Below are 69,760 nucleotides of genomic sequence, written 5' to 3' on the forward strand. Positions count from 1 at the left end.
TAACAACAACCGACTTCTTTCAAAGCATAATCATCATGTGGTTCTCTAGTCAGACGTTTGCATTGAATGCTGCCGTGCCTGAGATTAAGACATAAACTTAAACATTAGATTGAGAAATGGCTGGGGACCTCCCACACTATAGAATATGAGGATGATCCTGGAGCCACCATGGGCTAATGCTTCTTGTACAGTCTCAACAGACTGTAGTTACACACTATTGCCCAAAAGAACCCAATGACAACTGAAAGCCTGTTACAATGCTCTTCTGTAGAAAACTATGGAAACTCCTAGAAAGTGGTGTTTTAATTGAGGTGGCAGCCTTGAGGGCTGTTTCTACAGCAGTATTGTGTGTGTGTGTGTTTATTGTTGCATGTTTTTCACTCACCAAACACCTGACACACATAAAAATGATGTAATGTTTACTTTGCAATTTCCAGTGTACACATTTTACCATTTGCACTTCTTAAACATATTCTGTTTACTTTCTCTCATTCTTTCTTTTTCCCCTTCTTGTTTATAGGAGGTGTAATGTTTACTCTATTAACAACAAGTCTGTTGATTAACCGCCTTTGACACAGGTGAGTTTATTTGGAGGAGGGTCGAGTTCAACACATCTGTCAAAATGTCAGAATTTTCTGTCTTCATTTTCATTTTGCACATTATGAGTATGTCTGAGGCTGTTCAGTGATAATTCATTCTCTGAGTGTTTATGTGTGTGCATGCAGGACGCCATATTGTCTTATAGAGCTGCTAACTGCTGTTCCTGATGCTTTTCAATTCTAACAAGAATGTCATTTTGGAGAAAAATACTGTTGCATGTGTTTGAAGACCTTCTACTGTGGTGCTGTGGAAAGCATCCTAAAAGGGGGCATCACTAACTGGTTTGGGAAATGCTCTGCTAGATCATAGAGCCCTAAAGAGAGTGGTGCACTCAGCATAGCGTGCCATCGGATCAACACTCCCCACTGTGCAGGACTTATATACCAGAAAGTGCAGAACCAATGCTAGTAAGATTATGAAGCAACATACTACCAGCTTCCATAGCCACAAACCCAACACAGAGAAACACAGAAAGACTAAGAAAAAGCTTCTTTCCTTAAGCCAACCGGATGGTGAACTCTTGTGCATCCTCTGTCTTATCTAGCACATTGTCCTCATTGAATCCTTTGCTCTGCCCTAAACATTGCATATTTGTGCTTAACTAAAAGGTTTTATCTTTGCATTTATTTTTTTAGAATCCTTATTTTCCACACTTATCTTTTAGCACAACATAACTGATAAATCCTAAATCCTTGACTCTTTGTGCGTATGGAAAACCTGTTAATAGTGCAGTAAATGGCAGAAAAGTCAGACAGACACGCTGGGGTGTTTGCTCTATTGCCGTTTTCACAGAGAAGAATTTCCTATCTGGCTTTTAGTCTACTGAAGGGATTTTTGAACCTAGTTGTTTTGTTGTTTTCGTCCTCCATTTACTGTGACAGAAATCATTTGATATCTAACCCAGTTAAACGGTCAAAAAGACTTTCAGAAAAATGTGAATGATGTGTGTGCATTCTCAGCTAATGGAAATGGACCAAAATGGGCCTTTGGCTTTGCCCAATAAGACCTGTGTGTGTGTGCAGAGGGCAGGACCGGGCAGTGGGAGTGTATCAAAGAGAATACCATATATAAGACATCAAGGGTAGCCGTGCTTTAAGTATTCATCCTTCCATCGGTCCATCAGTTGGTCTCTCTGCTCCTTTATCAGTGCTGCTTAGTTTTTTGTGCCCGTTCTCCATCATGCTGGTTCAAGCGCTGCTCCAGACCACGCTGGTTCTCTGGTTGGCTCAGCAAACTCTGCAAGGCGGTAAGAACAACATGGGATTTCATAAGAAAAGACGAAACTCTGGTTGTATATTGATAACATCACAGTTTGACAAACCTTTTTTTTTTCAAACTTTTTTTCGTTTTTGAGATGATTATTTTAACAGATTTGGTTATGTTTCAGCCTGTCTTGAGCCCCATGTCACCACATTTTCTGTGCTCTTGTTGAAAAACATCTAATTCCTGATTAATTTCTCTACTGGCCTGTCATGTTAATTATTATAAGTTTTATGTATATTAAAAAGATCAGATTGATCTATTTTGATTCATGGAGTTTTCAGATGTTGTGGATACTATTCACCTTTGTGTAATAATATTGGTTTTAATATTGGTTGAGAAAGTCATCAGGTTTAAAATATAAAATATTGTTACCAAACTGAAATATTTGTTGTTAAAGTTAAACAAAATGATTGAACTTTTGACTATCAAAAATGTAAAGCACAGTCTGGTTATTTCTGCACAAATTTGTAATCTTTTTTGGTAAATTTTCATTGCATTTATACAATGAGTACATACAATTTGTGGCAGTTGTCATAATAAGTTGTCACTTCATCAAGGAGCTATAAATACGTCATAAGCAGTATGATTTCACCTTGACAGCTCTGATGGATCTCCAGTGGTTCACTCTCACTAACGTGTTAAGTATCATGTCTGTGAGATTGAGGGAGAGAAAAAATTACTTGGACGTGGGCTCCTCCATCAGCGAGTCTCTGCGGTTTATACTATCTAATTTCTTTGAATCAAAGGATGCGATGAAAAGGTGGCAGAGGCAAGCAAAATGTGACGACCAATTGCGAGAAGAACAGACTCCACACAGTCACTCCATTTTGTCTCATCCTCTGTTTCCATCAATGGATGTCTGTTCCTCTCTCCTCCTGTTGCCAGGTCAGGTTGCAGTATTCATGAGACACTATAGTGGCATTTGTAATATTCAGTACTTTGAAGTATTGTCATCTATATGTCTCTTAAAGTACTCCCCCTATTAGGGACAGTGTTCAAAGAGCTAAAAGTTCTGAAAGTAAAGTAAGTCTAAAAAATAAAATGACTGACACTCCATGTCAGTTATGTGTAAAACTATTAAGCCAGCAAACAGGAAGGTTTATTAAAAAGAGAAGCTCCTGCAGCAAAAATCTATTGCTTTTTAAATAAATTAACCAGAAATGTAAAATACCTATTTACACCAGTGTTTGTGCATCCTTTATTAGCCTATATACATCACTATCGTCATTTACAGTGGATGCATATATTTAACTGCATATCTGTTTATATATGGTCTGTTTATACAAGGGTGTTTATTGTGTAAATATGTTTGTTTACTAATTCTATTTTTTTTAATTTATTATACTTTATGTATATCTTTTTCTCCTATGCTTACTTAATGTGTATTTATGTTATTCTGATGTGTGTACATTTTTTTTCTTTTGAGCTGCTGTAGCACAGGAATCTCCTCAGTGTGGGATTAATAAAGTATATCTTATTTTAACAAATTTCTACTAATCTGGGTATACTATGTCTGTAGTTGAGCAATTTATACATTATATTTAATATTTTGTTTCGTTTGAATGTATTGGTCTATTGTATGAGACGTCTTGAATAATTTAAAGACAAGTCTCCACCAACTGTACAATGTTACTGTGTTTTTAAATGTTTCAGGAGTAAGACCTCAAAGTGTATCCTGGGGGAGAGTGCTGCCAGCCAGAGGTAACGTTATGCCACAAAGTTATTATTTTTTTTTTTTTTAAACTTCTCCAAGCATGTATACGTGTTAATTACTTTGAAGCAACGTTGAACAGTAGTTTTCTATGTAATTTATGACTTTTGAAGGTCTAGCCATGTTTGAAGGAATGTTTAGCTTGAAACGTTAGCATTAGCAAGACTAGCTAGGCTGCTTGTTAATGTAATCTTAGATTGTCCGCTTTTGTTTTTAGTTTGCCATAGACCAAGGCATCATGATATTATTAACTCCTGGAAACACCAATAGGGAAACAAACATGTTGCATGAATTTGCTCAAGTGTCTGTTTCTTTTCTTGTCTGTTATGGTTTTTTGGCAGGTGTTGGTAATATTGGAGTTAAACCCGGAGGTCAGTGGTTTTCTTTAGTTAGCATGCATTGGCCATTACACCAAATGGTTAACTAATGACTAAAGTACACATGTCTGTAAGTTATATAATGCCTTAAGATTAGCACCTTCACTGATTGATTTGTATGTTTGTGGATGCTTTGTGTGCAAGTGCTTTAGTACAAATACAGAGCACATGTAATATTCTTTGTGTCAACATATCACATGTAGGCAGGCTACATGTACTGTAGGTAACATGTACCCATATGTAGTAGCATGTAAAATTAGTTATGTATCAGACATGTTTTAAAATATGTCCTGAGGGTTCTAACTCAAATCAAATGTTAGTTATCACTTTAGATGGACATGTGATGTATAATCTGTATAATGAAAGAGGAAAGTGTATTTCCTGCTTTAATTTAGGATTAATACACAGCTAACAGACATTAAATGGGCATAAAATTAACTTTCTTTTTGTACTTTTTTCATCAGTTGCAGGTGCCCTTGGAGCACTGGGGAGCCGATATGGCACCAAAGCAATGAAGACTGGAAGTATGTTCAATTTTCTGTTTAACTTACTGCACACAACATTGTCTTATATTACTACATTTTTTTTCTTTCTTTAAATTTTAGTTGGCCGCTATCCAGGGGCTCAGCTTGGTGTTGGTAAGCTGTTTTAAGAACACATCTTTATCTATGATGCAGCCAAAAAACGTTTTACAGAGCACAGGTTTGCCAACTGGCAAAGGAGGATGATTAATCAAAACAAATACAAAATATTAAGGACTTCTTTCATTAATGACCATTAAACCATTATAGAGTGGGAGTTAATTTTAGGTAAATTGCAAAAAAAATAATTTAACGTAAATTGCAAAGTGAAAAAAACCCTCCTTCCAGTCCTGATGTAGAGAAACAATCTGTGTATCTAAAGTCTGAACTGGCAGACTGTGCTGTTCAACAACAATGTGAAATATGTTCTTTTGATTGTTTTGACAGGAGGTTACAGAGCTCTTGGATTAGGAGGTAGAGCAGGCCTGAAGCAAGGTGGATATGGAGGCCAGGGAGCCTATGGTACAACATATCCACTTATCAAACTCTCACAGCCTACTTGCCTTTTATTATCTTCCCTTAACTCCTGTTGTAGATTACTAATTAGCTCTATGTAGATAATAAAACTAAAAATGTTGACACATATTTCTTGTGATTGCAGGTGCCGCTCTGGGCACAGGAATGTTGGGGACTGGACTTACAAATGGACTGGGACTCGGCCAGGGAGGGAAACATGGTAAGACTGACATATATAGAGGAATATGTTATAATCCATTTGATATTTTATATAGATATTGATAATGAATCAACACGGTTAACCACAGTATGTGTAGATGGGCGTTTGATCCTTTAAAGCAAGTATAACAAAATCACAAGCAGTAAAGCACTACAGTGAGTTAAATAGTTTATTCATGCATGTGTATAAATCAAAACACCCATAAGCATTTGTGGCAGCCAAATCTATTGGATACATTTATAGAACAGACAACTAATAAAACACACAATATTTAAGTAATGATCGGGGTGATTTTAATATTTTTTCTCAGCCTTGTACTACAAACAATAGGATCATTCATTAATATCTGACTGACATATCTATATCTTTTTGCCAAAGTAACAACACTTTTGGTCATTTCACATGAACGATTACTGTTTTTGTCTGTGCCTTCCTCACTGGGTTAAAGTGGACAGGTTTCACTTGGAAACAAAAACAACATTTGAATCTAAATCAGAAGAAAGTTGTTTTTTTTGCTTATGTTGCTAAACCTCTATCGTCCAAATCTGATCAAACCACACCCAAACAGTTCTAATATTTAGATATCATACTATTAATAAATATTAACTGGTATGTTTTTCCCAATCTTTGGTTGTTACTTATTTAATAATGCATATTAATGGTATAGAGAAATACTTAATATTGAAAGTTTTCTGGGGCTTTACACAACCCAGTGCAGTCTCCCATAAGATGTGTTCTCTAGCAGCTGTAAAATTGTCCGTGTGGCATTCAGATTTTGGCAGAAAACAAGGCTAAAATGAAATCAGATATATGAAAGGTGCTGAGCCAATGAGAGAGAGACTTGAAACGAATTTAACACATTTTGATGTTTTTTTTAGAGGCATTTATACAATTATTGATGTGTTCCTGTTTGTGTGTCTTTATCATCACCTTTATTCAAACCTGACAAGGGTTGATTGTAGAGATGGGCAATATATCGATATGATATCCATATCGTGATATGAGACTAGATATCGTCTTAGATTTGGGATACCGTAATATCGTAATATGGCATAAGTGGTGTCTTATCCTGGTTTTAAAGGCTGCATTACAGTAAAGTGATGTAATTTTCTGAACTTACCAGACTGTTCTAGCTGTTCTATTATTTGCCTTTACCCACTTAGTCATTATATCCACATTACTGATGATTATTTATCAAACATTTCATTGTGTGAATATTTTGTGGAAGCACCAATAGCCAACACTACAATATCGCTGTGGTATCGATATCAATGTATTTGGTCAAAAATATTGTGATATTTGATTTTGTCCATATCGCCCAGCCCTAGTTGATTGTACTCTTTTATTAGCATTTCACTGAAGCAGTCTGTGTAATGTCTTAGGAAAAAGAGTAAAGGTAAGGACAAAGACAAATCTTATGTGAACAGTTTCAGCTGTAGAAATATTTGTAAATAAAACTGTTTCTGTGACTTTACAGGTTATGGTACTGGCTTTGGCACTCCACCAGGTAAGTGATTAGATGGTTCCATAATTTCCTTACGTTTGTCCAAATGGAAGTACACAGTGAGTTATACTCTGTAAACCCTCTGTCTTTCTTTGATAAATCTCCACTAAGTGGCACTCTGTCATTGTCTGTGAACATGATGTAAGAGGCAGAAAAACCCAGGGCACTAGTGATGTAATCAGAGTGCTTGTCAGAGTTACAGATTTGCTCCCCTTCCTCTGAACTTGGCTTTTTGTTTTCTTGCCAGGATATGGGACTTTAGCCGGCATTGGCTATCCTGGAGCCCGACCAGGTAAGTGATGAATCAGGTCTTACCTCAGATCCCATTACTTCTGCCCCAAACACACTTATGATGTCCGTATGGATAAAATCCGGTTTATCACATTGAACAAAAGAGAATGTGATAATTAGATTGCTCATTTTCGCATGTGAAGGTAGCTGGGTAGTCTTGCAAAATATACGCATGTGTCCTACTCTACTAAACTGAGCTGCTTACCGTTACAAAGATCCTAATAGTAGAAAACATACCTTAAGGCTGTAGACTTGTCTGGCCATAGTGCTGGCCTGGGTCTTTATTTTCAGTTAGCATCTTGAGTGAAATCATTTACAGTTCCCCTATATGCTATTATTAGGAATTGGACTTGGGTATTCCACTGGACAGAAGGCTAAGGAACAGAAACCTGGTAAAACCTTCACCATAGCAACATGTGGTGTTTGTGTTTGTGTTTGTCGGTCTGTCTCCGTCTTTGTTCTGTGTTGTATTTGTCTGTAACCTCTGTGAAATTGTTGTCTTGTGATTTACTGACGTTGAATTCATGCTAGCTTTTGTTTGCATGAAATCACATCTATCTACTGTACTATTATCACCAGCTCCTCTGTTTTGTTTTGTGTGCGCACAGGGCTGATGTTTGACTGTCTTTGTCAATTAGTGTTTCATCTTGCATGTTGCAAGAGTTCCCCAGCTCTTATTACCACAGTTTAAAGTCTGTGTTGATGTGTATGGAGTACTTACTGCTGTGGTTTACAAGAGCTGAAGGGGCTGCTGGAATATAGGTTATACAAACCTTTTTTGCTCATTAATTTGATTTATTTTGGCACATTCTTGGGGGATATCAGGTTACTGTGAGCCATGACATTTAAAAAAATATATTCCCTCATTCTGGTTCACAGTAATTGGGTTATAGTATGCATGCAAATGCCTGTAGTTTCAAGAAAACTCTTTTTCTTGAAACTTTTAAAACGTTTGCTGTGTACTGACGGGTTTCTGCTTTCATGGCCTGTCAGTGTTTTACTAAGCTTTGTTTGTCAGTTGTCTTTGTCACACACTGGTGGGTGGTGTCTTTGTCCTGTGCTGTTAACATTGGTGTGTTTTATGGCATTTCAACAATTTTAAGTGCCAACATTTTGTTGTCATGCGTTGTGTTGATGTCATTGCTCTGACTCAATGAAAAGCACTATGAGTGGCCTTCCAAAGTGTGGCTTTCGTTGTTTGTTGTCTCAGTTCCTAATTATGGTGATGATTCTGTCCTTTGAAACTGGACTAATTTCAGGCCATAATGGATTTTGTCTAGTCTCTGTTTGGTCTCGAGTTACCTCCACTTGAGTACTGATTACTCTATGGATGGTGTGTTATATTGTATTGAATGCTCTGATACACAACAATTGAAATACAGAAGAGTAAATATTTTTGCCACTGCAGTGTGTTGTTGACCCTCAAAGAAACACTGTTGTCTCTGAACCATCAAGACGTCGTGAATGCATGATGATATTTCTCTGCCAGGTGTGTCTGCAGCAGATTTGGGTGGACCACAGATGGCCAATCTGGGCCAAGCTGTTCAAGATCAGAAGAGAGAAAAGAGCAAAGCACTTGGTCCCTCGTATGGAGACAGAAGTCTTGGACCTGAAATGCCCAACATCAGGAGAAGCAATATACTTACTGCTCCTGAATTACAGGCAGAAACTGGCTTTAGACCTGCTGTACTGCCACATGGAAGAAATGTCCAAAGCCTTGATCCAGTATTTAAGTCACTAAGTCTTGGACATATGACACCCCTTGATAAAAAGAGTAAAGGTCTTGGTCTGGCTGTTTCACAAGCACAAGGAGGAGAAGGTTATGAGCCTATAGTCTTAGAAAGAATAGGTGCAGCAAGCCATGGAGCTACAATGGCTGCTGGCGGTGTCAGACAGCAACTGCCTCTTTATAAAGACAACATTAGAAGTCTGGGTTCTGCTTCCTCTCAGGTACAGAGTGCAAGAGACTATGATTCATCTATCCAACAAAATCAACGAGCCCCAAACTGTGGATCCGCTCGTGATTTGTCAGATGTGTTAGGAATCAATCACAATGAGCTTTTGGGTTCAGACACACAGAGGACTCAAGGTTTAGTGCCCCAGGATCATGTTGGTAAGGACAGCAAACATCTTGTACGTGCAACTCCACAAGCGCAAGGAGAGAGAACCAATCAACAGCCTCTTTTACAAACTCACGATGGCAGAAGCAATATATTTTCTTCTCCACAAGGTCAGGAAACCAGAAGATATGTATCTGTTGTAGCAGACAGGCAGGGTGTCAAAGACCTTGGGCTTGTGGCTAAAGACAAAAATGGGCCTGGACTCCATGGGACTATAGCTGTAGAAAATCATCCTGCACAAGGAGGGGGTAGCTATGGACCAGTTATCCCGGGTGCAAGTGGAACCCAAAGTTTAGGCATCGCCTCAGTAGAAGGGAAGGAAGCCCAAGGTTTTACTGCTGGTGGTCAGAAAGCAAAACATCTTTCCCATGCTGAACGTGAGTCAAAAGCTCTCAGCATCCCAGGACAGACTGGGAGGAATACCCAGGCAACAAGTAAGAACAAAGCTTTGTCTTCATACACCATCATAATGTCTTTTTGTGCATTATTGAGATCTACACTATATTTCCCCCCCAAAATTCCACTTTCTATCAGCTATCAAAACCCTTAATTACAAATGAAATGCAGTTCATTTTCATTTGCTTTTATTTTTCGCCATCTTCTGTTATTTCTTTCTTGATTTCTTTTTCTTTATTTAAGCTTTAGTGCGTAACTTTTTGATATTAATGATTGTCACTTACATTCAAGCCATTGCCAAATAAGTTGCTTCAAAGCTAATTAAGGGTATCAGCTCCATACAACTCTCTCTGTATTTCTCAGTATGGCCATGTTCAGAAGATTGTGTCGTCCGGTGACTTTCGTGCACAGAAACTCAAGTGAAGATAATTACTCTTCTGAAGAGTCCATCATGTTTTTTTAATCCTCCGTGTCCTCCTTGGCTACTAGCAACTGCGTGGAGGAGGGGTGGGGGCTGTGTGCGATCACAGAAGGCTTGTATCATGTGGATGTGCAGACAGTTTTGTTGTCATTACTAAGAATTCCTCATGGGGAGAGACAGAAACTACGCATTATAGCTTTGAAGTAACACAATTGTTTCCTCATTTTCACGTTGCTGAGAGATTAGTCTTCTGCAGGCTGGCAGAAGTCTAAATAATCACGCCATTCACATGTTGTCACTTACTGCGTCTTGGGATTATTGGGTAACAATCTGATAAATAAAAAGCATAAATGTATATCTAATGGAGATACAAACAAGGAGGTAACTGCTAACAGCTATCTGGAAATCAGCCACATGAAAGAGCGAAACAGTGTCCTTGTATAATTCTTTACACCTTTGTATGGATAGAGAATCATAGCATTCATCAAGGTCATTAAATCACAGATTCCTTTTGAGAGTCATGATCCGTTTTCTGATGTACAGGAGAATGAGCCAGTAGTAAACAGTCTCCTGCATGTCCTCTGGCATGCTGAAAAAATTAAACAAATCTTCCTGAAATGAGACATAAAATAGATTATTATTATTGAATAATTTTGGTGTTTGTGTCACGATCCAGGTGCTTTAGGGGCCCTCAGCTGCTAACAGTAGTGGTAGGCACCTGCTAGTTTCTCAGGAAACAAACAAGTAACATACCAATTGAGAATAAATACAGAACTCTGAAGCTCTTTACTGACCATAGATTGTGTAGTTGAGTCTCCCAAAAAGCAAAAGCAAGTAAAAATGGACTGCTTCTTGGTAACAGGATTAGTCTGGCTTCTGTTTATACTAAACCAACTGTCAGAGGGCATTTGAGAGCTAAGAAGTAGTAATGTGTTTGTGATCTCTGTATATCGAACCACAAAGCATACTTTAATAGTCTTTCATATCTGCTAGTCGTACACTTATCCTATTTGAAAGGTTTTTCCAAAATTAGGAAAGTCTTCTGTCATTATAAAAGTTGGATAACTCCTTCATGAGGTTACAGTCCCACAGCCAAAAACACACTTTTCTATTGTCCTTGGGACATTTGTTTGTGGATGGTGTTGTAGTATTCACTAATACCTTGGGCTGTGCATTTAAGGCGCATATTTACTTCAGGGTTGATTCAGATGATCTCTTAATCATTGATGGATGTCAGGACAATGAGGTTTAGAACAGAGTTCTTAAAGTCTGTGTTGGTTAATCTCTTTACCTTCACATTACAATATTTATTTAATTACGGTTGATGCATGGTAAACTGTATCTACAAGTATAGTACATCTTGTACAGTTTCCTAGAAAATGGTTTCGATGCTGTAGCTCTTATTTTTGCTCGAAGCAATGGTAAAAACCTAATATCACCAATATCATCAATGTGTCTCATTGTATGTCTTTCTGGTTATACATAGAGTGAGTTTTAGGTTGTCACATACTGTTCATTTGAAGCAGGCAAGCAAACTTGAGTTATTTAGTACTTTTTAGAACAGAGATTGAAAAACGAGACAGAAAAGACTATATGTAAAACAAGGAAAAATATGTGTATGACCCACAAAGAAGACGTTATAAAGAGATGCTGAAGGAAGATACAGCATCTGGTGGTGTGGTTTTTGGGATTAATTCCAAGAAAGTGTTCAGTGGAGAGGGCGCTAAAATCCATCAAACCCTGGAAAACATGTTGAAATCTATTGTGTGTGTGTTTCGTTTTTTGTTCTGCTGTCAGCTGCACATGTCCAACAGCATCCCCTGTATCTACTGTGCAGCCCCTGTATCTACTGTGTATGGGAACGGTTTTATTATGTGTTTAAAACGTGATTTTGATTTAAACCGTAAGCAGTACTGAGCGTTTGATACTGATGTTTTCTCTGTGAATGTTGGCACTAGTGTTTTATTAATAAATAAATAAATCAGGGGTCATGTCCTTCCAGCCAACAGAAAATCACAGGTGATTTTGCTAAGCTTGTGTTGACTTCCTCCACAGGATATATGGGTGGAGCAGGAAACTATCTGGGAGCAAGCCTGGGCGCCGGGGCCTACGGAGCAGGTAATGTTGGGCACAGACACACAACACAGGAAACAAGCAGATTTTTATTTAGTTTTTCCAGCAAATGGAGATGTTGATGTAGCTTTACACTACCTGTGGTAAATGATTCCCATGCACTGCCTACAGGTTTGGGACAGGGAGGATACTTGGGTGGTGCAGCTGGCAAACTTGGAGGTACATGTTCATTTATATTTTTCTTTTCTTTGTTTTCATTTGGCATTTTTTCCTTTTGCACCATGTCCTAACGCCTAACTCTTTCTCTAAAATAAATCTCAGCTGCTGCTGCTCTTGGACAGGATGGGTATCCCCTAGGCGTTGCAGGGAAGTTACCTGGTGAGGCTGGGGAATAATTTAATAATTTAATGTGTCTCCTTTCTGAAGTCTTTTCAATCTCAGTTTGTACTCTCTTGATCTAAAGGGCCTCCTCCACAAACCTAATGACATGCAAATGTAGAATCTTTTCTGACAAAATAATCTTAAGAGAATCAGACATTTTCTCCACCTGAATTTTAATGTTCAGAATCTGAATGGAGCCGAGGACCTACAGTAGATCCTGTGTCACGCAGCAGAAAATCAGATATTACTCCTCCTACTTTGCCTTGTAAACCAATTATTTGCTTGTGAGTCTTTCTAGAAAAAAAATCTTCACCTTTCTTTAAAGGTCACATAAGAAGCTGTTTCAGAGTCTTCCTTTCCTTTCTGGTGAATAATTGATAGTGTTTTTAAAAACAAAACTTTGGTTACTCGCAAACCATTTCAGTCATCCAAATTATGTGGATGCCTTTTCCTCTTCTTTTGCATGCATAGAAGTCAGAGCATCTATATATATATATAGATGCTCTGACTATATATATATATATATATTATATCTTTATACTACAAATGCAGAAGATGCAAGAGTCTGTTTCCCATGCAATATGTTTTGAATGTGTGTTATCACAGGCTATGGTGAGGGAGCAACAGGACACCTGGGTGCCATGGCAGGCAATGGCTTTGGTAAGTGGCAACTCATCAGTACATACACAGAGAAATTCCAATTCTACCAGTCAGATTGTGTACTGAGAGTTACAGAAGGCAACATAGAAGACAATTTAAATATAAAAAACAAAACCTTATCCTTGAAACTGTCTGCCTGCAATGACCGGGGATCTCTCTTCATTCTGTTTGGTGTCAGAGGGAATCTGCATCAAAGCCGTCACTGACAGGAGTGATGATATTCAGTTAAGACAGACTGATCCTTTGCGTTTAGGGACTTTCTTTGTTCATTTTCTAAGATGTTGGCGCAAACGCTTTGCCTACAGGTATTTCACGTGCATTCATAGGGCTCTCTTGACGATTTCCTCTCTTTTTTAAATGTTTTAACATATAGCTCCTTCTCTCCGCAGGTTATGGGAATGGTTACAGCAATGGTCACGGGGCTGGTGAGTGTCATTTGAAGAAAAAAGGCGAGGGGTTAAGGTGAACTCAGTCTAACTCACAAACATAATTATAATGCTAATTAGAACTATGTTTCAGGGCTTGGTTACCCTTCAGAGTTAGCTGATGGTGCTGAGAACAAAGCAGGGAAGCATCAAGGTAACCGTTTTGGGGAGTTATAACCTGCTAAAACCCATAACAGGTGATGGCACTAACCCGTAGATGCTTTAACATGGGACAAATATACAACTGACAAAATAAGAGGCCTTCACGGAAGCACACATGTCCAATGTGGTATTTTATCCATAGGGTGTAGCTATTGTCTCTTATTTATAGAAGCTGACCAGTTTATTCTGGGGGTTTCTGACCTCCTGCTCATGTAGTTGCTTTTCACACAGTTTAATTTAAAGGTGTGAATCAGTTAATGGATTAACAGTGTCTAAAGGTGTGTTTATATTTGTTCAGTTAATGGATTAAAGAGTTTAAGGATGGAGCAGCATTAGAGATGACACTGTATTCCTTTGGCTGCCAAACACTTAAACTAATTGAAACACTAGAAGTGGGAATGACTCCACCAAGCTTGCACAATCACTCAATCAAATAAAATTAAACTAGTGGAAAAGATGATATGATCAAACACTTCCCTGGAGCGATGTACAATATTGGATTTTGGCCGATATTCTATATATTCTGTTATTTTCAAACTCATTTTGTCTGATTCCGATACCAATATATACAAATCTTTTTTTATTTCACTGAAGAGAACACCAAGTTTCTTCTGTACTTATTTTTACCTATTATTATGTTATTCTCATTTGTCTTAGATACAGACATTAAACAAGACAAAACACCTTTAATTCTACCATAAATGTATCATTTTACAAATTTTACAGCAGCTAGCATGCAAGACATAGGAACTTGGCTTGGGTTTTGAGGAGTAGTTGCATTTATACACCGACAGATAAACTGAACACAAGGCTACATTCAAGGCTCAAGGCTAAAGCGTTCCTGCTAACTTTATAATCACCGACACACACTCCTTCCTTTAAGTTTGATCATAGTAACTTATGAGTTGATTACATAATACATAGCAGCATAGTTTCCAGAACAGAAATGCAGCAAATAGGCTAAAGCTAATATCTGTCGATCACATTTCAGTCAGATCTTTTACTACAAATCGTATCAAGCTGGAGCGAAATAACCTCCAATTCACCAATAAGAGCTCTGTATGAATATATTGTCTGTGATGTCACTGAAGCCCCCCTTGTCTTCTTTCAGGAGCACATGGTGCAGGACTGCACTCAACTGGTGGCAAATATGGTGAGCAGTGCTGACATGACCTCATCCTTCTGTCATGCTTCTATCAATGTAGCTTTCCATGCATGAGTCAGACTTGAATTAGTGGATAGCACAGAGCTGGTCATGTGTGGGTGAAAGGCTGAAAAGAGAAGAGATATGAGTAAGTTTCCCCATCAGATTTTTTTCCTTGCAGGAGGAGGAGCTGCTCAGGTTCCTTACGGTAATGCTCCAGTGATTCCTACTGGACTGGAGGGTAAGAGCTGCATGCGTTTGCAAGTACATCTGTATTACAGTACACATCATAGTAAGCTGTATCAAACAAATGCACATAATAAGTTCTACCATGGCCATTGAAAATACTAATTTCCTGATTGGCTGGCAGGTGTCTAATAAAGTCAAAGAACAGCTAAATATAACAACAACAAGCGTATTCCCAAAATGTTGAACTATTCCTTTAAGGTAACATTGCAACAATACTTTTTACTAAAGCATAATACTTTTGGATCTTACTGTGAATTAAACAAAATTGACTAAACAGATCTCATTTTGCCTGTGGTAAGTAAGGAGCCATGTTGTAAGCATAATGATACACTCCAAGGTGTCCAGATATACAAAAATAATGAACTTGAAATTAATTTTGTCATGTCAGATTATTTACTTAGTCGTCAGTCACAGTATTAAGGTCCTTAAAATGCTGTACGATACAATAACGAAAATAAAATCGACACCCCCCAGCCTTAGGCCCTCATAAACTCCAACAACAAATACAACCATCATTCTTGTTTTGTTACACCACAGTCACCCCTCCTGTTTACCATAACAAAGTTTACAAAACATTACAGCTACTAGAACAAATGCTTAACAGATTTGTCACCCCCTCCCCCCCACCCCTAGGAGATGGCGGCTACCCGTATCCTGCTCAGCAGCTCAACCTTGGTGCTGAAGGCACCAAAACCGCCAACAAATATGGTGAGAGAGCGAGTGTGTGTCAGCTATGAGGTGTGAGAAACTGTGTGATGGAAAAATAATGATTTGTCTGTTTCTTTGAAGCAGCGGGGTGTGATAAGTCCCACTGAGGTTGGAACCGTTGAGCAGATAATAGAAAAAATAGATAACAATGCTATAACAATGCTTGTGATCAGAGACTGCTTTGAGGATGTGCTGTGTGTGTTTGTGTCTCTATGTCTACAATACTTATGTCTGTTATGACTCATCAGTGTTACCTTTATTGAAATCCAATTATCTACATGTTGTGTTGTGTCAGGAGCTGGAACAGGATATGGAGCTCAGCAAACAGGTGAATTTTCATGCACTCTCACCAAATAAAACACAAACATCCTTACACACAATGCACAAGGCCCCTACTGTCACAGCAGTACAGCACATTGCAATTCACAGAGGTGGCTACATGAGCATGTAGTATTTTTAGTATGTCTTGCATAATTGAGATTTGAATTTTTTAGTATAACCGTTAGCTGTGCACATTTTTCTAGCTACCCCTGAAGTCCAAACATTCATAACATAAATGTATTTTGTGTATTTGGTCTGTTTTATAAATGTAACATCTTTGCTTGTGTTTGAAAAGGTTATGGTGCACAGCTGGGAGCAACTCAAGATGCTTTGGGTAAGCAAGAAACCCCCAGACTTCCTCATTTATGATCAACTTCCACTCACTTTGCTGTTTCTGGTGACCTTAGTCATTTCTTCTTGCATAATACTACAGTGGCAGCACAGAGTGCACTGCACATTTTGCTGTGCTACACAATAGCTTTCATATCTAATTATAGTATTGTGCAGTTTTGTATGTGTCTAAATATTACTGTGCTTTCAAACATGCACATTTTAAAAACACACGTGGTAAAGCTATTCTTGGAAAATGATTTCCCTACTCATAATTGTTCTTTTTCACATGCTCTGAACATGTACTTTTACCTGAATTACTGTCACGCCAAAAGTACAACTGCATGCATTATGGATTATTTTCCACTCAAGGGTATGGGACCCAATGTTGGCTGGGTCCTAACCAGTTTTTTGCAATGTTTAACCTACAGTAGCTGTCATACCTCTTTTTCTTGATGCTGCAGTTTCCTTCTGAGCACATTTATAACATTGAACTGGGTTGATCCTTTCACAGGAGAGCAAGCTGGCAAATATGGCGGAGTAAACGGTGCCCTTGGAAATGGATACAAAGGTTAGAAGGAAGGAGGGTTTACAATTGGTGCATGAAGGTCCAGTTAAAACATTATAAAACTAATATAATAATAAATAATATAATATAAAACTATTAAAACTTCCACCAAGGGGGGGGATCATGTGATTTTATTACCACTGTATAAATTGTGTTGTGGTCTTGTTTGTTATCAACCAATCAAATTCATCGTTTCCTGATTCAGTATCTTTGTGTTCCTCCCCCCTGTCCTCTTTGTCTCTGTCTTTAACCAGGTTAATTCAAATGACCTGGACTTCTTTAAGTGGATCATTTCCATAATGTGTTCAGTGTAATGTGTTTTAAAGCTTTTTGTGCGTTTCATCTTATTGGGTCCTGTTGTGTTGTCTTGTGCTTTATTTTTCGTAACCTCTGTGTCTTTCTCTGTAAGTGGACATTTGTCTTGTTTGTCCAAAACCTGCAGTGCCCCACCAGTCTTATTCTGTCAACACTGGAAAAAAATGGTGGTGATTGATTTGCCTCAATGTTTTAAAATTAAAATGATGATTCAACTGTTTTAATCTAATCCATTATATATCAAATGATGCGGAATGGAAACTTTTGAGTGAAAACATTGTACATAATGTTTACCTGCATGCATTGTTCTATGTAATAGTGTCAGCGAAGCCTCATCCGTACACAGGAAGTTTTACCACTTCCTTTCTCATGTCGTGCAACACTGCCTAAGATAACGTCATGAACACTCAGATCAAAACATTGAGATAGAACATCAAATACTTCAAACAGTTCAGATATTATGCTTTTATTATGGATACACATAAACAATAACACAAAATCATGTAATTTAAATACATAAAACACATTAGTAGATATTATAAATGTTTGTATACAGTAGATAATAAAATGCTACAATGTGATTGCACAATCACAAAACATACAATCTTTAAGCATGTTATTTTGGTATCTGCAAATAAAAAGATATACAGCAAATAAGGCATGAATACGTTTATAAGTAAAAGCTGCATTAAATCAAGCAAGAACGTTTATACCTCTTTCACACTACTGACCGGGTTTGGGCAAGGGTTGTCTGATCAGTGTTCAACCCTTCTTTTGGCAGTTTTGCCTGTAAAACTCTGCTACCGCTCTGCAAAAGGCAGACTAGTGAACATCCGGGCACTCACTGTCAGTGGACAGTGGACTGTTTGAAAAAGAATTGAATCACTCTGCTCTGCTGCTGTTGAAGCTGCCTGTGAAAATCCTAGTTTTATACACTCTATGGTGAAACCCCAGCGTAAAGCACAGTGTGACAAAATTGATGTTGTTGTTTTCTCAAAGTGTGTGGCAACCTGTGACGACTGCCCCACTGTCATTTTCAACCAATCACATATTTAGTCCTGCCCTCGCTGGTAGTAACCCAGGTCATGCGCAAATCACATTGAAATCAATCCTTGTCCTACCCTGATCCAACCCACCTCACATTTTGAATATTCATTTTTTTAATATTTAAACAGCAATATATTTCAGTCATCTGAATCTTTTGCTGATGTTAATTTCTGAAAGCCTATACAATACTCTTCTGTCAAACACATGTATAGAAATTGTAAACTGCAGACTCAAATGTAAATTAAACAAAACAAAGTGAACATACCAAGTATTAGGAAAATATTTCCATAATTGAGTTGCATCTGTCAACACATTATATCTTCTCCCCAACAGACATACTTCTCATTCATTGTGATCCGTAGAGATTTAATAAAGGATGGATAAAGGGTTTTGCTTCAATTAACCTTAATAAAAAGAGTAATGTTGCTATGTAAGCATGCGTAAAGCCAAACATGGGTGTTATATCACATCAACAAAATATAAAGGACATTTTCCTGATGTTGAGTTTCAGCCAATTTCTCAACATTTCGTCAATTCTCCCTAACTGATGTACCTCTCATCTTTATTGATCAGTAGAGATTTATTAATGGATGACAGTTATGGATGATACCTTTTGCTTAGATTACACGCGTCAGTACACTAAAAAGCTTGAATATAAGCATCAGTAAAGCCAAGCATGGCTGTTATATCATATCAAACCTTTGAGTCTGGGTAATAAGACTCAGGTTTTTCTGTGAGCTTGTTTCATCCACAAACACACCCATCTCTAAGAGGATGGCCTTTGGAACAGGATGTGCATGACGGGACACATACAGCCTCTTCAGACTTTGACTCATTGGCGAAGGTTTATAGTCCTTGCATAAATCTCCGCTCAGACTCGGAGCACATTTCACCTCCAATTTGTAGAATAGTTGGCCATGTTGCAGGTTACAGAGATCCTGCTTGACTCCAGCAGAGAGGGTCTGCTCACATTCTCCCAACAGGTCGTCGTCCCAGTTGTTGTCCTCATCCCACACTTCAAATCTCACTTTACATCCCGATGACAAATCCCGGGAGCCTAGGTCGATGACCATGGCCCAGTGTGGGTTGTTGTTGTTGTGAATGACAGGAGAGCGTCGGACCATCTGCCCGTTGAAGGACACCTTCACGTAGCCATCCGTGGCTGTGGTGTGGTCTCCCCAAAGACCAGAAGCCCGCTGTACAGTTATAATGACCCGTGCCATGCCCTTACGGGTCGGGCAGCAATCTTGGTTTACAGCAGGGTCATTGTGGCATTGGCAGACACAGGTGTCCCTTGGGTCGCTCTTTATGCCGGCCTGACATCGGTCAGTGCAGTTCTTCCACAGGCCTTTCTCCAGGATATAATGGCTAATGGCTGAGCGCAGGTTCTTACGGGCAGGGGTGTTAGTAGGCAGTAATTCATGGAGCGAGTCCAGGGAATATGAGACTATGTCTGGGTTCTGTGGTAGTGAGTTCAGCCATTCTTTGTAGGCTGCTGGATCTTTGTCAGCAGAGAAAAGAAGGTCTGGCTCCGTGGTATAACCCCCTTTTATTTCTGTGAACCTGTAGAGGAGAGAGTTAGTTAAATAATTGAGCCAATTCGGCTTTTCTGGTCTTGAAAATAGTTATTTCTAAGAGTGTATTCAGTCAAAGTATGTAAATAAATAGAAATTGTGAGAAAATAAATGATAAATTACCTATCATTGAAGAGGCTGGAGAAGGATGTCTTACTTTCCATCTTGTTAATGTCCTTCTGGCAGTGTTTTGCTTGAGTTTTTATTGTAGCTTTAATGCTGGCAGACGCTTCAACTTCCAGGCACATTTGTACCTCCTCCAGGCTGAGGCCCAGCAGGCTGGCCTGGCACTGCCTGATGCTGGTCACAGATAGAACACTTCCTCCCAATTTCACCTGGAATTATATATTTAAACACATACTGCATAAGCAAATGTTGTTCATTTTATTTTATTGGGTTTTGTTTTTAATAATTTTGGTTTACCTTGGTAACATAATGGGTGCCAAAGTTGTCAATCAGTTTGTAAAATCGTTGCTTGTATTCAGGACTGTAGATTTTGGGGAGCTGTTTCACTGCTTTTTGAAATTCTCTGTGCAGCTTGGGAGTGCCGGACACTCTATAGCTGTTAACAGTGAGATACCAGATAAAAGACCAAACCAATATTAAAAAAGTGTATTAAAGTATTGCATTTATTTTCAGAGCTAGGAGAGAACATTTTTGCGTGTGAAGAAATGACAAGAAGAGACAGACCGATATGAAACACGGCTACAACAGTATTGCATTGAAGCATTAAAGTTAATTCAGTTTGTGCATTGCATTTATCTTTGATTGTAGGGTATAGTGTGCAGAGAAATGTCATCATCTTCTTACCTGTAGAACTCACAGGACATGCTGTGGCTTGTGAAGCTGAACTTGTCATTCTTTGTTTTTTCCATGGAGTATTCAGCCAATTTAGAATTAGTACCAGCTAGCATCACTGAGCCGCCTTTTTCACCCACAGTAACATCTAGATTGGCCTGCCAGTTGTTTTCCACAGAAGAGGTGCTGGAACTGACCACAGACTCACTGGATCGGTGAAGTGTACTGGCCACTTTCATGCTGCAGGACTGCTTTGGTCTCCAGTCCACCACTGACAAGGGGAGCTTTTGCTTTTTGTTTTCCAGATAGGGGTTGCTACAAAGGGTGCACGTTTTATCCTTGTGTTTCCACTTATTCATGTCGAGCACAAAGGCTCCTTTACGTTCCATTTTGGTGATATCAAAGCCTTCACCAGCCAAATTGGTACCTGGAGCAAATTCTGCATCCAGGCACTGTCTGGGTGTCCCCTCTACGCATGATTGATACGTACACTGAGGGAGGGACAGCACGACGCTGGCATAGAGGCAAATATTCAACAGAAACATGTTGCTGTTAAGTTGGTAGTGGATGCAAACTGATGGTTTATCCTGAAAAAGAAACCTTTTAGTGAACAAACATGAGCCATTGAAGCAGTAGTACACCCTTACTAGTTGCAGTTCTCAAGGACGCACGCACACACGGACACGACAGCACAGTCTCTTTTTCCTTTCTCTCAACTTTTCCCCCATTTGTGTGGCGCGTACCCGCTCGCGGTGTGAAGTGTGTCCACGCTATTCTCGCTCATGTAGGGAACCTCGTGAATTAACCTGCAACATGTCAGCTGTTTGGCAATTCTTCAGCATGTGTGCAGAAGATAACAAGTTTGCAATATGCAACACCTGCAATGAAAAAGTAGGGCGTGGAGGGACAACACCAAAAACCCAAATCACATTTTTTTGGTTGGATATTGGATGTGAAAAGAAGGAAATGGTTCTAACATTGCACTTTAGAGGTGTGTGAATTTCCCACACCAGGAGTAATTTATATAGTTCTATTTTATAGTGATCCATTATTGGTTCAAAAAATTTTCTATGTAAGAAAAGATAGAAAATTAATATTTGTGTGTGCTGTAAAGTGGTTAGAATAAAATGAAATCGGAATCGGTTAAAATCTGTATCGGCTGGCCTAACTCAATGAAAATCGGAATCGGCCTAGAAAGTTGTAATCGGTGCATCTCTAATTAATATGTGTTCCCCCAGCCTGCCTATGGTTCCCCAGTAGCTAGAAATGGCGATAGGTGTAAACCGAGCCCTGGGTATCCTGCTCTGTCTTTGAGAAAATGAAAGCTCAGATGGGCCGATCTGGAATCTTGCTCCTTATGAGGTCATAAGGCTATCCCCTTTCTCTGCTTTGCCCACCCAGAAAATTTGGCCCACCCATGAGAGAGAGACATCATGGCTTTCAAACGAGCAAAGTGTCAGTTGGTCAAGGCCACACCACGACCCTCAACCTTGCCCCCCCCTCTCCTCCTCAATAGCTACAGACACAGAAATGGCACATACTAAGGAAAGCTCATTGTGGGGACTGGCTATAGTGGCTGTAATTCTGCACCAAGGCTGAATTTCGGGAAAGAGACTTCAGATACAGTATTAGGGGACCACTAAGGTCTATATAAAAGCATCCAAAGAGCACCATGTCATGGGACCTTTAAAATAAGGCTTTGTGGTTTGAGTCTCATCTGCACAATAGATCAGTTTCACTTACAAGTGATAACTACCTTCTTTGAATTATTACTTTTATGGTGTACCTCAAGGCCCTATTATGCTTTTACTTGGGTTTGCTTATAGAAAAGTTTTTTATGTTAATGTTTTATGAGTAAGGAAATGTATTCAACGCCTTTGTTTAGACCACAAGGATACACACAATGTGTTTTGGTGAGAAACACGGAATGCAAACATAACTTTTGTTTGTTTGCAAGAAAACTCATCAGGGCACCTTTAAGTCTCTTTTCATTTGCCACAAGAGTGTCAAGCACTGGATGGCCGAAAACGTTCTATGGCTAAATGAGAGTAACTCCTAATTTCCACCGGTTGCGGAACGGCTCCGCTGCGGAACGGCTCCGTGCTCTGCCGTCCGTCAATACCAGGTCTGGATTTGTTGCGGAACGGCTGCAGCCATGACTGACAGCTGAAGTCACGAGGACCCACGAGATCTCGCAAACTCAAGTAGAATAGAACCACCACAAAACCAACAACAGTTTGTTTCCATCCAGAGGACTAGGGGGGAAAGAACTCTGTGCTGTGTTTTCAAGGTGTAGTGCAGGGAAATATGATCCGCCGTGAGCACGGTATATTTTATTTTGAAAATTAACCAGATGTTGTATTTTGTTTCTGTGCTCGACTTCCTGTCCTGCACTATCTGAATTGTGCTGAATTGCGGCGGAGCTCTCCCGCGTCCGGCAAAAATAGAAGCTCTGCGTATCAGCTTCGGAGGGCTGTGGACCTTTGGAGCTGGGACGCAGTTGGAACACAGCCGTTCCGCAGTAAGCGGAAATACACGTTGACTTTAATGGAAATCTATTGACTCCGCCGCCGTTCCGGAGCTGTTCCGCAGCTGTTCCGCAGCTGTTCCGCAACCGGTGGAAATTGCCAGTAAGACAAATCTCCCTCAACATGCAAAGGTCTACGTGTCAATCAATCAGTCAAATCAATCAACATTTATTAGCACTCTACAGCAACTAGCAGGTATCCAAAGGGCTTTACATCCCCCCCCAGACCTACATGAAGAGCATTACAGTAATCCAACCTTGAACTAATAAAAGCATGAATCGCCTTTTCTAGATTGTGCCTTTTAAGGAAGGGCTTAAGTTTAGCCAGGAGACGAAGCTGGAAAAAGCTAATTTTAACAACATTGCTGATCTGCTTGTCAAATTTCATGCTGCGATCAAATGTAACCCCCAGATTTTTTGACAGCTGGCTTAGTGTATGAAGCCAGAGCTCCCATACTCAAAGCTGGACTGTTTGGCGTGCATGAAGTACTGAAGATGATACACTCAGTTTTCTCTTTGTTCAAATTAAGAAAGTAATGTGAAAGCCACAACTTAATAGTGGAGTGCAACACTCTCATTAGGTTTCATAGGCAAATAAATTTGCAAATCATCTGCATAACAATGAAATGACATTGTGCTTGCCTATAATAGCCCCTAAAGGCAACATATATATGGATAATAGGATTGGGCCAAGAATTGAACCCTGAGGTACCCCACAAGAGAGAGGAGCAGGTGATGAGGAGAGGTCACCAATCATGACAGAGAAGCTCCTATTTGCCAAATAGGAGCTAAACCATTTAAGTGCCGAGCCTTGGATGCCTACACAATGATCAAGGCAAGAGAGGAGGACTGCATGGTCCATTGTATCAAGTGTCAATGTTGAATCTGCCTTAAAATCTGACAAACTCTGTCATTAGTAGTAGCTTTTTCAGCATTAGGTCTATTGCGAAAATAAAACCTTATGTGACTTAAGGATCAGGAGACTTTGTATTTTTTGTATCCTCACATTTTGACTGCTGTAACTTTCTTAATGCAAGTCAGTCAGTCAGTCATCCTTGTCTTGCCTGGGGTTTGTCAAGAGTCTTTTTTTTTTTACAGGCAACAAGAATGGAGATGTTTGTTGTGTTTCCTGTTAAACACTGTATGGATTGACACGTTTATATCTCAGATCTATTTATCCCCTATTCCAACTTATGACTTCTTAGGTTTTCTGATCAATTACTCTAATCCATTCCACATTCTTAGTCAAAAATCCATTGTTGCCCCCGAGACTGTGAAAGATTTTAACCCATACTGTCAGATTTTCCCGGTCCATTGCCAAATTTAAAATCCGGTCCTAAGACTAATCTTTTTACAACTGCATTTGAGTCTCCACAATTATCACACTACACGATTGCTTTGGTTAACATTTGCTCTTTAAATAATGGACTTGTCTTACAGTATAATAGCTTACTGAATGTTTAAGACTACTGCTCTCACAAATGTGACAGAACTAAACTATACTATTGCATTACTCACTGATACAGCAATAAACAGTTTACCCGATGCTAAAACACAGTATTAAAATACCCACAGGCGGTTATGTATATTTAAGTAAAAGGAAAAAATATTTCCGTATGAGCACATCAGCATAGACTCACCTTTGTCTTGCCTGTTCACGCTGCAGTTATGAAACTGACTGTGAGCATGAATATCAGTGCTTTGCGTTTAAAAGTCAAAGAAGAAGACACAGAGCTGGTGGGGGCGTGAGGTGACAGTGGTCTTTAAGAGAGCAGGGGGGAAAAAGTGGTTTGACAGTTTAATCGATGTTGAGCAGACCCAGTACTGACTGAGGGGAGGAGCTTGTGGTCTATAGACATCTCAAACAGGTAGTGACAACATGAAAGAGAGGTTGTCGTTCCAGTCAATAATGAACCAGAGACCACAAACCTATCATTTCTCTGAAGTGGTAGAGGGCTGTGGCCATACTCTGTGAGAGCAGGAGACTATGACAAAGACAGAGTAACGTTATAGTTGTAAATGATCAGATGGGATGACATTTTTAATGATCCCTGTGATAGAATTGGGCTGTTTCAGCAGCAAACGCTGATATAGCAAAGAAAAATAATCTAAATTAAAATACACAAACAGCCTATACGAGTATGAATTAGTACTATTTTAGCACATGTTAAAAAGGCATTTATTTAAGAATACTGAAAGGTAAATCCCAGATGGAAAATCAACATATTTGAAATTAACAGAGAAAAGGAAATGTAATTACAGATAACATAACTAGAGAACAAACATTGAAATCAAAGTCAAAAATCACCAAGGCAACAATGTGATTAACATATATTAAACACACTAGAACAAGGTTATAAATACCTGTATAGAAACAATAAAATGTTTTTTAAAAATGCACAGATAAAAAAATAGGCAAAATAAGGTTGTCAGTAAAAGCGGAATTGAATCAAACTCACATTTCAACAATTGCAGAAACATTTACAGTAGATGATCAACCGCATATGCTTTGCTGACCTGTTAAAGGCCAGGCCAGTGTCTACAGTATAATGAGCGCTGTATGATAGAGCAAACATGAACATTTTGAAACTATCTTTTCTATCTAGCATATAATAACAAAAGTCTTCTGTAACATAAATTTAATTTCCCTTTTTGCTACAAGTAGACCTTAAAGGAAATTAAACTGAACAAAAAACTGAACAAAATATAAAGGACATTTTCCTGATGTTGAGTTGCAGCCACTTTCTCAACATTTCGTCAATTCTTCCCTAACTGATGTACCTCTCATCTTTATTGATTAGTAGAGATTTAATAAGGGATGACAGTTATGGATGATGCCTTTTGCTTAGATTAAACGCGTCAATACACTAAAAAGAATTGCTAACACCTTGAATATAAGCATCAGTAAAGCCAAGCATGGCTGTTATATCATATCAAACTTTTGAGTCTGGGTAATAAGACTCAGGTTTTTCTGTGAGCTTGTTTCATCCACAAACACACCCATCTCTAAGAGGATGGCCTTTGGAACAGGATGTGCATGACGGGACACATACAGCCTCTTCAGACTTTGACTCATTGGCGAAGGTTTATAGTCCTTGCATAAATCTCCGCCTAGACTTGGAGCACATTTCACCTCCAATTTGTAGAATAGTTGGCCATGGTGCAGGTTACAGAGATCCTGCTTGACTCCAGCAGAGAGGGTCTGATCACATTCTCCCAACAGGTCGTCGTCCCAGTTGTTGTCCTCATCCCACACTTCAAATCTCACTTTACTTCCCGATGACAAATCCTGGGAGCCTAGGTCGATGACCATGGCCCAGTGTGGGTTGTTGTTGTTGTGAATGACAGGAGAGCGTCGGACCATCTGCCCGTTGAAGGACACCTTCACGTAGCCATCCGTGGCTGTGGTGTGGTCTCCCCAAAGACCAGAAGCCCGCTGTACAGTTATAATGACCCGTGCCATGCCCTTACGGGTCGGGCAGCAATCTTGGTTTACAGCAGGGTCATTGTGGCATTGGCAGACACAGGTGTCCCTTGGGTCGCTCTTTATGCCGGCCTGACATCGGTCAGTGCAGTTCTTCCACAGGCCTTTCTCCAGGATATAATGGCTAATGGCTGAGCGCAGGTTCTTACGGGCAGGGGTGTTAGTAGGCAGTAATTCATGGAGCGAGTCCAGGGAATATGAGACTATGTCTGGGTTCTGTGGTAGTGAGTTCAGCCATTCTTTGTAGGCTGCTGGATCTTTGTCAGCAGAGAAAAGAAGGTCTGGCTCCGTGGTATAACCCCCTTTTATTTCTGTGAACCTGTTAGTTAGTTAGTTAGTTAAAGAATTGAGCAAGAGCAAACATTAGACCAACACTAGAGAAGCCAACGGCTTTTAGAAACAGAAGTGGGTCTTGGATTTGGAGCGAGATTTATTTAAATCTGACATATGTCAATTCTTGCAATTAAAGTCTGGCCTTTACATTGTTAAAACTAGTAATTTAGAAATACAAATTAATTAACAAAATATAAGACAAAAATGTTCTCTACCTGTCGTTGAAGAGGCTGGAGAAGGCTGACTTTCTGTCCGTCTTCTCAATGTCCTTCTTACAGTGTTCTGTTTGAGTTTTTATTGTAGCTTTAATGCTGGCGGACGCCTCAACTCGCAGGCACATTTGTACCTCCTCCAGGCTGAGGCCCAGCAGGCTGGCCTGGCACTGCCTGATGCTGGTCACAGATAGAACACTTCCTCCCAATTTCACCTGGAATTATATATTTAAACACATACTGCATAAGAAAATGTATTACTTTGTTGTTCATTTTATTTTATTGGTTTTTGTTTTTAATAATTTTGGTTTACCTTGGTAACATAATGGGTGCCAAAGTTGTCAATCAGTTTGTAAAATTGTTGCTTGTATTCAGGGCTGTAGATTTTGGGGAGCTGTTTAACTGCTTTTTGAAATTCTCTGTGTAGCTTGGAAGTGCCAGACACTCTATAGCTGTTAACAGTGAGACACCAGACAAGAAGAGACAGACCGATATGAAACACGGCTACAACAGTATTGCATTGAAGCATTAAAGTTAATTCAGTTTGTGCATTGCATTTATCTTTGATTGTAGGGTATAGTGTGCAGAGAAATGTCATCATCTTCTTACCTGTAAAACTCACAGGACATGCTGTGACTTGTGAAGCTGAACTTGTCATTCTTTGTTTTTTCCATGGAGTATTCAGCTAGTTTAGAATTAGTACCAGCTAGCATCAATGAGGCGCCTTTACTTCCTACTTTAAGATCTAGATTGATCTGCCAGTTATTTGCAACAGAAGAGGTGCTGGAACTCACCACAGACTCACTGGATCGGTGAAGTGTACTGGCCACTTTCATGCTGCAGGACTGCTTTGGTCTCCAGTCCACCACTGACAAGGGGAGCTTTTGCTTTTTGTTTTCCAGATAGGGGTTGCTACAAAGGGTGCACGTTTTATCCTTGTGTTTCCACTTATTCATGTCGAGCACAAAGGCTCCTTTACGTTCCATTTTGGTGATATCAAAGCCTTCACCAGCCAAATTGGTACCTGGAGCAAATTCTGCATCCAGGCATTGTTTGGGTGTCCCATCTACGCATGATTGATACGTACACTGAGGGAGGGACAGCACGACGCTGGCATAGAGGCAAATATTTAACAGAAACATGTTGCTGTTAAGTTGGTAGTGGATGCAAACTGATGGTTTATCCTGAAAAAGAAATGTTTCATGAGTAAGTGAAGCTATCTATTACTACACCACTGCAGGTTTCTGGTTCAACAGGACTAAACTACTATAGAATACCACACTGAAGTAGTGGAAGTAGAAGTAGTAACAGTTTTAAATAACTTTTTAACAAAAAAAAAAAAAACATTAACACAAGGGTTAAATCATCAGTCAAAGCGCTGTTGCACTTTCAAAATCATGCATCTACCTAAAAGCAGTATTTTTGATTGTTGATCTACCAATATTTTCCCCTCCAATTTTAAACATGTCACTGTTAAAGAAAACCATATCTGGGTCCCTCTGTTTTTAAGCTATTTTAGAGCCACCTCTAAAGCTTGAAACAAACCTGAAGACTAGCTGAAACCACAAAGACTAGACAAACCCACTCATAAAGATCGTTTCCATCGACTTGCACCAGTGTTTAGTCTTTGACAGTCAGGAAGGAGCATCAAGTTTACGACAGAGTGAATAGGGAGCCTCTTGACGGACTCCTGAAGGTTATGCATTTTCAGATCAAATGTAAATATATTTTAAAATAAGCAAATCAGCAGAGACTCACCTTTGTCTCTCACGTTTACACTGAACGTGTGAATCCAACTGTGCATCAAAATTTTTACTTTGTGTTTTTATGGACTGGTGGGGGGTGAGGTGACAGTGAAAGGGGAGGGGTGTGACCACTTGTGATCAGCTCTCACTGCCCTGCTCTACATGCAAATAAACACCTAGGCATTTCTGATAAATGCAAATGCTGACATGGAAAAGAAAATAGAGCCATGTCTGACCATTTTAACATACAAAATATTATTAATAAAACAGATGTATAAAGCTACACTGCAACTAGGAGAGGAACTATAAAATGTATGAAATATGATATAAAGGCATAAAAAAATATATTGTTATATTCTTCTCTTCTCTCTTCCTTTCTGTAGAACTGTTAACCACATCTGCTTAACGTGTGACATGTGGGTTGTTCAGAGTAATAGGGGGTCTTGTTCAGCACAGTCCCACAGAGATGTTGGTGTAGGAGGCTACATGTCATAAGGTCCAAGCAGCAGAGAGGGGTGAGAGGTGGAGGTGGTGTGATTCATCCAGATCTTCAGCAGTTCTTTGCTATTACAGGATTACAAGTGCTCTTCGGAAACGTCTAAATCCAAGTGCATCTATTGCTTTTGTGCAGGAATAATAGCAAATTGACCCTATAATGACAGTAATGTTGTCGTTGTTTTTAATTAGTTGTCAAGCAACACGTAGCATACCGGTATATGGGATTTCAGCATTGCACGCAAACTCATGTCTGGACTTTGACTCATTTATAGACCTGCAGCAGCAATAGATTCTCTCATGATTCAAATCTGAGAAGAAAATGCAACATCTAGGCTGAACAAAATTTGTGTCTGTAATTATAATAAGAAACACATTTTGTTGCTGTAATGAAATATTTGCTATTAACTTACAAATAATAATCGTGTTCTTTGTGTTTATCATGTGAGCTCAGGTGGCAACTGCAATATTTCCGGCTGAATTGAAGGCAGCTGTAGCTCAGTAAGTGTTGGCATTTAACTGCCAGTGCCGCCAAGGAGCATGAAACTAGTCTCAGTAAAACAGATTTAGACCAGAAGTTAAAAGAGTTTGCCTTCAAAATAAAATTATATCTTTACATAATTGAAAACATATATTTTCCTTTTTAAAGTAACTAAATGTAACTTTTAAATGTTTCTGAAACTATAATTGTGCACCTGATGATGATAAATTACCTGTAACACCATACAAGACTAACAGTGAAAAGAACGCTTTCTAGGCCTAATAGTATTTTAATTTTAGAGCCCCAGAAAAAATCCTACATTCACTGTGTATTTGTTGGTTTGGTTAATTGCCAAATTTGTTAGAAAATACGCACCAACAACTAAGATGGATCCTGTACTCTTGTGGGCCTGTCTTATAAGAGGATCCCTGTATTTAAGATTTTTATTTCATATTGTTCTCACACAGTGCATATTCTTTAATAAAGTTGTATTTTCTGTAATCAAATTACCAAAAAGAAAATCTGGAGCTAGATAGTATTATTCCAGAGCAGGAGTATTATATAGCCTACACAGGGTGGGAGTGGAGAAATGGAGGGTTAGTAGTGGCCCAAAAGCAAAGATTTGACTTAGGCACCCCTAAAGGCATCTTTTGTATTTACGTTAACCATGTTTGGCTAAACTCAATTGAGCAATGAGCAGGCACAGTCTTGCTGAGCACATTGCCTTGCTTCAATAACTGTTTGAAAATAATATTTAATATTACTAATTATAAGGGCCTTGTGAAATAGCCTGAAACGCATCTATGATAAGATATTGGTGGCACGAAATGCAGTCTATATTTAAATGTATTTGCTTTGTGTATATACATATATACATATATATATATATATATATATATATATATATATATATATATATATATATATATATATATATATATATATATATATACATATATATATATATATATATATATATATATATATATATATATATATATATATATATATATATATATATATATATATATATATATATATATATATATATATATATATATATATATATATATATACACATATATATATATACATATATATATATATATATATATATATATATATATACATATATATATATATATATATATATATATATATATATATATATATATAGAGAGAGAGAGAGAGAGAGAGAGAGAGAGAGAGAGAGAGATGTAGATTTTATTTTGAAATCAATGAGCGGAAGTGTCATCGTTGTTGTTCTTTGTAGCTTGACACTAGAGGCGATGCAGGGGAATTAAAGGCCGCCAGGGAAGACACCGCATTTCAAGGAATACGGCCAGCCAGAAATAATGGTGGGAAACCGTTGGATAAAACAGATGTTGAAGGAAGTGAATATAAGCGTTACGGACCGGACCTCGTGTGTTTGGAGTCACCCTGCTCAAATATCTGCTTTTTCATCTCCAGTCACAGGACATCGGTAGCCGAGTGCCCGGCGGCTTGCTAGCCCGCAGTCCTTCCAAAAATCTCCGCTCCAGTATCACAGATCTCATCTGTTTTTTTGTTGTTGTTTTTTTTAAAGCGTTACGAAAGCTAGCCCGCATTAGCGGAACTGATCCGACCATATGAAGCCCGTTTTCTGTCATTAAAGTAAAGGTATGACCCGCTAGTCCTCTGTTGCAAATCTGACCGCTAGGATCAAGCTAGCATCATCTGGAGTTGGATGGACGCGCGGCTCCCACTCAAACACCCACAGCATCCCTGCCTGGGACGCGTTCATGCCCGTGCTGCTGCACTGGAATGCTAACTAATTAGGAAGTGGCTTTAACATGACGAGGAACATTTTGCCCCTTAACCGCTCAAGGCTGTTAGGTGCTACACAGACTTTCTTTAGATGCCAAATGTAATGACCGTCCCGAGCTCGCACCATGTATGTGGCTGGCCGAGTCTGTCTCCAGCCTTGCGGGTGACACTCTCACAGGTACCGGCGGTTCAAAGCAAACAGCGGCGGCGCTGAAACACCGTCGCCGGTTATTGCTGAGAGAGACTTGACGTGAGCTTGCCAGTGTAAGCTAGGAGGCTATTAGCACAATATAGAACCCCTAAACAGCACCAATGGTATCCCACAAGGTTTTAGTTGCAATAATCCTATTAAATGTGTACATAGGTGTACAGTCCGTTTTTTACTTTTTCGGCGGCGTCCTTTTAACGGGCTTGTTTGCTATGGCAATTTTAAATGGACCCAGGCTTCTGGACTGGGCGAGTTCACCTCCACATCTACAGTTTAACAAATACGTCCTAACGGGATACCGGCCAAGCTCCTCTGTGCAAGACTGCATAAGAAGCCTGTTTTACCTGCACAATGAACTTGGAAACATATACACTCACGGTAAGTACAGGAATTCTGCATTAACTGCTTAGTCAGCAGGTGAGATTTTGGTAGCCTGTATTAACCCACATCAGTACAGATACTGTACAGGTACCTGCGGAAGGATGCTAAGCCAGACATTGCACAAGAAAAGCCTGGAAAGCGTTCAGGATGGCAAAAATGACTTAAACCCTTAATAGTGAAAAAATATAGTGGTGAGAAATCCCCTCAAAAATCACAACTTCCCAGAGCCCAAGGTGATATCTTCAAATCTTCTTCTTGTTTTGTCCAACAAACAGGCCAAAACCCAAAGGTATTCAGATTTCACTGGTATGTGACAAACAAAAGCAGCAAATCCTTTCATTCCCACTGTTTTTGCTTGAAAAATGATTAATTGATTATCAAAATAGCTGCTGATTATGTTTGTGTTTCGACTAAATGATAATAGAGCTCTATAATGTGGTTAGAATTTTCTCCAGCTCAACCAGCTGCACTAAAAGTAAAACAGTTAGTGTAAATGCTACTACATTTATTATGATATAGGCCTACAACAATCACATTGGCTGTTTGTCTGCATGACAAATACTTTAATATGATTTTGAATGCAGGACTTTTACTAGTAATGGAGTATTTTTACACTGTTGTAATGCTATTTGAATACTTCTACCACTAGTGTTAGTCATCACTCAGTCAGTCACTTTAAAAGTTGCCACAATTTTTCACCCAAGTTATCCACGCAATGGCGAGCATAGAGAACCACTTTTCATTTTAATTAATGCTCCATGCTTTGTAACTTATACATGTGCCAAATTGAAGAGTTAAGTATGATGAATTCAATTTTAAAGAGGCCTTATTTTATGTATTTTAACAAGCAGAAGCTAGACATACATGTTTGTCTGTTCAATTGAATAATGGAAATTGCCGGGAATGGATTTTTCATCTGGTCCAAAATGTCATGGTTACACAATAGTTTCCCATCCTTAAATAGGTTGGTGCAAGCCAAAATTAATTGTATTAATGTGTTAATCTATGCAGCCAGAGGTGAGACTGACGTGTTGGCTTGTTAGCTTCATGGTGTTATTAGGTATTCAATCTGATATGATTACACAGTCATAGCATGGCACACATTAGCATGACCTGTTACTACCATCAAAATACATCCAATAGCTGTAGCGAGTGCAGTACATCATCTGTGTGTTCAGACTTCTGAGAATCTGACAACTTCCTCATTCTAAATGTCATCAATTCACTTCCACCTGCCAGCAGTCACTGAATAAACTGCAGAAGTGATCATAAGGGAAGTGGCCTTGGAAGTCTTTATTACACCAGTGACGTCAGCTGAGCATGTTACCTCACATACACCAGTAAAATCATTGCCAATATAAGGCAGTGGTGTTTAATCCAATGAGCTTTTGTCCAATTCTCCAAATTTAGAAGAGTAGATGCAGAGCTGTGCTCATAACTCAGGTGGAACATTTTTGTATTTTTTTTTCATTGTGTTGTAACATTTCAGGTAAGTTTCATGAGCTGGTTTGTTTTGCATATAAACTGAAAACATTCTGCCCGCGGCTCAGCTCTCGGACGGTTCACCGCGTCCATGCATTCAGAGGAGGTCCTCCCTACTGTATTCAACCCTGAGTGGGACAGAGAACGGCCTGTCAGCTCAGGACGAGTGGGGGGAGGAGCAGAGCTAACACACTTAAAATAGATGTGTTACAGTAGAAGGCATTGCCAGTATCACCTGGCTGGGACAAATGCCTTGACATTGGGAAAGGCCGAGTGAGCATAAAAAGGGCAATGGAGTGCAATATGTGTGGCGTAGAGTGATAAATGATCATCACAACTGTATGTGGATCAAATTTCAAGGTCTGGATTTTTTGCTCACATAGCACTGAATGCCTCTCCCTTGCCGAATAGAGAAACTTACATTAGAGCCATTTGAGATATGGTATAAAAATAAGAATTTAGTGGGAGCTTTTTGTCTTTCCCACAAAGAGTAACACTTATACGTTTGTGCCAATCATGAAGGATTTTGCTCAGCTCAGGTGGAAGCCCTTTGCGGCCACTCATTCGTATACAGTTTGAAAAATAATGTCTGCAGGCCTCAAAAGTCCCGAGCTAGATAATCCATCACAATAAACATGACACCTTAATTTGGTTTTGTCAAAGTTTCCGTGTTATTTTATCGTGCTTGAACTTTGGGTTTTCATAACCACATGCGCATTACCTCAGGCTTTGTTTTCTGTCAAGCACTGGACGCCTGCAAGAAAAACTTCTAACTGTAATGTAGAACTGTAATAATCCTCATAATATATGTTGCTTTACAAATTTTGCACAAAAAGTAAACTCGATTTGTACATGACACTGAGTGCAACAAAGGCATTCCCCTTTGTGTTGAGCCTTGACAGGAGCTACACATGAGCTTCAACTTTAATTACAGCTGAGGTAAAGTCTACTCTAACAACTGTGCTGTCTCTGTTTCTCTGCCCTTCCTATTTCCAGGCATCCCTTTGGTTTGCTTCCTGGTGCTGCTTCCTCTCCACATCCCCTGGTCTCAGATCAGCGTCACGTGGTTGGGCGTGGTGCACTTCCTGGCTTGCCTCTCGCCCCAGCTGGGCTCTGTGCTCTACCACCTCTTCATGAACCACGAGGGAGGGGAGCCCGTCTACCACACCCTCCTTAAACTCGACGTGTGTGGCATCTGCATGATCAACACATTGGGTAAGCCTTCTTGGAAGCTCAGCAGATTTCTTCACCGTTTATCAATTTGTCAGAACATATTTGACTACTAAGTCAACTGGCCAATGTAAGCAATGATCCAAGTTCTAAAATGGTTATTGATTTGACCATGCTGCCTGTATTAGCCTATTAAAATCAACATGACAAGTGCAATGTTTTTCATGTATTTATGTACAAACAATTTAGCGTGGCCATAATATTATTCTGATAATAATACAGTAATAATTAATATTGTGACATGGGAGTGGATATCTGTTTTATAATATCACCATACAAATTAAAGGCTGCATTCATTTGATGCAGCTGTTCCTGCTAAGTCAAATTAACAATAAATGGCTCCACCTGCTTGGCCATCATATTTACTTGGGGGGGGCTGGACCTATCCAAGCTGACATTAGGCAAGAGGCGGGTAGACAATCACAGGGTTGACACATAGAGACACACAACCATTCACACTCACATTCACACCTACGGGCAATTTAGAGTCAACAACCTGCATGTCACTGGACTGTGAGAGGATGAACCTGGAGAAAACCCACGCTGACATGGGGAGAACATGCAAACTCCACACAGAAAGGCACCAAGCCAGTTTCAAACCTGGAACCCTCTTGCTGTGACAGTGCTAACCGCTGTAGCACCCGTCCAAAACCCAAAGATATTCAAGTTACTGTGATATAAATCAGCAAATCCTCATATTTGAGAATCTGGAATTGGAAAAAATGGCATTTTCTGCTTTATAAAAATAACAAACTGATTGATTGTCTGTTCATCGGCTAAAGGAATGATTGTTTAAGCTCTAGATGAGTCTAATAAAACGGAACTGTTTTCAGCCTACAAAGTCAACCCTCCTCTTCTGAACCTAAAGTGCTCTCCTTATGGACTTAAGGAATTTTCTTCTGCATTTCAGCAAATATTCATCCTCAGTTTTTTTTTTTTTTTTTTTCACCCAAGACTCCACATCTGGAAAGCTTAGTTTCATATTGAGCTTCCACATGACCTTTATATGAGTTGAGTGCTGCATTTAACACAGTCAGGCAGAGGATCTGAGTGCTGCTCACCACTCTGAAAGAGCGCTGTCACACTGGGTTCAAACAATTTGACCTGTGTGCGCTGTGGCTTGCACCAGGCGTTACATTGCTGCTGAGTCTGGCATCAATGCTCCCTCTCTATGCTGACTCTCCTTTGTGTGTTTTCTTGTCTCAGGGGCGCTGCCCATTGTCTACAGCACGCTGCTGTGCTACCCGTTCATCCGCACTGTGGCCCTGGTAGTCTACATCCTGCTGTCCAGCCACGCCATCTACTGCGCCGTCACGGCTCGGAGCAGCGTTCGCCGATTGCGCTCCTTCGCCTGGCAGGCGCTATTCCGCTTCTCCTTCTTCTTGCTTCGCGGGGTGGGCTTGGGTGGCGGCAGCCCCACCTCGCTACGCCACTTCCTCATGATGGATGCGCTGGCCGTGCTGGGCGGGGTCATCAACATCATGCGCATCCCGGAGCGCTTCCGCCCGGGCCTTTTTGACTACTGGTGCAACAGCCACCAGATCATGCATGTACTGGTGGTAGGCTCCATCCTTTACCTACACTGGGGTGTGCTGGACGACCTGCTGTGGATCAACAGCTATAACTGTCCCTCAGACTGACCCCCCCCCCTACAAGGAGCACTGGGATGTAAGGTTATAGGACCTCTGAGGGGATGGGGGTGTCTGCAGAGGGAAAGAGAATGAGAGTATTCAGGTGGAACTGATGCAGTGAGGTGAGACGATATGTTCTCTGTGCATGTGTTCACCTCATGCGCTTAAACTCAGAATGTTCATATCTACGTCTATCTTGTTACTTTGTGCAAATGTAGGCAAAAGTATGTCAAGTAACACGCACAAGCATTTTGACTCTGTCACTCTCCATAAACATGGAAACACAGGTGTATACGGACGCGCACACACACGCGCACACACACACACACACACACACACACACACACACACACACACACACACACACACAGCAAAATGTAACTGAGTGTTGAACACTGGAAAGTCTTAAGTAAAGGATCTTGTTAAAGGTTACTGCTGAGTATAAAGCCTTTACTTGATAATAGAAGTGATGATTAACCAACCACATTATCCGATGTGGTTGGTTAATCTGATGCTGTTGGTTAAGACAGTCTGCGGCTAGAAGATATTGCATGCCCTATGCAGCACATCCATATCTCAACACATGCACATCACACACACTACACACAAGTCAGAAACCCTCACACCTATATTTTTATACTACATGTACATACTGTAAGTGCTGCACAAAGCGCTCATAGTTTTCACTACATCCAACTGACTGACTTTTACAAGACTGGTTGTTTTGTCCGTGTTTCCTTGTTTTCCGCTACTGCCTCTTTCTTTATGTGTGTCAGTGTGATTTGTTCTTAATGTCACAAGATGACGAGGAAATGAAGATGGGTGAGGGGGTTCATTCCTGAGTGTGCCGGCATGTTGGCAATGAGTTTACTTGCTTTAGGTGGCTTGCACCACACATTACAATCAATTGTGCAGTGTTGTCGGTTTCCATTGCATCTGAGCTCCTTGCCAATTATAATTAGGCATTTTTAAGAAATCAGAAAAAAGAGAACAAGTGCAATAGTTTACAAACTGTGTTGTTCAATGGCATTATTGTTCGCCAAACTTTTGCTTATGGGAATAAGCAAAGTCGTAGTTATTTATTATTGTGCATTTATGATAGCTTCCCATTGTAAGGAAGATTGTGGAAGATTATGTTTTATAACTTTTAAGTTTATGCACATTTGTTCTGTAGAAAAGCCCTCTAATGTGTATTTTAAAGTGACTGAACAGGCACTCTAATCCCACCATATGTGTATTAGCTTGTGATGTAAATGTAAAGTAGCAGCAAGATGCACTGAAAGTTAAGAGATCGCCACTTAACAACTGTCAACTTTTAAGGAAACTTGATTGTAATTGTAAGTTTCTAAACAGTTGATTATCTTTACACTGTAACCATGTTTAGAAAAACAACAGCTGAAACCAACCTGCGTATTGGCACAACATGCACAAAATACTGTAATGAAATTGTATATTTATTATGCTTTGTATTTATTTGCTGATACAGTTAACCTTGTGTCTTTGTCAGCTGCTTAAACAGTTTACGTTGTTGCTGTGCAGGATCACTGGCTAACAGATCAAGTTAGAGGTCAGAGAAAATCTTTAGTTTTATACAAACAAATCCCGAGGATTAGCTCCTCATATTCTCCCCACACAATTTTTTCCCAGTGATGTTCGACTTCTCAGTCACTCGGTAGTATTGTAGAAAAAGACTGGTCTCCATGCATTACAATTCACAATAACATTTGCAATAATCAGCAAGAAAAAAACAGTTATGTGACTTTAAAAACTTGTGCAGCCCTCTTCTGAAGATTTATGTTATTTCTTGGACTTGAATGAAAATGGCTTTTTACTGTATTTGGAATTTACTTGAAATTGATGGTTTATAAGGGTCAGTCATTATTGCCACACAATGGTGCACGTTGCCATTATTTATGCTTTGTTATTTAAATGCAGCGCTTTTGCCCTGCAGCTGGATTTGTGTTCTTTGACTAGCACCTTTTTAAGTCAAACAGAGGTTACACACTGTGTCTTTTTAAGTTAGTTATTAGTATTTTATTACACTGGCCTAACCAAACAGGAATGAACCCCTGTGCCCTCCAGTCATGTATAAGTTACATCAGTTCTGTGTGAATGTCCATGATTGATGGACAATGATTGTTTTTCCACTATAATCCTCTGTGGTATTTCAGTTACTCTAAAGTAAAAGTAACTGTTGCACTGTACTTCATGCTCAAGACTAGTGGTTGATTTCTTTTCCACAGGTAGACTTTACTTTCTTAATGACATTGCACTTGCTTCCCATGACAACAGTCACAGCCGCCTACTGACTAGTCGCCAATCCCTTCAGACCCACTTCATCTTGCCAAATAAGCAGCGTCTGAGGTGTAGCACGTCCTCTGCTTCCTTTGCTAACACTGACTCATAGGTGAAGAAGGATTTCCCACAGTCTTAAACACGTACACTAGCCTCAGACTGCGTCCCCGCACCCTTCTCCTAGATAAAGAGTCAGATACTTACTCACTCTGACGCAGTGATTATTACATACTATGCCCGTCGTATAATGTTAAAGCTGAAACTAATGTATTATTGGCCATTGAATGAAACTGAAAAAATGCATGAAAGTAGCTGTAAAACAGAACCTAACGTTTCATAGTATTAGCTAATTGTTTGTTCGTTGTAGTCACTCAAAGGCCATGTCTCACGCACCTGGAAATGACTGTGTGGGTAGTGGGGGGGTTGGGGTTTTGGGGGGCTGGGGGGGTGTCACCACTACAGGAAGATGACTGAACAGATCAGATCAGAGGCGATACATCACTATCAAATAAACTGCACTCTTCATTGTTCTCAAAAGGGCTTTGGATTAAAGTAAATTACAATTCTGAAACATATTTCAAGTCCATATAAATAATGTAAATACATGTATGTGGATTATATATACATACAGTGCAAATGATATACCCTGATTAATTTTTGATACATACACAATATAGGATAAGAAGAAATGGGATTAATGGTTTGCCACATATAAACTGCTGCTCTCTCTCACAGCCAAAGCGAGAGAGGATAGCAGATGCGGCTCGGTGCGGTGCTTCAGATTAAAATCAAGAATGTGTGTTTGCTTAGCCATGTCCATATGTATGTGAACAACACAGAAAAAAAGACTGAAATTGGTTTCACTGCAAATGTAGAATTTTTGATCTTGTGTGACCCTAATTAAGAATGCTTTTGATCATTTAAATGTAACCACTTTTCTTAAGACACGTGGGAAAGAAAGATTTGTGACCATCGTTGGGGAAATGTTGGCGGGCATGTGAATACCTCGTGACAACCACTGGTCTATCTATGCATTATCAGCCGAAGGATACGTAACAGTGAAGTCGGTATGTGTTCGTTGAAATAGCCCTCTGATCCACTGTAACAGAGGGCTTCGCTCCAACATCCTGGGCCTCCCACTTCTCAGGGTGCCATAACGGTAGCTGTAACATCCAAGGCCTGACCTCTGCTTTCTGAAACATGGCTGCGAGACTGTCATCTACCTCCACCTGCCCTATTTGTCCAGTCTGTACATGCTATGAACTGGGTAACAGATTGGACAGAAGGCAGAAGGAAGGTGGAAAGGTAGTACTTCTCTGAAAACCATTTTACAGGAGTGGAACCTGGCCTTTTGTCTATATGTTAAATGAAAAAAAAATTACATGACATATTAACACATCACTAACAAAGTTCATTTTTTAATATAACACAGGTGCCGGATAGCCTGTTGATGACCTGTTTATAATGGACTACCTGTATTGTTATATAGTGATTATTCTGATTACTGTTATTCTGTGGATCCTAATAATGACACTGATCTATGTGTACAGATGATGAGGCAAGCCCTTTCCCTTAGGATGAAGGGAGCTTACTGGAGGGTCTGTCTGTTATCCGTCTTTTCATATCTGCAATGTCACGGCATTTTTAAACTGAAAACGAATGAGTGTGGCTCCATCTAGTGGAAGTTCATGTGCACTGGTGCAGCCCATTACTTTGGCCATACTACAGGCACATGAAAATAATTGACTTGTAATACTGTCCTTGCTGGTTTGCAATTATTCTCCAGGGTTGTTTATTTATATTTCCAGACCATTTATGTTCACATGTGTATATGGGCTTTCCTGCAAAACCCAAACAGGCATGAAATCTGTATGTTGCAAATAATGTGCAGGAAAACAGACGTTCTGTAGTTCACACATCTGTCCAACATTAGTGATTAGTGTCCTGTGTGACAGACTCTCTCACACTCCTCAGTCTCCAGCAACGATTGTGCAATAAACTGAAGTCTATATTTTTTAAACAGCTTATAGGCCATCTCCTTCATCCTTGTTTGTGTGTTTGTGTGTTTGTGTGTGTGTGTGTGTTTGTACTTCTGTTTGAGAAACTTTGATTGCATTGGACTCTACATATACAGTATCTCACAAAAGTGAGTACACCCCTCACATTTTTGTAAATATTTCATTATATCTTTTCATGGGACAACACTGAAGAAATGACACTTTGCTATAATTTAAAGTAGTGAGTGTACAGCTTGTATAACAGTGTAAATGTGCTGTCCCCTCAAAATAACTCAACACACAGCTATTAATGTCTAAAAGTGAGTACACCCCTAAGTGAAAATGTCCAAATTGGGCCCAATTAGCCATTTTCCTTCCCCGGTGTCATGTGAGTTGTTAGTGTTACAAGATCTCAGGTGTGAATGTGGAGCAGGTGTGTTAAATTTGGTGTTATCGCTCTCACACTCTCTCATTCTGGTCACTGGAAGTTCAACACGGCACCTCATGGCAAAGAACTCTCTGAGGATCTGAAAAAAAAATGAATTGTTGCTCTACATAAAGATGGCCTAGGCTATAAGAAGATTGCCAACACCCTGAAACTGAGCTGCAGCACGGTGGCCAAGACCATACAGCGGTTTAACAGGACAGGTTCCACTCAGAACACGCCTCACCATGGTCTACCAAAGAAGTTGAGTGCACGTGCTCAGCGTCATATCCAGAGGTCATCTTTGGGAAATAGACGTACAAGTGCTGCCATCATTGATGCAGAGGTTGAAGGGGTGTGGGGTCAGCCTGCCAGTGTTCAGACCAAATGCCGCACACTGCATCAAATTGGTCTACATGGCTGTCTTCCCAAAAGGAAGCCTCTTCTAAAGATGATGGACAAGAAAGTTTGCAAACAGTTTGTTGAAAACAAGCAGACTGGACATGGAACCATGTCCTGTTGTCTGATGAGACCAAGATGCATTTATTTAGTTCAGACGGTGTCAAGCTTGTGTGGCAGCATCCAGGTGAGGAGTACAAAGACAAGTGTGTCTTGCCTACAGTCAAACATGGTTGTGGGAGTGTCATGGTCTGGGGCTGCATGAGTGCTGCCAGCAGTGGGGAGCTACAGTTTTCTGAGGGAGCCATGAATGCCATCATGTACTGTGATGTACTGGAGCAGAGTGCGATCCCCTCCCTTCGGAGACTGGACTGCAGGGCAGTATTCCAACATGACAACGACCCCAAACACACCTCCAAGATGACCCGTGCCTTGCCAAAGAAGCTGAGGGTAAAGGTGATGGACTGGCCAAGCATGTCTCCAGACCTAAACCCTAGTGAGCATTTGTGGGGCAACCTCTAATAACAGAAGGTGGAAGAGCGCAAGGTCTCGAACATCCACCAGCTCTGTGATGTCGTCATGGAGGAGTGGAACCTGTGAAGTTCTGGTGAACTCCATGCCCAAGAGGTTAAGGCAGTGCTGGAAAATAATGGTGGCCACACAAAATATTGACACTCTGGGCCCAATTTGCACATTTTCACTTAAGGGTGTACTCACTTTTGTTGCCAGCGGTTTAGATCTTAATGGCTGTGTGTTGAGTTTTTTTTTATGGGGACAGCACATTTACACTGTTATACATGCTGTACACTCCCTACTTTACATTGTAGCAATGCATTGTAGCAGTGTTGTCCCATGAAAAGATATAACTAAATATTTACAATTTTATTTTTTTGAAAAAAATCTTTTGTGAGATACTGGAAATGGATTGAGCTCTTTAAGTAGTAAATCAGGGGTAGACCTTGTTAGTGTAATAGAAAAGGTCGGTTTGGGGTTAAAGTTAATAAATTGGGTTTCGTTTTAGAATTTGTAAGCATCAATGTTAGGTGTACTGTACACAGTCTTTAGTAAGATTAGGGGTTAGGAAATAAAATCAAATAGATATTTATATCGATATAAAACAACATGAGATGGTTTAAGTTAGAATTTTAGTTTTTTTAAGTTTAATGTTAGGGCAAAGGTTGGGGTTATTCTTGTAGTTTTGATGGCTGAGATTAGGGGTGGGGGATAGGGAATACATTATGTCAAAGGAGGGTCCTCACAAGTATAGAAGTGTGTGTGTGTGTGTGTGTGTGCTCATATGTAATAAAGATTAAGTGACCTCACAATGATAGAAAGATGAGAAATTACTTGACTTCACCTCTTCAAGGAGTAGATTAGAGCTTGTTATGTAATTACACAGGTTAATTAAAGGTTTAGAGGGATGCTTCAGCAATATTGCATGTCCTAAAAGTTAGGGGACTTGCAAGAGACGGATTAAAAAAGTTGATGCAGCAGAGACTTTAAGTCTTTTCTATGGGTCAAACTTCCAATACGCTGGATTCTACATTTCCCATAATGCAACTCAATAGTGTGTTTTGATGGGCCTTCCCTGACTAACTTCAGACTTAACTAAGGACTAACTATGACTACTAATCTGATATTCATGAGTGAAATAGATGTAGTGCTCCTTTAAATTAATACTGGGTTTAGTATTAAAACAACTGTGATATTGCTTAAATTAGGGGTTAGGAGATAAATCCAAGGTTCTTAAAAAATCTGTAAAAAATGAGAGAAATGAAGACTGTGTGTATGTGTATATGTCTAGCTCTATATCTGCTTTTTTCTCAGTAGACCTCCAATATATAATTTAGCTTGAATTAAGCAAACGTTTTGGGTGAAATCAGAGTACAAATGGTCAAGAATGATATTGAAGCATTTTATTACCCCTGACAGTTTGTCAGCTGTCTCATCAAAACTTTTACTCTCAGATTTCAGGGTAAACTGCACTTCTGTGACCTGGGGATGCTTTTCAACCCTTTTAATGATCACTGCAATTTTCAGAAATGGAGGAGGCAACAAGGGCCTGAATCTGCTTTTGACCGATTGATCTACATACAATCACAGTGTGCATTGTCCTGACATTTTTATCTTGACTCAATCTTACGAAAGATCACATACAACTCTCACCGTCTTTCCCTTCATCTTGCCTTCTTCAGTTTTTCAGCCGCTGAAATGTCACACGAGACCCCTCCCACTTCCACGTTCATTTGAAACTCTCACTTCCTCCATGTCGTTTTGTAGTGTACTTTAACCTACAGTCTCCTCTAAGTCCTCATTCTGGTGGCAGGGTGTTTGGTGCTCTGCCGAAACTCCTTGAGCTGAATCGCCCCCACACGACTCCCAGGTAGGCCTGAAACATCTGTCTGCAGTTTTTCACAGTTCGTTTACACCTTAAAACATCTGGGAAGATATCAGTTTATTATCTATAATAGGTACATTTATCATACGATAGGTAAATAACAGGTAGAGATAACCGAATGTAATTCATTTGAATCTAGCATCTCTGATCCTCATGTTCCTCATGGCTTAAGTTCTCCTGTTTCAAGTTAGTGAATTGTTTCCTTTGTACCAGTCAATGTTTTCCATTACAACAGATACAGACAGCGGCAGAGAGAGATTATTGACATGCATTTAGGTTCCTGATAAAATTACGGCTCACTCTATAAAGGATTATTAAATTAGGTGCAGAGCAGCCAGAGAGGTCTTGTGATGCACATGCAGCAAAGCTGTTGTACTCTTCTGAGTTTAGGCGCGGCTGCAGATTTCAGGAAGTAAAATCTACTAATGGAGGTAAAGCAAAACCTATTCAGTGCATTTAATTGGTGGAATTGTTGCTAAATAGTGCAAGGTTTGTTTATTTTGCAGCTGTTTTTTTGTTTGAACTTCTGCATGATTTGAGGCTTAACACATCTGTTTTGGTAGAAGATGCATTCATTGAATGTTATTTAACTTGTGATTTGCTAAAATATGTATTTGCATTTGTATGTATACCTGTGGGGAAATCATTGAGAGCAGGAGTGTGTGAACGACAAATTTGGCAAAAAAAGTGGCTGGTTGTTTTGCTGCTCACTCTGAAGGATGTGGTGTAACTGCCACTTTGGGTAGCTCATCAATCTTCTCAGGCATACAGCATGGGCAACTCAACTGATGGTAAATAGTATTGTTTTCTTCATACTATTGTCTTGTACAATTGTCTTCAGCCTGCACAATTATTCAAGTAACACACAGAATCCCAAATTAAAGAGAGATAGGGGCAGAGTAGCAGTCAGAGACTAGAGGAAGCAGTTGTGAAAGCTTTTGCTTCCTTTTTTTTTTTTTTTTAGCTTTCCTCTGTCGTGTCCTTCATCTGTTTCGTCAGCTTTGTGTTAGTCAGTTTATTGTTTCCACTTGAAATCTACACGCATAAACAGAAAGGAAATTACAACAGGTAACTTTTTTTGACATGGTTAATCGTATATGCATTCATATGATGACATTTGGTGTGCTTTTAAAATGCACAGTTATAGATCTCTTTCCACTGTTAGATTATTTTACTACAGGCTTCCTGCACATAAAATACTGCCTTTTTTATTTTTTTTTAAACAGAGCATTACCTCATGTTAATCTTTCTTTCTTTCTTTCTTTCTTTCTTTCTTTCTTTCTTTCTTTCTTTCTTTTTCTTTCTTTCCAGTTCACCATGTCCAGGAAGGTTGTCAGGTCCAGTAAGTTCCGTCACGTCTTTGGCCAGGCTGTCAAAGCTGACCAATGCTACGATGACATCCGAATCTCCCAGATGACGTGGGACAGCAACTTTTGCTCTGTTAACCCCAAGTTTGTGGCCATGATTGTGGACGCCAGTGGCGGAGGAGCCTTCATGGTGTTGCCCCTGAGCAAGGTGGGTCACAGGAAACACCCTGGTTGTATTGGCACAAAGATTATTCTTATTATTCTTATTATATCTACTGCTTGGCTCTTTGTGTCCTCATAATACCATTTTTGGATATGTTGATCATTTCAAATGCAAGTTGGTGTGATGTTTTTTTTGTTTCAACACCATGCTTACATTTGAACTCTGCCAGTCACCATCACACATTGAGCTGAATAAGGAAGTTTGATGCTGACTTTGAGTCTTTCTACACGTCACTCACGTTGCTTTTGAGAAGTTTTCACCATATTAGGAGTTCGTTGTCAGTTCAGTCAGGGCAGGATGTGGCTTCAACCCAGTTATTCTGCAGTCACTTATGCAGTACGTTAGGTGGCTTGAAACCTCTTTATTGAATTTCATGTGCCTGGAAAAAGTGCAAAATTGCAAACCTTGTAGCCTTGTTTATGGCCATCTGAACATCTAAATTTGTCAAAGTATGTGAGTTTAACGAAGCTTTGCGTTGGATCACCTACATGTTCCCCTAGGCTTGGGCGTCTGCACGTCTTAAAGTCTTAAAAAGCATTAAATTCAGTTTCCTCAAAAAGAAGGCTTTACAATGTCTTACTTTTATTTACAAAAGTCTTAAATATTCTCTCTTGCCTGCTGTAAGCACTAATGTCAGGTAAATAATATATTTGGTAAATCCATTCAAACATTTGATTCCACTCATCTAGATCAGGTCATGTTAATGTAATCAATTATATCACTAGGAAATATTGTTAAATACTGCTGGAAAATACTGACAAAAATGTGATAATCGTAAATCATTCTAGGCCATATTATTCCTACTGGTTTCCCACCATACTTTCATACTTTGGCCAGATGACTGTGAAAAAAGTTTTTAATTTGCATTCTATGTGAAAAGCTTTAAATTCAACTCAGTGATTACTGCAGAATCCACATTATTCATGGTCTAACCTCTCGAGTATACAATTCTCAAAGGGAAAGGAGTTGTTAAAGGACCAGTGGGCGTGAAATTGCAGAGACATGGAAATCCTGTTTTGAGATGAATATTGGTGCTATTATGTTTATCTCATCTCATTTTTTATTTAATTTTTTACTAACAAATCAGTTAGTTAATAAACAACCCCAGAAACCTAGTGGAGCCAGATGATACACTATGATAGAAAAAGTGTTCAAAAAATGTCTTTTCAGAATATTTCAGATAAAACATTAAATTAATCGTCATGTTTTCATGTTCCCAGGGCTTATTCTTGTTATCTGTTCCTAAAGTCTGCACTGAACTGGGTAAAAGGGTGTTTAAATATGCTGCTCCCTCTGCGTGGAAAGACTTGCAAAATTGCCTGAACCTTCTTTTAAAGTCATTTTGAATGACATGGAGGCAGGCACATCTGGCTGTAAATGTATTTGACTGATTGATCTTTTTGAACACTGATGTAGATAACTTCTGGCAAACATTGTTGAATATCTTGATATTTTATGATCCTGTAATTTATTATGTATTTTCATTGTGAATTGTTTTATGTCTGAAACTCTGTGCTGCAGCCTGTCTTGGCCAGGACACAGTGGTAAAAGAGATTCTTAATCTCAATGAGTATTTTCCAGGTTAAATAAAGGTTAAATAAATAATAAATAAAATGATGCCCTGGGTGAGGCATGATGTTTCAAGGGAGGGCAGCCCAGATTGGGTCATGGAAGGAGAAATTGAGGAACCATGGGATTTCATCTCCTTGGCCCTGATCGCCTCTCTAACCCAGTTACTAGACATTAGGAGTAATTGGAGGCATAGCTGTATCAGCTGATTATCAACTTCGTCCACCTACATTGACTAAATCATTGCTTTTTTTACTTCATCATAGTTGTGTGTAACCTTTCAGTCCCTTGGCTTTATCTGACACTTTCCCCACTGGGGAACTGAGATTTTTGGGAGTTGTATTCACCACCCGTCTTTATGTTTCTGTCTCTGCAGACAGGACGTATCGACATGTCCTACCCCACTGTGTGCGGCCACACAGGACCGGTCCTGGACATTGAGTTTTGTCCTCACAATGACAACATCATTGCCAGTGGCTCTGAGGACTGCAGTGTCATGGTAGGCATCGCTGTATTGAAACGTCATCTTTCAGTTCGATCTTTCAAGCATTTCAGTATGCACTAAAGCACGACGTGACGTCGTACTGTAATGCTATCTTTTAATGTGTGTAAATGCAAAGTCTAAATTGTTTCCTTGGTAAATAGATTTGGGAGATCCCGGACGGCGGGCTGACCACGTCACTCACAAATCCTGTTGTCAAGCTGGACGGCCACTCCAAACGTGTTGGCATCCTGAGCTGGCACCCCACCGCCCACAATGTGCTGATGAGTGCAGGTACTACACCCTCATAAACCTGCTGAAACCACAGGAGCACCTGCCACCGGAGCTGCGTTTACATGATCTGACAGAGAGCTCTTAGCTTGTATATTTAAGGAACCGGGGTGGTATAATGTCACAGATGTTTTTGTTGAATGAGACTAACACCTTCGATGGACAGGAAGTTCTTTCAGCCTCCACCCACTTTGTTCACGCTGTCAACGCTCTTGTTGACACTTAAGTTTACAGCATTACCAGGACTCCTTAAACCCCTCAGTCTGTCTGTGTTACAGTGTTAAGACAGCAAACCCTTGCTAAATAATCCTACCAACGGCTGAGAGCTACTAGGACAATGTGATAATATCAGGCGCCTGGGTAGCTCAACTGATAGAGCGTGTTCCCATATATAGAGGTTTGCTCCTCGACGCAGCGACCGCCCAAAGAAATCATTTTACAAAAAAAGATTGATAATATCATGATATTAATAATAAATAAACAATAACGGAATTCTCAAGCAGCTCTAAGTACTGCTAATATACAGTAGAAAGCTTTGATTTATGGATGATCCAGATTTTAAGACTGGGATAATGATGGTAAATTGCAGGCTTTTCTATTTGATTTAAATAATAATAATAATAATAATAATAATAATAATAATAATAATAATAATAATAATAATAAAGTGCAGGGTTTTTTATGTGGTGCTCTTTTCTTTTGTCTATGTAGCCATAGCAGCTATCGCTGCTGTTGTGTATTCCAAGCACAGTAGAAATGACTTGCACTTGAATCACGCAGGCCAAAATGTGCATGTTTTTAATGAGAGAGAAGCACTATGAGAGTCCTCAAGGAGAGAAACTCACACTTCCTCCACTGCTGCCTTGTAGTAAATGAATGTTACTCGGTTACACCACAAGACCAAAAGACCGTCAGGCTTGAAATGAGGTTTTGCTTTAAAGACAAAAAGACTGTTTGACCCTGGGGTCTGTTTTCCTCCACAGTCCCTTTTTGAGTACTGAACACTCTTGAATTGTATTACTTACCTGGAATTAATTTGATTCAGACTGTAGATTAATTAGGCTACCTTATAATGGCCCACGGTGAAGCCTCATTTTCCACATTTGTCACTGTTTTGTCCATGCAGGCTGTGATAATGTGGTGATCCTGTGGAATGTGGCTCGTGGGGAGGCAGTAGTGAGGATCGACAGCGTTCACCCTGACCTCATCTACAGCGCCTGCTGGAACCAGGACGGCTCCCAGATTCTCACCTCCTGCAAGGACAAGACCATGCGGGTGCTGGACCCACGCAAGGGCACCGTCATCATTGTAGGTTTCCCTGTTACTCCGTACTGCAGCTTTACCATACAAGTCTTCAATTACATTTCTCTGCAAACATCTGGAGTGACATTTAACTCACAGGCCATAATGATTTAGACTGCAACTAATGGTTGTTTTCATTATTAATTAATCTGCCAGGTATTTTCTTGATTAATCCAATCTAAAGTTCAGAAAATTATGAACAATTTTAAATTTCCCAGACCCCAAGGTGATGTCTTCAAATAGTTTTTTCCCCCTTACCAACACCCACAGATATTCAGTTTACTAAAATGTAAGACAAAAAAGGCAACACATTCTCACACTTGAGATGCTGCAAATGTTTGGCATTAATGCTTGAAGAATGGCTTAAACGATTAATTGATCATTCAAATGATTGCAGATTAATTTTCTTTCAGTCGACTAATTGATTAATTATTGAATGATATGACAGTTGTATTTTCTATAATTTGTGAGTGTTTTCTTTAAGTAACACAGCTAGAATATAATAATGACTGAGTATTTTCATTGCTATTCTGCTTCTATATGTAGCAATTTGTTGAATTTCAGTGCAAAACTTTAGGAATTTGATATTCAATTTTAGAGTCTGAAATGTAACCTTTTTAATCAGCAGCATTATCTAAATCATTATTAATAATCTCTTCATTTATTTTTATTATTTTTTGCTCTAGAACATAATAAGAAATAGAATAAGACCATTATTTTTTTTATATTTTTATAGTATTAAATCATTTAAAATGTAATAATATTTCCTTGATTTTATTACTCATTGAGTAATTCTATTTCCATCAAGAACGTAGCTCTGGTCAGAGCAGAAAGTGGGAAGCACAGTAGTAGTGAACTGGATTCAGTAAATATCTGTCTGTAACACCTCCACCTCTGCTTTGCCTCACACCCCTACAGGAGAAGGAGAAGCCTCATGAGGGCTCCAGGCCTGTCAGGGCCGTGTTCGTTGCCGATGGGAAGATCCTCACTACCGGCTTCAGTCGCATGAGTGAGAGACAGGTGGCGCTGTGGGACCCAGTAAGTGTCAACAACCTGCATGTTCAAGTTCAAGCCTTTTTTTTTCAGTCTCTGCTGTCTCTCAGGCTCAAAATCTTTTTCTCTTTACTTACTAGATTCATGTTATTTTTGACTAGGTTTAACTGACACTGGCCTGGAAACATGAGCAAAAACATTGTAATTTCCCTTGCGGGATTAATAAAGTATAAATTATTATTATTATTATTATTATTATTATTATTATTATTATTAGGAATGTCATCCCATTTTTCCAACTGGGTCTTGCCCACTTTAAACCATCGAGAAGAGCACAGACAAAACCAAAATAAAGAAAAAAACTGTTATGACATCTTTTTTTTTTTAAAACAATATTCTATTAAGATTTTTACACACATACAAAAATAATCAAAAAGGAAAATAAAAGCCATGTGAAATGCCCATTCACGTAAAGAAAACGAAATACACAAAAGTGATTAAGGTTAAGGTATAAAAGAAGAAAACAAAAAAGCAGCAGTGGTGACGTTATTCATGATAGCAGGATATTTTAAGAAAGGGTTTTATATTTTGATAAAAATGTTTTGTTCTTAATCTAAAACAATTCGAACTTTGACAGAGAGGTTACTACACGTAGTAAGAAAACCGTTTTTTAGGGCCTTTTAAAGATCCCCTCCAGATGTGTTTAAAGAGCTGTTCTTTGGATAATAATTAGTGTCTGATATGGATTTTATACAAAACGTATTTAGTCATCTTGTTAAGAATTTGTAAAATTGCATAATTTTAGCAGATAAACGTGAGTTCAACCTTCTAGTGTCAAACTCTGTGTTATACTTCCTTCTGCACAGTGAAGCTCAAACATCCAACTGAAATGGCGATAAGAAAAACACATTTAGGGGGATTTTAAATTTTAGACATAATTTTAAAAAATCTTGACAGTTGGACTTGTTACACAGTTTTGTGGTACTTTTAAAATGTTAGTAATCTGTTATTAGGGAGTTATTTACAACACTGCTGTTTCACAATTTACAGCTTACAGCATTATGGGTGGTACTGTTCTGCAATATCCCACATCAATCTCAATTAAGTCCTTGGTTTACCTTCAGTCCGTTCTGCTCAAGCAGCCTTTTTCATACAAGATGTTACACTGGATATGATCAAACGTATAATTCTTTGTATCTGAATTTATTTTAACAGAAGAACTTTGGAGAGCCACTGACCCTGCAGGAACTGGACACCAGTAGTGGCGTCCTTCTGCCATTTTTTGACCCAGACACTGGTGTCGTCTACCTCTGTGGCAAGGTTAGATTTAGATGTTGAAACAACGGTCTTTCTGTGTCTGTCTCACCCACACGGACACATACAGCTGACACTCACATCTTCTTCACAGGGGGACAGCAGTATCCGTTACTTTGAGGTGACAGATGAAGCTCCTTATGTCCACTACCTGTCCATGTACGGCAGCAAGGAGAGCCAAAAGGGGATGGGATACATGCCCAAGAGAGGCCTGGAGGTCAACAAATGTGAAATTGCCAGGTAATTGTCTTTAGTAATCCAAAAGTAGTTCAGTGTTTTTAGCTACGCGAGCTCTGTACCCTGTCTTTTTTGTGTTAAATTTGTCTACTTCCTCCAAAAGAAACTTATCTTAATCTAGGCTGACACAACAACCTAAAATATGAACAAATATTTCTACCTTCAGGTTCTACAAACTCCATGAGAGGAAATGTGAGCCCATAGTCATGACGGTGCCACGCAAGGTACAAATCTACACTATATACTTTTATCAGTCAAAATAAGTTCATTTGTGCATTTCTGTCTTTAACTCACTCGAAACTTCTCTGCCTGTGCAGTCTGATCTGTTCCAGGAGGATCTGTACCCAGACACCGTCGGCCCTGAGCCTTCAGTCGAAGCTGATGAGTGGTTTCAAGGAAAAGAAGGCCAGCCTATTATGATCTCTCTAAAGGACGGGTTTGTAGCAACCACCAAAACCAAGGAGTTCAAAGTTCACAAGACTCTTCTGAAGACCACGGCTGCTTCTGCTGGGAATCAGCATGACAACAGTGGGGTGAGACATTTAAAGCTAAATATTTTTGTTACATTTAGGGTTCAAAAGTTGCAGTGGTGGAATGTAACTAAGTACATTTACTCAAGTACTGTAATTAACACATTTTACTTGTACTTCACTGAAGTGTTTCCATTGTATGCTCCTTTAAACTTCTGCTCCACTACATCTCTGAGACAACATTATTTATTTAACAGCTTTAATCACCAGTTACTTGGTATAATAATGTTTTAAATTCAAAGATCAACTTAATTTCAACTTAAAGCCTCTGAACACCCACACAGGTGTTTTCAGTTATTCTGGCTGATTAGACTCTTTTCAGGTTGAAGGTGGGCCCGAGCTTTGATGGGAACTTATTAGGTTACAAATTCTTTTTAACAATAAGGATGACAAAGGTGTCATTTGTCCCACCCCAACAGGTGCAACACTAACAGTGGTCTCAGGAAGATGTCAATCACTCAGTCTAACCACACCCACACAGTCCTGGAAAAGGTCCAATTAGCCACATTAACTATGAACACCTGTGTGGGTGTTCAGGGCCTTTAAATATGAAATATAGTGCATTTGGATACATTAAAGTACTGCATGTACTAGCTACACAATGTGCTACTTACACATTGAGTTATAAAGTAATGCAATTATCAGTAATAATGATTAAATAACAAAATTTATAATATAAAACTTGTGCATAATGATATTTATAATGGATTTGATGCTTTAAGTACATTTTACTGAATAAGACGTCTGTACTTTTAAAGTCTTTTGTAATATTTTGGATGCAGAGTTTTTACTCATGCCCAAGTAGTTTTTACACTTACTGGATACTACATGTAACCATTTTTATTGATCCAGAAAATCCTCCTACAATTTTATTATTGGCTTGAAAATTTGTCCAATGACTGCAACCTAGACAACAAAAAGTATTGACCAATTCTATAATATGTGTAATCAAACATTCTCCATCACATCATCGCTCTATCTGTATCTGTCTGTCTCTCAGGAGGTTCAGTCCTTGAGAAAGGAGGTGAAAGACCTGAAAGCAGCAATAGAGGAGCTGACCAACCGTGTGAAGGAGCTGGAGAGCAAGCATTAAACTAGAGAAGTTTGATAAACAAGAACAATAAATCAAAGGCAAAAGTCAAGAGCGAAACATTGGAAAAAAAAAGACAGTGAGAGAAGAGTGGGCTGTTGTAAATCTGATTGTAGTGAGACAAAGGGAGAGATTGAAACCTACAGCTGTTATGAAATTTCATTCATTCTTTGAAGCTTGAATTTGTTTACCTGGTTTGTCTGATAAATTTTAAAAATTCCTATTTTAATATATGCTTTTAGTTTGAAATAAAATCCTCTGTATTTTCAAAATATTGTTTGTGGCTTTTTTTGTGTGAAATGAAATACACATGAAACACATTTGAATTACATTACAATTTTAATTATTTATACTCATCATACATCATGAGAAACAAAACGAGAAAATGTTATATAAAGTGAAATGTCATGTGGACGTTTAAGAACGTATCCTCAATGGAACAAGTTCACACAGATGCTCCCTGAGGTGACAAGAGATAAAACATGCAATATAGACCATAGTGGATCTAAAATAATTGTAAATATGAGGCAATAGTGGTGTCTACGAAAGGCTGGACAACTCTACACTTAATAATGTTAATATTGAGCTTGGAGCTTACATTATCAGATAATTCTTCTCACAAATACGCTTTCCACATTTTCATAATCTTAAATGTACTCTACACTTGTGTGGTTCTTTGAAAGACACTTTTAAAGTCAAACAGAAATATAAAGAAAATGCATGATAGTTGATATTGTACTGTTACATGTCAAAGCAGCAACCCAAATAAAAACTGTTTTAATTCTAAGATCACATAATGTGTGTAATCAACAAGTATACCATTTGTTTTCCATTTACTTTAAAATAGTGTATGCATAACCCAGCACCAAAGAGTAAAACAGTTTTAAGATTTAAAACGTCACCAGCATAACACTACACATAATTTTTATTGGCGACGGGGGCGGAACTATTGCTGTAGTACTTGGCCGCTCCACCGGAGCTGCCGGATTTGGGCCTGCTGAAGCAGCAGATCAGACCTCCGCCCAGAAGGAGCAGCACGCCGGCCCCCCAGCCCACAAAGATACACGGTCCCAGCTCCTTCTTGTTGGAAGCCGGCACCAGGGGGTTGTTGAAGTCTGTCACAACAGTGTTAGCGGACCAGCTGACGGCGATGATTACCAGGAGGCCGGCCAGCAGCATGCCCACCCCGGCCACCAAGCTGATCTTGGGCTTGGCATCTTCGTTCTCTATGCAGGTGGTGAAGTCGGCCCCACAGAATAAGATGAGGAGGCTGAGGCAGGATAACATGCAGCTGATGATGGTCATGGCACGGGCGGCCTGCAGATCAGAGGGCAACACCAGCAGGGACTCGTAGTTCTTGCATTGCTGCTGTCCGGTACTCTGCACCACACAGCTCGTCCACAGGCCCTCCTGTGTGCTCTACACACACACACACAAAAAGACCTGTCAATCAATATTGCACTGGTAGCAGGTTTCAATTCAGTGTTTTAGGGTTGTGTTTTTATTGTACATTTTAGTGATGGGGTTAAGTATATACTTCCAGGAAAGTCAGATGAAAACACTGTATGTTGGGCTTTTAATGTTGGTTTTACATACCTGTCATACCTAATCTCTTCCCATTCATTACCTTTCATAACAGAAGCTTTTCATTACCTGTGCAGTCACGATGTTGGATCCCGTGAAGGAGGACACTTTCCAGAGTGGGACAGCGCAGCATACGATGACCCCAATCAGGCCAAAGACACAGAGGGCCACACATACAATCTGAACTCCAACAGATCCCATTCTGTAAAAGGACAAGAAGGAGGGACAAATCAGAGACATGAGGGTGATAATTACAGCTCTTTACTAGTTGTCGCTGCTTACATTTTATTCTACCTCCAACTTAATGTTAATGTTAATATTTATGTTTATGCTTTTGTAATTTGATTTTTCTCTCAACAACTTTGCATCCCAAACCATCTGATGAGGGGCGAAGCCTTTTTGGCTCTCCCAAGATCTTAGATTTCTACCTTTTCTTCTACTTACATGCAAAAAATGTGTTTACTTTTGTTTCATTGTTCATATGATTAACTTTTAAATTTATTTTAAATTCCTAGTACTGATACGTAAGTGCTGTGCTGATAAAAATCTTCCTGTTTTCCTCCTTTGGGTAGAGAGGAGGAGTTGTTAAATCTCCTTCGCTGATCCAACATGTAAGAACCATTTATGTGTTTATCTGTGGGGCTTTTGTGATCACATAGCTGAACACATACTTCACAGGCCTTCACAGGATTATGTTACTTAGGGCTACATTTTAAAACACATTCGTGTCCCAACAAGCGCTGGCATCCTGGACCTCCACCCAGCACTGACTGAACCACTCCCTCAAATCTTCTTACTTGGAACATCTTATTTAGTTTAGGGGTCACTTTATGGTTCAACTTTATACAGATGAAAATTAAAGTTTGAGTAAAGAAGGTGGGAGGAAAACGGACTCACACCTGGCAGGTTAGCTATGAAGAACGATGCAAATTCTTTGCACGAAAAGTGATGCAGTTTAAGAAAGTACTTTTGATCCTCTTAAACTGCATCTTTTAATTAATAATAAATATTAGATTGAATGTTTCAATAGTTTTGATTGATTTATTTAAAGAGATAGTATGTTTTGATATAGGAAAAATGAAAACAAAAATAACAAAATAGAAATTTCAAAGAAAATGTAACATATATTCAGGTGCTAAAACTAAACTAAATATCTAAATAAATGAAACACATTCTTATATTCTCTCTAGACATACGTTTATTTTTTATACAGTATATGTATAAACTTATTTTTGCGCGAGGAAGCTCTTCCCTTTGTTCTCCATCCATACAGACAATTCCAATTATTGTTCACCAACACCCAGAAGAGCACATTTTGTTGCAAATTTCAATAAAAGAATGTCTCATATGATACCAACAAATGACAATTAAACCTTCCTTCCCTATAAATCTAATGAAATAATAAAGGAGAGTCAACAACCCATTGAGGGTTGGACAGGGTAACTCTGTCTGGATTTAGACCAGGATAAGAATATCAGACTTTAAAGCATATGTGACCCAACCCAGATCACACAGATTGAACACTAAAACTAATCTAATTTGGGTCAGTGGATTTAAAATCTGATGTTTTTGTTTCTATTACTAAAAATCACATTTTCCCTTAAAATTAGGCTACTACTGCATTACACTTCATTTGTTAAGTGACACATGTGTTTTGTTAAGTGACACAGACATGCTGCTGACTTTTCATAACCTTTTTTCTCTCTCTCTCTCTCACAGCTGTTAATTTGCACTTTCCATAATTTTTGAGGCGCCTATAAAAAGGTGTTCAACTAATCCCTAATCCTTTGATCCTCTGTCATTTCAAGCTTTTGCAGAATCATATTGCCTTTCAAAGCTCACAGTACACATCTGAATAAAAAGTGGATAAAAAAAGATGCCTACCCTTTAATCTGTGTCCTCTGAACTTGATGGGAAAATTGAAAAGTTAGTGTTTCTTTAGTCTTCCTTTCTTCCTGCTTGCACGTTGTTTTATGAAGATGCTGTTTTCTGATGTACAAGTGTTGTGCAGAGACCTTCTAAAATAGTGGGGTATTTGTAGAGAAATGTAAGGTGTGGGGTGGGGTTGTGGTTGAATGGGAGTACACAGGAGGGAAGGACCTCAAAACCAGATTGGACTTGTCCTATACGTATGTTTCCCTCTCTTTTTCCACCTTAGACCTGCTGTGGAGCTCAGAGGAGTTCTCACTTAACTCACCGCTATAGATAAACCTCAAGGTTTCCAGGGGAAATATTTTTATCATGTCTTAGCATATTCAAAGTTGATCTAAAACCATACAGAGAATTTTGTTGTTGTGATTACAGTGATGATTCTGAGTGACTCATTTTGGTTGTAACCATCACAGGTTGCAAGAAACTGAGTCATCTAGAAGACTGCAGATTTTTCTCTCTATGCACAAATAGATACCGCCCAGGCTACCATACCTGCACATCCCAGATCACCCCCCCCTACACCTACCTCTGTCGAAACTGTGATGATGAATGTAAGGAGACTAATTTAGGAAATCGAGACAGAGTTGATTTAGGAATTTTGCGCAAGATGATGAGAGGGGTTTCATGGATCATGGGAAGGAAAAAAAATGAGGAAATGAAAAGGAATGTTGTGAAACCAAAAATTGTAGCCTCTATTAACACATTCAGAAATACGCGGACATAGTTACACACAATGTTTTGGTTTGCATCATATACAGACCAATTTAGATTTTATTTTGTAAGATGGTTAAGTGATAGAGTGGCACACAGAATGTAGATGCTGTAGATGAATTGTAATGTGTTCAAGGAGGAGTTTAATTGTAATTTCATAAGACTAATCCTAACAATGAGGAGCTATTTCTGCTACTATTTTGTGGTTTTACTACACATCTATTTTGAATTTGTTTAGTGTCCAATGGAGTTCTTCTACCCCTTCTACTTACTTAAGTCAAAGTAATACTCAGTAACTTATTACAAGTAAAACTTCCACATTGAAAATGTTATTTAAGTAATAGTGCAGAAGTGCAAAATAAAATGTAAGTATTAAAAGTAAACATATATACTATCATACTGTATATTACATTATTGTATTATGATTATGATTATTATTATTATTTAATACATTAATAAGTTTTACTGCTAGTTGGTCAAGGTGGAGGTCGAGGTAATTTTCACTATTTCATATACTGTTGGGTAGTTTAATCTATAAAATGCTTCACAGTTTTTTAGCTCATCATATGTTTTGAATGTCAAATGTCTTAATCTGTAATATATATATATATATATTACAGATTAAGACATTTGACATAATTAAAGATGTCAGATAAATATAGTGGAGTAGAAGTATAATATTTTTCATCCAGTATAAAGTAGCATGAAATTGAAATACTGAAGTAAAGTACAAGTTAACTTAAGTATATTTAACTAGTTACACATACATGCTATTAAAACAAATGTAAGATTTGTCATTGCGTTCTTGTTTTCTGTCATATTCATTTAATGAGCAGATGTGGTAACATGACCAGGAAGAATTAAATGTAGCTATCAATCGTGGTGTCCATCAACACAAATTCAGTTAAATTACACTTTTTTTTAAAACCACAGAACGTTATTTTAGTCCAAATGTTTCAGTGATGCTAATTAAGTACAGGGAATGTGTTAAAATGATGCACCAACAAGTTTTTTTTCTTTCTTCGTTCCATCCAATCTATGGTCTCAAAGTGTATTCGGCAAACCCATTTTGAGTCTGAATAAAACCTAAAACTATGAGCCTCCAAAAGGTGTTTATTACAGATATTTTGTGTTAGATTTTCTTTTACTGTACATGTAGGGTGACCAGATGAGAATGGGTAAAATTCGGGACGAGACTGGGGGGTATTGATTGGAATTATTAATTTTTCATTCAGGAATTTAACTGACTGTCATGTCTGCTCTTTAACATCAGCAACAGCCAATCCAATCACTCCTTCTCGTGGCTGCCTGCACTTAATATGAATTTCAAAACTCCGCACCAAAATTATTTATTATTTTTATTCAGAAACTCAACTGTGTTGTCTTGTAAACCCGAAAATACAAATAAAAAATCATTAAAATCATGAACTCAAGTGATGACGGGAGCTGCATGCTGCAGGACCACTCAATTAAAACCACCATGAACAGTTTTTAATGTTCAATCGGACCAGAACTACTCGAGAGTCTGCTCTTGAGACTTTGCTCTAATTTTAGGGACAATTAGGCCAGGATTCGGGATTCGGGACAACTGCTTGGATTTCGGGACTGTCCCGAATTTTTCGGGACGTTTGGTCACCCTATGTACAGGTGTTGCTCTTTGTCCTGCTTCCTGTGGGCGGGTCAGACGTAAGCGGTGAATGGTATTTTTAGGTTTTGACCTATTTTATACAGTTTATGGTTTAGACATAGAAATAGAATGAGATGGTTTTACACACTGTAGTTCCATTTGCAAACACTCCGTGGCGCACTTTGATACCTCACTTCCATCTCATGCTGTCGTAAACAACTAGCTAGGGGAGGCGGTTAAGTGACGTACCAGTATGCGTCCAATCAAATGCGACAATTCGGGTTCTAAATTGAAAGATGGACCAATCATATTCTGAGAAACGTGTGAAGAGCTCGGTTTGATTCAGCCTTCTACGTTACCGTAGACACTTCGGTAGACACGGCCCTCTTTTAAAGTTCCTGGGGGAAGAGTGGAGGGACCCGGACAAGCCGAAGGAAAGGGGCCAAGCTTGAGCAAGGGGATACATATTTACACATTATTCACCCCCAGGAGGACTCGCGTATAACCGAAGACAAGGTTCGGGGACATTCTATCTGTTTACAAGTTATATTAGCTAGCCACATAGCTAACGATAGCTAACTAGCCGTTCAGTTTTGCTGCTGTTAGCTAGCTAGCTAGTTCATATGTAGCTTACGTTACTTTGCTAGTAGCTAGCTACCTAGCTCAAGCTCGCTTAAGCTCATTCATTGTTTTAGTCTGCAAACATTGCTCGATTAGCTAGTGCGAGGCCCTCGTTTGTTAACCAGTGTGAGTTCAAACGTAGCTAACTATATTGCGAGTAACTGTCAGTGTCTGTCTTTTTCTTTCTGTTCTTGAAATCTAGCTAAGGTGCAACACGGAAAACCAAGGTCTTGACTACCCGAGAACGTCAGAAAATAAAGAAAATGGCGGAGCCAGACAAATTAAACATCGACTCTATAATTCAGCGTCTCTTGGAAGGTGAGGAGGATCAAATCCACTGTGTAGTAATGTACTTAATTTAATCGATATCTTGGTAGGCTATATGGTAGAGGAACGTGTATTGTATATATCGGGTAACTCTGTAGAAGTTAAAGGTAAGCACGGTATGTTGTAGTAGCCTACTTAAGATTGCTATGCTCTCAGACTCGATGGTTGGATGCCAACCCTGAGCTTTACATGTTGTTTAGCTAACGTTAGTAACGCTATTTAATCGGAAAGGTCTTTTTTTTTTTTATCTTGGCAATCTTTTTACGATACATACATACTACCGTGTTGTCTGCAAATGAAGGGGACATAGGTGACTTTACAGAGTAAATTAGCACGAACAAGGAGGAACATCACACACATTTTACGAAAATTACACTTTCTCAAACATTGACGTTACTGGTTTAGGATTATGGTTTTTGATTCATGTATTTGATTTTCATTGAGGAAGTACTTGTATTTCAGCTCAGAATAAGAGAAATGCCCTGCTCTGAATAATTGCTGTTATTAGTTGGAGGATTTGAGGGTGGCTATTTGCAATATGGCAGTGAGGGATTACTCTGACTTGTAGATGTTTACATTCTTGGACACTGGCTTAACGTTACTGTAAGAACAGTCTTGTAATAGTTTTTTTCTACCCCATTTGTAGCCCCTTCCCACCAAGAGCTTCTCAGTTGCATGGATGCAGTGTTGTGTTTTCTGTTTTCCAGTTGAGGATCTGATTACAATTTGCAGCCACAACCTTCCCAGAGTGACTTGTTAATAAGATGTCGAAACAAAGATGCTTTGATTGGCACATGCTTACCGTAATACTGTGTGAAACTGCTGTTTGGCCTTCTTGGCTGCTCCACTGCGGTTTTTGAAGCAATATATAGACTGTTTACATTATTTATTTTACATCTTAGTTCTCCCTGAGAAATATAACTTATTCGTTATTGCATATGTTAGGATGGTTTTAAAAGTATTTTTTTTAGTTAAGTAACTGTAAATGTGTTAGAAATTTTTTTCAAAAAAAGAAACTTGAGACACTTGGAGTGATTGGTAATCTGTATTGGCTCTACAAATCTGACAGAAATCTTGCCTCCAATACCAACTGTATACAATGTGTAGAGACAGATTTGTTATGGTTGGAGTTGCTTTTGTGTGAGGGAAAGCAGGCCTGTTTATCTTCACATCCACATGACGATTGGGTAACAGGAAAACTGAGGATATCAAATACAAGCATCATTTTGTTCAGACCCAACTGTACAGTTCATCTAAAGCACAAGATATAAGGTTGTGTCCTCTGTAGATGTCCTTGTGAGGCAAATGCACAGTGTGGAAATTATGCCTACTTCACACATACACTTATGTGTTTCCTCCATGGAACTCTTGGTATACAGACATCTTTGTTTGACTGTTTCACAAAAGCAACATCACGTATGTTGGTTAGCGGTCGTGTGGCCTCTACCAAATGTGATTCATAAAAAATGTGCCTTAAGTCATTGTATCAGAAGATATTTTGGGTTAGGTACAGAAAATTGTCTGAAGCCTAACACTGTTAATATTTTTGTCCTTATCCCTCAGTTTATGTACCTTCTTAAATACAGGCCCTTCATGATCGGCCTAAACTGAGCTGGTGATTGGGATTATTCACAAATAGGCATGTGCAGTCATTGTGCCTCCAAGGAGTTTGACTTTGACTGTGGACCCTGTCTATCTGCAGGCCTGTGTTTTGTACATGGATTGTTATACTTGGGCCGTGACAAGGTTGTCTGCCAAACGCAGGGGAAGACAAACAAGCATGATAGTGGCAGTATTTATATCCTCTTATGTAACTCCCTTGACTTTATGTCGGCATTTGTGGTTTTATTGCTGAGAATAACCACTCACCAGTTAATATTGTTGTGTTAGTCTACTCTGTTCAAGGCTAGTGATGAATATTTGTCTCACTGCAGGTGCTGCATCAAAAGATTGATACATTATATTCCACACTGGAGGGCTATTTCACAAAAGCAGAATTCAGAAATCCAGGAAACGGATAAAGCAAGGCTTGACCTATTCTAATCAGTGCATCTTGGCTTTATGCGTTTCACGTTGGCCAAGCCAAGTTGAGGAGGTGCTACTAGGTCAAGCCAGGTGTAAGTAATTCAGATTATTGAGCGTTCACATCTTTTTTCAACAGACTACAAAGTCAATCATAGATCTATTGATGCTGAAATGAAGAAGAGGTGTTCCTCTTACTTAACAACCAGTGAGCAACAGCTTTTAATGGAAGCTTACGAGTTAGTAAAGCATATAATTTGTAAAAAAGGAAGCTGGAATAAAACGGCGAGAAAGTGTGTTAGACAAATAGCTGACTGACTTAATGTATAAGAATAGACTAACAACTTAAGTGACACAGTCATAGTTATATCATTCAAGGAGTTACTTAAATGGCATAACTTGAGTTACAGAATAGTTGAAAGGAAATGTACCATGAAGATGAATTACAGCCACTAGCCTAATCCACTATGCTAGAATATGAACATGTAGGCTATATTATGCGCAAATATCTCTCTTTCATATGGCCCAATATAGGCTATAATATTAGTTTCCTGAGTGATATATCGTCTGCTAACTTTTGAGGCAAAGTGTACAACTGTTAATTTTTGTGCAACTCCTTGAATGGTATAATTATAAAGGTTTCAGTGCAGTGGTTAGTAACTATCATTCAGTCGGTCCACTATTGTCTGCCACGCTTTTTCATGCGGTTTTATTACAGCGGCCATGTTTCCTTTTTTACATATTCTATGCTTTCCTTCCTCGTATGGAGATGAAAAGAGAGACTCTGAGGAAATTACTCTGACATCCAGTAACTAGAAAGAGAATTTATCATTCCAATGCCCACTGTAAGCATGACTAACACAGTGTAGCTTATTAATCAGTTAGGCATATTTCTTAAGTTCATAGCAGACAAGTGATCCCAGTGAAAGTGTTTTTCAGTAGGCTACACTATATAATTATTGGTGCAACTATGACTATAATTTGAGAGCATTGTATAATTGTGAAACTTCATGCCCCAAAAAATGCCAAATAAAATACACATGCACGTGGAAGATTAACATACATGAATCTTCATTGTTAAGGAATACCGGTACATAAAAAAAATAAAAATAAATAACCTAACAACATATTCTGACCAATCTACTATTGTTGCCAGTTATAGAAACACATGTTTATATAGGACTCCATATATTGCCCTTATCACTGACTTCATTGAAAAGACCTTTGCAACTTTATCAGCCATTTCTAATAATTTCAACAACTGCAATAATATATTCATCAAACTTCGAACATAATAGTAAGTAAAATGTATTTATAGAGCACTTATCACAGATAAAAATCACAGTGCTTTACATAAATCATACAAGATGATAACATTAAAAACACAATACACAATTAAAATAAAGTGCAGACAGGTCAACCAAAAGCCTGTTTAAATGGGTATGTCTTTAACTGATTTAACTGAGCTCACAGAAACAGCAGACTGTAAGGGTGGAGCATTCCACAGTCTCGGTGCTACTGACTCAGAAGATCGATCACCACGGGATCTTAAGCCGGGTGCGTGGAACAGTCAGTAGATTTAACATAGTAGACCTTAGAGAGTGAGCTGACAAATATGGTTGCAGTAGTGCCGCTACATATGCAGGTGCCTGACCGGGCAATAACTTTATATTAGAATTTTGAACTGAATCCTATATTAAACAGGGAGCCAGTGAAGAGACTTGAGATCAGGTGATGTGAGACAGTCTATTTGTCCTAGTAAGTAGCCTTGTGGCAGCATTCTGGATTAACTGAAGGCGAACAACAGCAGACATACTAAGTGTGGAGATCAGTGCGTTACAATAGTCAATGCGAGATGAGATAAATGCATGTAAAAGCGTCTGAAGTTCAGCAGTTGAAACTACAGATCTCAGATTTCTAATATTTCTTAAGTGGGGAAAAAAAAGTGGACAGCAGAGGAAAGTACATTGCATGATTGTGGGGACGACCTTTTCTGGAGCAACAACCAGAACCTCAATGTAACGACTATCACATTAATAATTATAAAAATTATGGCCACAATGTTCAAACAATAACTAGTTAACTGAATGACAATATGTACCTGTGGTATTTTAATGCAGGCTAATAAAAACAAGGCACAAATGCATTGGAGTGACTGCTGACTGAACAGAAAAGTCACCAGGGTTAATAAAGACGGATTTTAGTCTGGTCTGGAGCACGCTAGCTGCACTGAATAAATCTCCATTGTAATTTATGTGCCACTGCTTTCATGAAACGGAGTCATGGCTAAATTCAGCCAGGATAACTGGAAAATCCAGGCTAAATCCGCTATCTAGGTTTTGTGAAATAGCCCCCAGCTCAGTCTCCTATGGCTACAACAAGGTTAACCCTGAAGCTTGCTAACTGTGTTTCGAGACCAAACCAATTAAATGTGTTTGGATAATGAGCAGTTTCAATTGGATTACTTGGGTAGATCTAGAGCTTCACTTAGCTCTGGGAGTGTGTGTTGCTAATGCTGTGCATGTCTGGCGAGCGTGACATCACGTAAGCTCAGCCAGAACACCCAGCAATGAGTCAGGAGTGCTGGACCAAACCAACTGTTGATTCCAGCACTCTCTGCACTCCAGTGGCTTTTCTGTTGTGCTGGTCCAGCTCTTTGTTTTCTGCCCCCTGATCAGCGTAGTGGAAAGCCTTTTGTCTGTACCCCTCATGATAAGTTCACTGTTGCCCACTGGCTATGTGGCTAACTTTGGAGTAAGCTCTGTCAGGGCTTAGCCTTCTGTAATCCAGGTTTAAATTGAAGAGCAGCGCTGCAGTATTTACACCTTCTTTTCACGTTTAAGGCCTTGCTTTTATTTTCTGTCAAGCGCCTCCCTCTCCAAGTGCTTTGCAAGTACTATTTAAACGATCTGTTTTATTGAAGGAGATGGTTTGATTAAGGGCGTTTTCACACATGAAAGTCCGAACCAAGGTCCGGACCAAGGTTCATGTTTTTGTTACATTGTATACATTTGATCCGGTAAGTTGTGGTTTCACACTGCAGTTTTGCAAGCGCACTAAAGATGTATACGTGACAAACCTAAGTCCTGCCATCATCACATACGTGAGCTACGTCTCCAGATACTTCTAACTGATTTGTTTGTTGAAGGGCTTCCTCGTCCTCTCATATCCTCTCTCTGTGTCAGAGTTTTTCCAACTGACTGCTGCTCTCCCCCTACTGCCGCGGCCCTTTTTGTTTTGTTGTGATGTTGAGAAGCAAGACACGGGAACTTTCTTTCTGGAGCATTTATTCAGAGACAAACTGAAACCTACGCTGTACATTTACCACTTAACAAATAAACTGCTGATGTATTCTCTGCTCCGATAGCCGACAGCTGTCTTCTCTGAATGCATTCACCGTCACTCTCTCTCACTAAGCACCTTAAAGGAGCTTCCCCGGTCTTGTAACGCAAGGAGAGCCTGCCAGAGCTTCTTGTATTTGGTCCAAAAGTCCAAACCATCCAAAAAATGCTTTCACACTATAAACGAACTGGACCATGGTTCAGTTTGGTCCGGACCGAGACCACCTCTTTTTTATCGGACCAAAATTTGGTCTTTTGATCTGGACCGCGGTCCGGGGGAGGTTTCACACCTGTAATTTTGAGATCAAACTAAAAAGTCCGACAGTCCGGACCAAACGAGGAATGTGTGAAAACGCCCTTAGTGCCAGGTTCTCTGCTTTTAACAACCATACACAAGGAGTGAAGGACATCTGTGATTTCCTCAAGTGATGATTAGACAATAAATGTGAACACTGTACTATTCCTTATGTTTGTTTGACAATTGTCAGCAATTAGTTTTCTGTGATTTGTGAGATTTTAATTCCCAAGTTGTTTACATGTAATTTAATCCTGCTTTGTCTAAGTGATGTCAATAATTATATAATAAGGCATAAAAAAAATTGTTTTCTTCCGGTTGGTCAGTAGGGAAATTTTTAATTTACTTTTTTTTTTTTTCCCAGTGGCTGCAAGGTTTTCTTTTTAATTTTTATATATATATATATATATATATATATATATATATATATATATATATATATATATATATATATATATATATATATAATATTATTATTTTTTTTAATAACCTAGCCTACCTGTACTACATGTATTCTACCACCTTGTGTGTCCCAGCATGTTACACACACACACACACACACACACACAATACTAATGTAGGCTAATTAAAAACTGACCGGTGCACATCGCTGGACACACCGGAGGACCGAGACACAAAGTAAACACACCTCTGACTGGTACTGTGGGGATAGCGCTTAAACACAGCAGTGTGTTTTCAGTGTTAAACACTGCTGCAGGTATTCATGCACTATATTTCTTCCCCAAGCTCCTAAAATAAATTTGGGTCGCACATAAATTGACAGGGTCGGTCGGAAACCGGAACCAAACAAATATTTTATTTTTTTTATGCCTAACTGCAATCACTTACATCATGAATTTTAGATACCACAAGTAATCGCATGGAAACTGTTTGACCAATCCCTGGAGAACTGTCTGAGTCACAAATGATTGTTGGTTCTCTGCTACAGTTTTCATCGGAGACGAAAACATTTTCAACACAAAGGAAACCTGCAAGTGAACTGAAATGGCATGTGGTACATGAAGATTGAATCCTTATTTGTTTGAATGCTGCTCTCTTGGCATTAGTATTAAACTTTGGTTTATGAGATCAAACTGGTTTATTGTAATAAAGTAGGGTATATTTGAAACAAGTTCTAGTTAAGTGCTTAATAGTAAACTATTTTGAAATTGGTTTTAGTTTTCAATGTTCAACTGGAATATCTTGTTTATGGAATGGGGAACTGCCATGAGTAATTGTAATCTCAGAATTGACCAAGCAGCTATCATTTCAGACGTACGTGTGTAGCTTTGCCTCTGAATGTGCTTGTTGTTTTGCCAATAGTAGGAGGTACAATTACAAACTTGTGAAACAAATCTAGTTTGATAGTTCTGTTATTATTCACCCTTTGATTGTTTGGCATTTAAAGGTGAAAGCTTTTGTCTGAGACATTTAATAGTCTGTAACTACACGCACACAAGCTCTGTTCACACCCAACATTAAAATGAATACGTACATTACCTGTTCTGTAGGCCGTGACAGAATTTGTTGGGTGGAAGGGAAACTCCTCATTGGTAGGATTGTATAGTTTATCTGCTTTGGCACCAAGCCACCCATCTAGGAACGGGTGAATCTGTCAGTGATCCAAACAAACCAGATTTAAACTCCATCAGGGGCAGTCTTGCGTAAAGCTGCTGTTGACACACAGTTGCTGAGATATAGTCCCATGGCATCACGTACGCCCTACGGTTGGCATGTCAATGTGCAAATATTTTGATCTGAATTATAAGCGATAGTGATACTTTCACTTTTTAGAATTTGAGGATGCCTGTGAGACTACCTACTCCTTTTTAGGGGTATTTTTCTATCACGGTCATTCACATTGCACTCCTACTTTTTCTAGCACTTGAGCCATGACGACGAGTGTTTTTTAAAGATAATTTGTCAGGAAAATAAACGAGTTCCTTTTTAAAAGTCTTTATCATGATTTGTGTTTGGCTCCATTGAGTGTGTGGTTAAGTGTGAAAAACCATGACAATGAGAGACTTGACAAACCTGCTGCATTCTCCAGATACCATCAGTGAAAGAAACTGGATGCCAGGAACAGAATGTAATCTTTATTATTACATGATAGATACAGTTTTGTTTTTGTTAACGACTGGTTTTCTTTACCTTATTTTTGATTATAAAGTGTTTCTACAGCCCATGGCATCTCAGTGTTTCCAACAGAATTAGTTATGAAGTTGTATTTTATGATGTTTAGCATTCCGATTTGTTTTTCAATGACAAACTTCTGATTTTCTTTTCTTCATGTCACTTTTTTTTTTTTTTTTTTTTTTTTTTTTCCACTGTCAATTTTCTTTCAAACTTAATTTTTTGTTTAAATTTCTGTCATTGCTGAGGGGTTTGAGGGGAGGGGGCAAGGATAGTGTGATTACATAATAATCAAACTAGCAATGAAATAAGAATTTACCCATTTTAAATATTAAAGCTTTAGTGCTGGGGGGCTGTATAAAATGTGTCACCTTTTTCAGCCCTTCTAAATTTGCAGGTATGCTTGTCATGTGGCTGCGCCGAAAGTTTTGTTGTCATTACTTGGACAGAAACTATGCACTACAGCTTTAAAAAATGGAAAATAAATACGAGGCGGTCAATGTTGATATTGTGGCGGGCAGCTGCAAATAAATCAATCTGTGGGAATTATTGCATGTCATTCTGTGTTTCTTAACCGTGCATATGAAGGGAGTCCAAATTATGTGTTTGCAATGTCTGTGCAGCAGCTACATCAGCTAGAAGGGGAAGTGGCTTTCATGTCTTTCTACTAGCTTGGTTTTGAACTGTCGCCTAAGCAGAAAGCTGTGCCTTTGAGGCTGACAACGTCAGACTAGTTTCCATTGATCAGGTTTTCTCAGATGCTGCATCTCTGTGCAATCTGCACAGACTCATCTTGTTGTGTTGTAGAGTATGTGTTAGTAACTTCTTTTTACGAAACTTGGTATACAATGTATAATAAACCTCTATGTGGTAGTAATGTGGTTACTGGCTGGAGTGGCTGTTAGACTAGACTGCCAACAGAATTTGCCAGCATTTGGCTGGTGGGAGGTGTTTACCTCCCGGTTTGGTGGTCTGGCTTAAAATCTGAAAATCACGTTTCATTGCAGCAACCTATGTCCTTCGTTCAGACTTTTTTACAGCTCTCAGCAAAAGGTGTCTATGTGGTGGTGTATCTTCTATGAAAAGCCTGTCCCTTATCTCTACTTTTTCAGTCAAGGGCTCTCGACCGGGGAAGAATGTCCAACTGACAGAGGGTGAGATCCGTGGCCTTTGCCTAAAGTCCCGTGAAATCTTCCTGAGCCAGCCAATCCTGCTTGAACTAGAAGCTCCCCTCAAAATCTGTGGTGAGTTTTAATGTAGTGGTCAGTAAGTTCCAACAATGCATCAAGAAGTGTGAAATACCATCAAGTCATAAAGAGGTTACACTGCAGACGGACTCTGATGTAAGAGAAGATGATCACCTGAGATTTTGTTTATGATTAACTAGACATTTTGCTCATCTGTAATTGCCAGTTGTATCGGTTGAAAAGCAGCTACACCCAGCAGTGATGTATGGTGTTTTTATTGCGCTCCTCTGCTGCCCTCTGCAGGTGATGTCCATGGTCAGTACTATGATCTGCTCCGACTGTTTGAATATGGAGGCTTCCCCCCAGAAAGCAACTACCTGTTCCTGGGTGACTATGTAGACCGAGGGAAGCAGTCACTGG

At 39.1% G+C, this 69,760-nt stretch overlaps 7 protein-coding genes and 1 long non-coding RNA gene across 11 annotated transcripts in view; 5 read left to right on the top strand and 3 right to left on the bottom strand.

The window, feature by feature from the left end:
- The first annotated feature begins 3,517 nt into the window (after positions 1–3,517).
- LOC114570408 (glycine-rich cell wall structural protein 2) lies at positions 3,518–13,886 on the top strand. Of its 3 annotated transcripts, XM_028600731.1 has the most exons (16): positions 3,518–3,582; positions 3,916–3,945; positions 4,416–4,475; positions 4,557–4,589; positions 4,920–4,994; positions 5,134–5,208; positions 6,686–6,715; positions 6,960–7,004; positions 7,345–7,395; positions 8,493–9,557; positions 11,996–12,058; positions 12,185–12,232; positions 12,335–12,391; positions 13,001–13,054; positions 13,444–13,479; positions 13,574–13,886. In XM_028600731.1, the coding sequence occupies exons 1-16, from the start codon at positions 3,573–3,575 to the stop codon at positions 13,654–13,656; spliced, it is 1,815 nt and encodes a 604-aa protein (XP_028456532.1). In that variant the 5' UTR covers positions 3,518–3,572; the 3' UTR covers positions 13,657–13,886. The 3 variants fall into 3 exon arrangements, with proteins under 3 accessions (XP_028456532.1, XP_028456533.1, XP_028456534.1); XM_028600732.1 differs by lacking the exon at positions 8,493–9,557; XM_028600733.1 differs by lacking the exons at positions 7,345–7,395; positions 8,493–9,557.
- An 865-nt stretch (positions 13,887–14,751) lies between these two features.
- On the top strand, positions 14,752–17,496 carry LOC114570121 (uncharacterized). The gene is made up of 7 exons (XR_003694474.1): positions 14,752–14,794; positions 14,967–15,026; positions 15,668–15,742; positions 16,038–16,070; positions 16,359–16,397; positions 16,908–16,964; positions 17,216–17,496. It is a non-coding gene; the product is annotated as an uncharacterized LOC114570121 (long non-coding RNA).
- A 317-nt stretch (positions 17,497–17,813) lies between these two features.
- On the bottom strand, positions 17,814–24,967 carry LOC114570120 (perforin-1). Of its 2 annotated transcripts, XM_028600347.1 has the most exons (5): positions 24,863–24,967; positions 20,708–21,282; positions 20,321–20,459; positions 20,021–20,232; positions 17,814–19,886 (listed from the first exon to the last, which is right to left on the bottom strand). In XM_028600347.1, exons 2-5 carry the CDS (start codon positions 21,238–21,240, stop codon positions 19,007–19,009), a joined length of 1,764 nt encoding a protein of 587 aa, XP_028456148.1. In that variant the 5' UTR covers positions 21,241–21,282; positions 24,863–24,967; the 3' UTR covers positions 17,814–19,006. The 2 variants fall into 2 exon arrangements, with proteins under 2 accessions (XP_028456148.1, XP_028456147.1); XM_028600346.1 differs by lacking the exon at positions 24,863–24,967 and having other exon boundaries at positions 20,708–21,543.
- Positions 24,968–25,574: 607 nt separating this feature from the next.
- LOC114569829 (perforin-1-like) lies at positions 25,575–29,073 on the bottom strand. Its single transcript, XM_028599918.1, has 5 exons — positions 29,010–29,073; positions 27,861–28,435; positions 27,565–27,703; positions 27,255–27,466; positions 25,575–27,025 (listed from the first exon to the last, which is right to left on the bottom strand). The coding sequence occupies exons 2-5, from the start codon at positions 28,391–28,393 to the stop codon at positions 26,146–26,148; spliced, it is 1,764 nt and encodes a 587-aa protein (XP_028455719.1). The 5' UTR covers positions 28,394–28,435; positions 29,010–29,073; the 3' UTR covers positions 25,575–26,145.
- Positions 29,074–31,253: 2,180 nt separating this feature from the next.
- Positions 31,254–39,409, top strand: paqr4a (progestin and adipoQ receptor family member IVa). The gene is made up of 3 exons (XM_028599751.1): positions 31,254–32,364; positions 34,846–35,064; positions 36,286–39,409. Exons 1-3 carry the CDS (start codon positions 32,091–32,093, stop codon positions 36,717–36,719), a joined length of 927 nt encoding a protein of 308 aa, XP_028455552.1. The 5' UTR covers positions 31,254–32,090; the 3' UTR covers positions 36,720–39,409.
- Positions 39,410–44,100: 4,691 nt separating this feature from the next.
- coro1a (coronin, actin binding protein, 1A) lies at positions 44,101–53,635 on the top strand. Its single transcript, XM_028600580.1, has 11 exons — positions 44,101–44,208; positions 45,535–45,738; positions 47,699–47,821; positions 47,968–48,097; positions 49,221–49,402; positions 50,315–50,434; positions 51,605–51,709; positions 51,798–51,943; positions 52,107–52,164; positions 52,258–52,473; positions 53,471–53,635. Exons 2-11 carry the CDS (start codon positions 45,541–45,543, stop codon positions 53,561–53,563), a joined length of 1,371 nt encoding a protein of 456 aa, XP_028456381.1. The 5' UTR covers positions 44,101–44,208; positions 45,535–45,540; the 3' UTR covers positions 53,564–53,635.
- An 811-nt stretch (positions 53,636–54,446) lies between these two features.
- On the bottom strand, positions 54,447–57,130 carry cldni (claudin i). Its single transcript, XM_028599851.1, has 3 exons — positions 57,029–57,130; positions 55,214–55,346; positions 54,447–54,979 (listed from the first exon to the last, which is right to left on the bottom strand). The coding sequence occupies exons 2-3, from the start codon at positions 55,343–55,345 to the stop codon at positions 54,473–54,475; spliced, it is 639 nt and encodes a 212-aa protein (XP_028455652.1). The 5' UTR covers position 55,346; positions 57,029–57,130; the 3' UTR covers positions 54,447–54,472.
- A 2,599-nt stretch (positions 57,131–59,729) lies between these two features.
- The window catches only part of ppp1caa (protein phosphatase 1, catalytic subunit, alpha isozyme a), a 13,774-nt gene continuing 3,743 nt past the window's right edge, over positions 59,730–69,760 (top strand). The window contains exons 1-4 of the mRNA XM_028599579.1: positions 59,730–59,930; positions 60,238–60,353; positions 69,266–69,397; positions 69,644–69,760. The exon at positions 69,644–69,760 is cut by the window's right edge and continues 114 nt beyond it. Coding sequence (XP_028455380.1) covers positions 60,299–60,353; positions 69,266–69,397; positions 69,644–69,760 — 304 coding nt within the window. The 5' untranslated portion in view covers positions 59,730–59,930; positions 60,238–60,298. The remainder of the gene's footprint in view (positions 59,931–60,237; positions 60,354–69,265; positions 69,398–69,643) is intronic.

The sequence above is a fragment of the Perca flavescens genome, chromosome 15, assembly GCF_004354835.1.
Source record: "Perca flavescens isolate YP-PL-M2 chromosome 15, PFLA_1.0, whole genome shotgun sequence".
NCBI lineage: Eukaryota > Metazoa > Chordata > Actinopteri > Perciformes > Percidae > Perca > Perca flavescens.

Coding starts and splice junctions, on each gene's coding strand:
- LOC114570120 (XM_028600347.1), bottom strand. CDS start 21,240: ATGTTTCTGTTGAATATTTGCCTCTATGCCAGCGTCGTGCTGTCCCTC. Junction 20,460..20,707: donor ATGTCCTGTGAGTTCTACAG/GTAAGAAGATGA, acceptor CACTGTTAACAG/CTATAGAGTGTCCGGCACTC. Junction 20,233..20,320: donor GCACCCATTATGTTACCAAG/GTAAACCAAAAT, acceptor ATATAATTCCAG/GTGAAATTGGGAGGAAGTGT.
- LOC114569829 (XM_028599918.1), bottom strand. CDS start 28,393: ATGTTTCTGTTAAATATTTGCCTCTATGCCAGCGTCGTGCTGTCCCTC. Junction 27,704..27,860: donor ATGTCCTGTGAGTTTTACAG/GTAAGAAGATGA, acceptor CACTGTTAACAG/CTATAGAGTGTCTGGCACTT. Junction 27,467..27,564: donor GCACCCATTATGTTACCAAG/GTAAACCAAAAT, acceptor ATATAATTCCAG/GTGAAATTGGGAGGAAGTGT.
- paqr4a (XM_028599751.1), top strand. CDS start 32,091: ATGGTATCCCACAAGGTTTTAGTTGCAATAATCCTATTAAATGTGTAC. Junction 32,365..34,845: donor TGGAAACATATACACTCACG/GTAAGTACAGGA, acceptor TCCTATTTCCAG/GCATCCCTTTGGTTTGCTTC. Junction 35,065..36,285: donor CTGCATGATCAACACATTGG/GTAAGCCTTCTT, acceptor TTCTTGTCTCAG/GGGCGCTGCCCATTGTCTAC.
- coro1a (XM_028600580.1), top strand. CDS start 45,541: ATGTCCAGGAAGGTTGTCAGGTCCAGTAAGTTCCGTCACGTCTTTGGC. Junction 51,944..52,106: donor AACAAATGTGAAATTGCCAG/GTAATTGTCTTT, acceptor TTCTACCTTCAG/GTTCTACAAACTCCATGAGA. Junction 52,165..52,257: donor TCATGACGGTGCCACGCAAG/GTACAAATCTAC, acceptor CTGCCTGTGCAG/TCTGATCTGTTCCAGGAGGA.
- cldni (XM_028599851.1), bottom strand. CDS start 55,345: ATGGGATCTGTTGGAGTTCAGATTGTATGTGTGGCCCTCTGTGTCTTT. Junction 54,980..55,213: donor CCAACATCGTGACTGCACAG/GTAATGAAAAGC, acceptor GTGTGTGTGTAG/AGCACACAGGAGGGCCTGTG.
- LOC114570408 (XM_028600731.1), top strand. Junction 3,946..4,415: donor TATTGGAGTTAAACCCGGAG/GTCAGTGGTTTT, acceptor TTTTTTCATCAG/TTGCAGGTGCCCTTGGAGCA. Junction 12,233..12,334: donor TGCAGCTGGCAAACTTGGAG/GTACATGTTCAT, acceptor AATAAATCTCAG/CTGCTGCTGCTCTTGGACAG.